This window comes from Callorhinus ursinus, unplaced genomic scaffold, assembly GCF_003265705.2.
Source record: "Callorhinus ursinus isolate GAN/ISIS: 27379988/994484 unplaced genomic scaffold, GSC_fseal_2.0 scaffold71, whole genome shotgun sequence".
Classification (NCBI taxonomy): Eukaryota; Metazoa; Chordata; class Mammalia; order Carnivora; family Otariidae; genus Callorhinus; species Callorhinus ursinus.
The window spans coordinates 5375387-5436334 of NW_027397133.1; the positions used below are offsets into that span (position 1 = coordinate 5375387).

A 60948-nucleotide genomic window follows, 5' to 3' on the forward strand; every position below is an offset into this window, starting at 1 on the left:
AGTTGGAGTACTGACACTGCTTGACTTCAAGACTTACTATGCCACAGTGTAGCTACAGTGATGAAGACAGTGGAGGTATTGATGAAAGAATAGACAAAGAGAGGTGCCTCGGTGGTGCAGTCGGTTGAGAATCTGACTCTTGGTTTCCACTCAAGTTGTGATCTCAGGGTCCTAAGATCAAGCCCCATGTTGGGCTCCATGCTCTGAGTGCAGTCTGCTTGAGATTCTCTCTCCCTCTGCCCCTCTTGCTTGTTCTCTCTCTCTCTCCCTCTCTCAGATAAATAAATAAATCTTAAAAAAAAAAAGAATAGACAAAGAGATCAATACACCAGGATAGAGCCCAGAAATAGACTCATATAAAAACAGTCAACTGACCTTTGACAAAGGAGCAAAAGCAAAACAATGATTCAGAAATAGTCTTTTCAACAAATGCTTCTGGAACAATTGGATGTCCTAATGCAAAAAAAAAAAAAAAAAAAAAAAAAATTAAAAAAAAAACGTTAAACCTAATACAAATTAAAAAAAAAATTGCCCAAATAAAAAAAAAAAAAAAAAAAAAAAAGAATCTAGACACAGACCGTGCATCCTTCACAAAATTAACTCAAAATGGATCAAAGACTTAATTGTAAAATCCAAATGTAAAACTCCTAAAAGATAATACAGGGGAAAATTTAGATGATCTTGAAGATGGCTGTGCCTTTGTAGATACAACACCAAGGGCATGATCCCTGAAAGAAATAGTTGACAAACTGGACTTCATTAAAACTTCTGCTCTGCAAAAGACAACCTCAAGACAAATGGGAAGATAAGCCACAGACTGGGAGAAAACATTTGCAAAAGGCTGATAAAGGACCTTTATCCAAAATATGCAAAGAACTCTCAACACTCAACAGGAAGACAAGCAATCCAATTAAAAAGTGGGTCAAAGACTTTGACACCTCACCAAAGAAGATATACACATAAGCATATGAAAAGATACTCTACATCATATGTCACCAGGGAAATATAAAGCAAAAGATTACTTTCTCATTTTTTCTAATCAAAATCCCATTAATAACTAAAAAAAAGTGGTCTATCCATGCAATGTAAGTACTAGTAACATTAAAAAGAAATAAACCAGAAGTAATTACTAGATTTATGCAACAATAAGGATGAATTTCACAAGTATTATGCTAAGTGTAAGAATTGAGACAAAAAAGTGTACATTTTATGATCCTACTGGTATGGCATACTGCAAAAGAAAAAAAACTATAGGAAAAGAAGTAAGATGCATGGTTGCCAAAGGCTGGGAGCAGGTTGAGTGGATTGACGATGTAGTGGCACCAAGGATCTGTTTTTGTTAGGCAAAGGTTTTGTTTCTAAATAGGACAATTAACTAGTTAAAGATCAATTTCTAAATGGTAAAAATGAAACAGAGAAAGCACTTCATGGAATAATTAGCAGAAGATAATATAAAGGTCTTAATTCCTTCCCATATTACAATGCTTTATCTCTATCAATACAGTTCCTTCCATTTGCCTTATGACTCACGTTTCATAATCAGCAATTAAAGTGAAGGAAATGTGGGAAACATTTGTTGCTTCTGCTTTAAGGCCTGATCAATGGTTGCATCTGTTTCTTGTGGATTCTTGGCATCCACGTCCATTCTTGTGGATCTTGGGATGAATAGTTCAGGGTACGGAGCACTGTGAGTTCTAGATGCATGTATGCCCATAAAAAAAAGGCAATCCAGTAAAAGTAAGGTTGAGACTCTATATTTGTCAAATTTGGTACTCAGTACAGGTCAGCACACTTTCCTTATAGTATCTGCATTCCGCCCCTCCCAAACCCCGCATCCAACGCTTCCTTTCTATAATCTGTTTTCCTTCCTTCCCTTTCCTCTTTCTCATATTTCAAGGTTCTCTAGTCTCTATAACGTAGTTTCTTAGAATAGGTGGATAGTTTGCTTCGGTTGAGTTCTTTGTTTTTGTTTTTGTTTTGTTTTTTTTGTCTTAGTTTTTGTCACGTTTGGAAGAAAAAAATTCAAAAAAACGACGGGGGAGGGGGCGGCCAAGCTCGACTAACCGTACAGAATTAATTCAGGCTGACTATCCAAAAGAGAATACCAACTATCTAAACACTGCCAAAAAGAGAAGAGCCTTCAGGAAAAGACCACTCCGCAGGAGATTCCGGGATTTGTAGTCCACAACGTCAGACGCATTACGCTCCTGAAAGACGCCCTCCGGAAAGATGCCCTGAGGGCATCGTTGGCTGGAGAAAATACAGAAGTACATAAAAGAGTTCTATACACTTGGCAGCATTTCGGGGTTCCGGAATTCGCTGCGGACCCGCACGCTTTTTTTTTTTTTTTAGATTTGTTTATTTATTTTGAGAGAGTGAAATGAGAGAGAGTACGTGAGAGTGGGGAGGGTTAGAGAGAGAAATAGGCCCCTCGCCGAGCAGGGACCCGACGCGGGACTCGAAGCCGGGACTCCAGGATCATGACCCAAGCCAAAGGCAGTCGCTTAACCAACTGAACCACCCAGAAGCCCGGGACCCGCATGCTTTTAAATACAATCCAGCCTCTCGGTGCGACAGCCAACACTTCCACCCAAGGAAGGCGACGGGGTGTCCTGGGAATTCTGGGAAGTGTAGTCCGGGAACACAGTGCCGCAGGATAACTTCCGCTGCAGGAGGCCGAGGCTGCGTCCCTGCTCCCGTCGGGAATTCTGGGAAGCGTAGTCCAAGAGCTCTCTGTCGGCAGAGTCGCTTCCGCTCCAGGTACGCGAGGCCGCGGCCTTCATTACTCTGCGAAAGGTGAGCCCTCCCTCCCCCGGCGCCCTCCTGGCGGCCGCACTGACTTGGCCTCACTTTGCGGTGGGCCCGTGGTCATCAGGCCCTGGACCCTGGGGAGGAGAATCCGCCAGCGGCGAAGGGCGGGGTTTGTGTTCCGTCTGAATGAGCTCTGTGGAGTGCGGGGCGGTGAGTGCCTACCGGGCTCGGGGCCCGGGCCAGGTTCCCAGGTCGCTGGGAGTGAGGGTCTCCTGGGTTCTGCATTTCCCCGACCCTCTGCCCGGCCACCAGCCAATGCTGCCGCTTCCCAGCCGTATAATACTCGGAGAATTCGTGTCTCTGCCTCATTCCTCTTCTTTAAGTTGGTATTAGTGTCTACCTAATAGAGTTATTTTGAGAGTTAAATGAGGATGTAGAAGAGAAAGACTTAAAAGTCTGGCTTGGGGTAAAAAAAAAAAAAAAAGGTCTCTTAATAGCAGTACTTTGTAATTTCTGGAGAAGCGCTTAGTTACCTGAAAGCATCTGTGAACCTGGGATGGGGTCAGAGCTCCTGCTGCAGTGTCCTGAAGGAGGGGAGGCTGCACCCAGATTCCCTTTTTTTTTTTTTTTTTAATCTAAATTTAAGTTTTTGTAGAGGGTCATTCCTGGGTGTTGTCTGGGATGTCCACTGTAATTTATGCGGGAGTTCTAATGAAGCTGTGATTTCTCTCAGCCTCCTGTCCTTCCCCAGCCTGGACTTCTTGAAAAAGGCTGCTGGGAGGAGGGAATGGTGCTTTGGCTTCTGGAAGCAGAGCCTCGTCTGAGTAGGTCTTAGCATCTCTCTTCCTCTTATGTTATCTCCTCTCAGGGAAGAAGATATTTCCTTAACTCATCTGCAAGTTCTTCTACCGGAAAGATGCCCTGACTTTTGTTGAATAAATAAATACAGAAAGGAATGGGGGAGTACCTGGGCATGAATAATAACAATTATATTTACTTTTTAAAAGCTTTTATTTAAATTCCAGTTAGTTAACACAGAGCGTAATATTAGTTTCAGGTGTACAATATAGTGATTCAACAGTTCTATACATCACCCGGTGCTCATCACAAATGCACTCCTTAATCCCCATCTCCTATGTCACCCATCCCTCCACCAACCTCCATTCTGGTAACCATCAGTTTGTTCTCTATAGTTGAGAGTCTGTTTCTTGGTTTGCCTTTCCCTCTTTTTTCCTTTGCTAGTTTGTTTTGTTTCTTTAATTCCACTTATGAGGGAAATCATATGGTATTTATCTTTCTCTGACTGACTTACTGCACTTAGCATAGTACTCTGTAGCTCCATCACATCGTTGCAAATGGCAATGTTTCATTCTTTTTTATGGCTAACACTCCATTGTGTATATATACCATATCTTCCTTATCCATTCGTCAGTCCTTGAGCACTTGGGCTGTTTCCATAATTTGGCTATTGTAGATAAATGCTGCCATAAACATCAATCGGTGTCCATGTTCCCCTTTGAATCACTATTTTTGTATCCTTTGTGTAAATATCTAGTAGTGCAATTGCTAGATCATAGGGTAGTTCTGTTTTTAACTTTTTGAGGAATCTCCATATATTTTCCACAATGGTTGCACTAGTCTGCTTTCCCACCAACAGTGTAAGAGGGTTCCCCTTTCTCCACTTCCTCGCCAACTTTGTTGTTTCTTGTGTTGTTGATTTTAGCCATTCTGACAGATGTGAGATGATATCTCATTGTAAGTTTTGATTTGCATTTCCCTGATAATAAATGATGTTGAGCATCTGGATGTCTTATGGGGAGACAGGTCTGTTCATGTCTTCTGCCCATTTTTTAACTGTATTATTTTTGGGGATGTTGATTTGTGTAAGTTCTTTATATATTTGGATACTAACCCTTTATCAGATATGTCATTTGCAAATATCTTCTCCCATTCCATAGGTTGCCTTTTAGTTTTGTTGATTGTTTCCTTCACTGTGCAGAAGCTTTTTATTTTGATGTAATCCCAATAGTTTATTTTTGTTCTTGTTTCCCTTGCCTCAGGAGACACATCTAGAAAGAAGTTGCTATGGCCAATGTCAAAGAGATTACTGCTCCTGTTCTCCTCTAGAATTTTGATGGTTTCCTGCCTCACATTTAGGTCTTACATACATTTTGGATTTATTTTTGTGTGTGGTGTAAGAAAGCGGTCCAGTTTCATTCTTTTGCATGATGCTGTCCAGTTTTCCCAACACCATTTGTTGAAAAGACAGTCTTTCTTCCATTGGATATGTTTTCGTGCTTTGTCTAAGGTTAATTGACGATATAGTTGTGGGTCCAATTCTGGGTTTTCTAGTGTGTTCCACTGATCTATGTGTCTATTTTTGTGCCGTACCATACTGTTTTGATCTCTTTACTTTTGTAATATAACTTGAAGTCTGGAATTGTGATGCCTCCAGCTTTGCTTTCTTTTTCAAGGTTACTTTGGCTATTTGGGTTTTTTTTGTGGTTCCATGCAAATTTTAGGATTGTTTGTTCTAGGTCTGTGAAAAATACTGTTGGCATTTTAATCAGGATTGCATTAAATGCGTAGATTGCTTTGGGTAGTGTAGAAATTTTAACAATATTTGTTCTTCCAGTCCACGAACACTCCATGAAGATGGAGTGTCTTTCCGTTCCTTTGTTTCCTCTTCAATTTCTTTCATCAGTTTTTTTCTAGTTTTCAGAGTACAGGTCTTTCACCTCTTTGGTTAGATTTTTTCCTAGGTATTTTACGGTGTTTGGTGCAGTTGCAAATGGGATCGATGCCTTGATTTCTCTTTCTGCTGTTTCATTCACCCCCTCGCCTCAAAAACCCTCAGTTTGTTTCTCAGAGTCCATAGTCTCTCATGGTTCATCTCTCCTTCTGATTTCCTCCCCTTCAATTCCTTCTCCTAATGTCCTCCATGCTATTCCTTAGGTTCCATAAATAAGTGAAACCATATGATAATTGACTTTCTCCACTTGACTTATTTCACTGAGCATAATCTCCTCCAGTCTCATCCATGTTGATGTAAAAGTTGGATACTCATCCTTTCTGATGGCTGAGTAATATTCCATTGTATATACGGACCACATCTTCTTTATCCATTCATCTGTTGAAGGGCATCTCGGCTCTTTCCACAGTTTGGCTGTTGCAGACATTGCTGCTATGAACATTGGGGTGCATATGGCCCTTCTTTTCACTACATCTGTGTCTTTGGGGTAAATACCCAGGAGTGCAATTGCTGGGTCATAGGGTAGCTCTATTTTTCATTTTTTGAGGAATCTCCACACTGTTTTCCAAAGTGGCTGTACAAATTTGCATTCCCACCAACAGTGTAAGAGGGTTCCCCTTTCTCCACAACCTCTCCAACATTGGTTGTTTCTTGCCTTGTCAATTTTTGCCATTCTTTTTTTTTTTTTAAAGATTTTATTTATTTATTAGAGAGAGAATGAGAGATAGAGAGCACGAGAGGGAAGAGGGTCAGAGGGAGAAGCAGACTCCCTGCTGAGCAGGGAGCCCGATGCGGGACTCGATCCCGGGACTCCAGGATCATGACCTGAGCCGAAGGCTGTCGCTGAACCAACTGAGCCACCCAGGCGCCCAATTTTTGCCATTCTAACTGGTGTAAGGTGATATCTCAGTGTGGTTTTGATTTGAATTTCCCTGATGGCTAATGATGATGAACCTTTTTTCATGTTTCTGTTAGCCATTTGTATGTCTTCTTTTGAGAAGTGTCTGCTATAATCGTTATTATTTTCTTCCTTCTGCTGGCTTTAAGCTTTGTTGTTCTTTTTCTAGCTCCTTTAGATGTAAGCTTAGGTTGTTTATTTGAGATTTTTCTTGCTCCTTGAGGTAGGCCTTTATTGCTATATACTTCCTTCTTAGGACAGCTTTTGATGCATCCTAAAGGTTTTGGACCATCATGTTTTCACTTTTGTCTCCATGTATTTTTTAACTTCTTTATTTCCTGGTTGACCCATTCATTGTTTAGTAGCACGTTATTTAACCTCCATGTATTTGTGGTCTCTCCAGATTTATTCTTGTGGTTGACTTCAAGTCTCATAGTGTTGTGGTCAGAAAATATGCATAGTATAATCTCAGTGTTTTTGTATTTGTTGAGGGCTGATTTGTGACCTAATATATGATCTATTCTGGAGAATATTCCATGTGCATTTGTAAAGAATATGTATTCTGCCGTTTTAGGATGGAATGTTCTGACTATACTTGTTGAGTTCATCTGGTCCAGTGTGTCGTTCAAGCCATTGTTTCCTTGTTGATTTTCTGCTTAGATGACCTGTCTATTGATATAAGTGGGGTGTTAAAGTCCCCTACTATTATTGTATTATTATCATACAGTTCCTTTATGTTTGTTATTAACTGTTTTATATATTTGAGTGCTCCCATGTTGGGGGTATAAATATTTACAATTGTTAATATCTTCTTATTGGACTGTCCCCTTTATTATATAGTGTCCTTCTTTGTCTCTTGTTACAGTCTTTGTTTTAAAGTCTAGTTTGTCTAATGTAAGTATTGCTACTCCGGTTTTCTTTTGACATCCATTTGCATGGTAAATATTTCTCCATCCCTCACTGTCCATCTACAGGTGTTATTAGGTTGAAAATGAGTCTCTTGTAGGCAGCATATAGATGGGTCTTTTTTTTTTAATCCATTCTGACACCCTAAGTTTTTTTTATTGGTACGTTTAGTCCATTTACAGTCAAAGTAATTATCGATAGATATGTATTTATTGACATTTTATTACTTATTTTGTGATTGTTTCTGGAGATTTTCTCTGATTCTTTCTTGTCTTTCTCTCTTTCATGGTTTGCTTATTTTCCTTAGTGATATATTTGGATTTCTTTCTCTTTATTTTTTGCATGTTTATTGGTGGTTTTTGATATAGGGTTGCCATTAGTTTTGTATATAACCTCTTCTGCATATAGCAGTCTATATTAACTAGATGGTTAAGTTTGAACACATTCTTTTCTCCTCTCTTCCCCATGCTTTTTTTGTATGTGTGAGTTCCTTGACTGATTTTTTTTTTTACAGAAATACTCATTTTTACTGCTTTTGTTTTTCCTACATTCATATTGTCACTTTTGGTCTCTCCTTTCCATTCAAAGAGTTCCCTTTAATATTTCTTGCTGGACTGATATAGTGGTCACAACTCCTTTAGTTTTTGTTTTTCTGGGAAGCTCTTTATCTCTCCTTCTATTCTGAATGATAGCCTTGCTGGATAGAGTATTCTTGGCTGCAGTTTTTCCCATTGAGCGTTTTGAATATATCATGCCACTCCCTTCTGGCTTGCATTTTCTGTTGAGAAATCTCCTGCTAGCCTCATGGGTTTTCCCTTGTAAGTTACTGACTTCTTTTGTCTCGCTGCTTTTAAGTTTTTTTTTTCTTATCACTGTATTTGTAAATTTAATTACAATGTGTCTTGGCGTTGGCCTGCTTTTGTTGGTTTTGTTGGGAGTTCTTTGTGCCTGTGGGATCTGGATGTCTGTTTCCTTCCCCAGATTAGGGAAGTTTCAACTATTATTTCTTCAAATAAACTTTCTCCCCCACTTTTTTTTCTTTTCTTCTTCTGGGACTCCAATAATATGAATGTTATTATGTTTGATGGAGTCACTGAGTTCCCTAAGTATATCCTTGCATCCTTTGCCTAATCATTTCTCTGCTTTTTTATAGTTTCATAGCTTTTCATTACTTTGTCTTCTAGGTCATTAATTCGTTCTTCTTCCAGCCTGTTGTTGATTATATCAAGGGTATTTCTAATCTTGTTTATTGCATTCTTCATCTCTGATTCTTTTTTAACTCTTATCTCTGTGTTAAGGGTCTCACTGATGTATCATTCTTTCTCAAGTCCAGTGAGTATGCTAATGATCATTGCTTTAAATTCTCCATCAGGCATGTTAGTTATATCTGTTTCACTTAGATCTCTGGCTGTGGTCTTATCTTGTTCATTCATTTGGGATAAATTCTTCTATCTTCTCATTTTGTCTAAGTCTCTGCCTGATTCTCTGTCTTAGAAAAATCTTTGCTCCTGAAAGTAATGGCTTTATGAAGAAGAGGTCATGTAGTACCCAGGGCCTGACACTTCAGGAAGTGTCTCCAGTGTGTGCTGCATGCACTCTGCTGTTGCGTTCTAGCTGCTCTATCCTTCAGGCCAGTTGTCTGCAGATGCTCTCCTTGCCTACTGTGGGCAGTGATAGGTCCCTGGCCTGAATGTGGCAAGTTTGATCTGGGTGCTTGGTCCACTTGTGAAATGAGACTTTTCATCACCTCCACCAGAACTGAGGCCCTGTAAAACTCTGGTCAGGAGACATGGTGTTTTCACCACCTCTACCAGAACTGAAGCCCTGTAAAACTCTGGTCAAGAGATGTGGTATGGGCAGGTTCTGTGTTGGTTTTCTAGGGGAGGGGCATGCTGTGCTGTCACTGAGGTAAGCATGACTGAGAAAGGCAGTTCCGCTGGAGCACAGTGGGGTGGGGCTTGGTGTAAGCAAGTTAGGGGGCCAGTGTCTGCATTGCACTGTTTCCCGCAGGTGGCTCTGTGTTTATGCTGAGGGGTGAGGGAGGGAAATGGCACCAGCCATCTCCTTTGTTCCCAGAGAAGTATCTCCATGAATGCTGCCTCTCAGGGACATGCTCTGAGAAGAGCAAATAATCTCCCTACTGTGTGCCCCAGCTGCTCTTCAGATCACGGTTTTCATGCTCTATGCCCCTGGCTTGTTTATGTGCCTTTTCCTCAAGAGCAGCACAGTGCTGCTGGGCTTTATCCCAGCCAAGCCTGCTGACCTTTAAAACTCCAGGCTTTTAAAGTAAAGCGTGCACAGTCCTAGAGAATTCTTCTAAAGTATTTGTTCCAACCTTATGGGTCACCCCCAGTATTATCTTTTGTCATCCAGAAATCCAAGGTACTCAGACATATTATTATAACCCAGAATTATAGCTTTTGAGGTTGTACCTTATCATAAGGGCAGCAGTTTGCCCTAAAATTCTTATGTAAGGATCACTTAAACATGAAATTTATGAATGGCCCTTTATCATCATTTCTTTAACCCCTTTCTTGGCATCCCAGGCTTGCTTCCAGTTTTAGGTCCTTTAGTGTGCTTTTGCAAGCAGAGAGAACACCTACCTGAGGGGGCTCCTTTCCCTCATGTACAGTTCAAGTAAAATCAGGAATTTTTTGTAAAACTGTAGAAGCTCACTATGTAAATCCTTGATGGAATATTTCCCTGCTAGTGTAACTTTTGGAAGTTGCTTTCTCCATTTATTTAAAACTGCCTGTGCAATTAAGAAGTGCAATGCAAAAACAAAACAAACCAACCCAACCCACCAAGAAGCTCTAGGCTTTAAGCCCCACTGATTATAAGAACTCACAAAATTCAGCCCCTCTCACTTTCCAAGCCAATGGCAATGGGGAAATGTTCTTGTGCATTTCTCTGTCTCACCCTTCTCTGCGACCATGGCTCCCTCCCCTCCACAGCATCCAGGATCTGTTTCTCCCCTAAACCACATCTCCACATTTCCTTCCTTCTTCAGTGTAGTGTCTTCTCTTTGTTTAGTTGTAGAGTTTGTTCTGTCAGTCTTCAGGTCAATTTCTGGGGTATTTAGGATCATCTGATAGTTATCTAGTTGTATTTGTGGGATGAAGCAAGCCTTGGGTACTTCTACTCTGCCGCCATCTTCCTGTCTCCTAACGATTATGTTTAAACATTTATTGCTAAATAATATTCTAGGAGTTTGATATGAATTAACATATTCAATCCTAACAGGAGCCCTCTGGGGTCTCCTGGATACTGTTATTCCCATGTTGTAGATGAGAAAAGGGAGACACAGAGTGCATAAGTTGTTTTTCTTAGGTTCACACAGCTAATAGGCTGAGCTGGGATTTAAATTTAGGTTTCAATCTATTGCTTTAGTTCTTACCATGTTTATTATCAGGTTGAGAAGTCATGTTTTAGATTTTTGTAGGCCATGAAAGCTATGTCAATGAGTTTTCAGTTTTTGCTAAGATATTTTCAGTTATCTGCAATATAATTGTGTTGTATTTGAAATAATATTTATAGTTCTAAGAGAAATAAATCCGAGAAAGACAAATACCATATGATTTCACGTATATGTGGAATCTAAAACACAAAAGGAAACAACAATAACAACAAAACAGAAACAGACTCATAAATACAGAGAACAAACTGGTGTTTGCTAGAGGAGAGAGGGGTGGGGGCAATGCGTGAAATAGGTGACGGGAATTAAGAGGTACAAACTTCCTGTTATAAAATAAATAAGTCACAGGGATGAAAAGTACAGAATAGAATCAAGAATACTGTATTAAATTTGTGTGTGACAGATGATAACGGTACTTATCATGGGGAGCACTGCATAATATATAGAATTGTCGAATCATTGCGTCATACCTGAAACTAATGTATCAACTATACTTTAATTAAAATAGGCTAAATCCTAGAAAGAAATTTATAGTTCATACTCTGATTATAGAAATGATTATAGATTGCATGTTGTAGAGAATTAAGAAGATATACAAAGTATAAACAGAAGAGTTTAATTGTCCATAACCACAGGTTGTAGAGATAACATATTAATGTTTTAATGTTTATAACACACATATATATACACACACATATATATGTATATGTATATATTTGGATTTTTTTACTTAAGTTTTACAAAATAGGTGTAGGTTTTATTTCCCTCTTAAGTTTTTACTGTGGAAATTTATAAACATAGATGTAATAAGAGTAAAATGATGAACCCCAGTGGAACCATCACCCACATTTAATCCTTGTTAACATTTGTCAGTGTTGTATTAACCACCCCCCAAAACCCCCCATCTTTTTGTTTCAGTATTTTAACACAATTCCCAACATTGAGTCAGTATGATAGTGGTTGGTTGATTGTCATAATTGCCAAAAATTGATTATCAAGCTTTTTTTTTATATATCCAAGACCAAGAAAGGGAGATGTTAGCAGCTACCCTAGGGTTTTCATTCTTTGCATCTTGGAGAATGTTACTTACTTGAGAAGCCTCCAGGACATAAGAGTATTGCACTTTGGAGAGGGATGGTGATGAATTTTGTTTTCCCATATAGAATTTGACTTACCTATGTCTTCTTGTTCTTTGTATGTTATCCCTCTCTTCCCATACACTTGAAGGTCTTGTGTTTCTGGGACCATGTCATATTTTTCTCCCTAACTGTGTCCAGTTCTCAGTATAAGATTGGCAAGGATTTGTGTTTAGAATAGCTACTTAACAGACTGCTGGAATCAAACATTTGCAGCCAGAATTCCTGAAATTGGAATTAGGTAGCAAAACGGAATAGAAATAGCCCATGGAGATATTCATTAATATTGGTGAGCTATCGAATCCACCAATTTTTCAGAGTATTGAAAAGTTGGTGGGCAATTATTTTGATGACCTAAAACACATTTCCTAAGAATCATTATGTTGTACGCCTGCAACTCAAGTAACATTGTGTGTCAACTCTACTTCAATTAAAAAAAAAAAACCATATTTCCTAAGAAATGATAACAGCAAATATTTGTAGACTGTTATGCCTGGAGGCAGTGTTTCCAATAGTTTATGTACACTAAATTAGTTTTCATAACAAGCCTATTACCTTTATTTTACAGATGAGGAAATGGGTTTTTAAAAACCAATGATTTTATAGTAAAATTTACTATTTCTTTTTGGGGTGCAATTTTATTAATTTTAATGCAGGTATGGATTTGTATAATCACCACCATCATCAGATGCAGAGCAGTCCCATCAGCCCCAAAAACTTCCCTCCTGTATTCCCTTTATTACCACCCTTCACCATATCTGTAACTACCAGCAACCACTATAACCCTATATAGGTTTGTCTTTTTGAGAATGTCATATAAATGAACTCATACCATATGTAAACTTTTTTTTCCATATGTAAACTTTTGAGGCTGGATTCTTTCACTCAGCATAATGCTTTTGACATTGTATGTATCAATACTTCATCTGTTTTTATTGCTGGTTAATACTACATTTCCATAAATGTATATACTATAGTTTATCCATTCATCCATTGAAGGATATTTGGTTTGTTTCCAGTTCTTGGCAGTTATGAATAAGCTGCTAGAAACATTTGTGTACAGGTTTTGGTGCTTATTTCTCTAGTGTATATAACCAGGAATGGGAATGTTGGGTCCTATTGGAAGTGTATGTTTTACATTATAAGAAACTACGCAACTGTTCTCCAGTATATCTGCCTTTCTGTATGTCCACTAATGATGTATGAGAGAGAGAGTTCCAGTTGCTCCACATCTCTGTCATCACTTAGCATTGTCTGTATTTTATTTTTAATTTTAGCCATTCTAATAAGTATGTATTGCAATATCATTGTGACTTTAATTTACATTTCCCTAATGACCAATGATATTCAGCAGATACAGCTTTTCTTTAGCTTATTTGCCATCCTTATATCTTCTTTGGTGAAGTGTTTTGTCTATATGTTTTGCTCAGTTTTAATTTGGGTAATTGGGTTGTGTTTTCCTTGTTGATTTTTGAGAGTTATTTATATATATTGTGGATACAATTCCTTTGTTAAATATGTGATTTGCAGATATTTCTTCTCTGCCTGTAGCTTGTCTTTGCATGCTCTTTTTAAATTTTTTGTAAAGATTTTATAGAGACACAGTGAGAGAGAGAGGGAACACAAGCAGGGGGAGTGGGAGAGGGAGAAGCAGGCTTCCCACTGAGCAGGGAGCCTGATGCAGGGACCCCAGGACCCTGGGATCATGACCTGAGCTGAAGGCAGACACTTAATGGCTGAGCCACCCAGGCGCCCCTCATGATCTTTTTTTTAAAAAAAAGATTTATTTATTTGAGAAAGAGAGAGCACTCAGAATAGGGGAGAGGAAGAGAGAGAATCTCAAGCAGACTCCACACTGAGTGTGGAGCCTGACAGGGCACAGTCTCATGACCCTGAGATCATGACGTGAGCCAAAACCAAGAGTCGGGTGCCCAACGGACTGCGCCACCTGGGCGCTCCTCTTTTCATGCTCTTAACAGCATCTTTTGCAGAGCAAAAGTTTTTAATTTTGGTTTCTCTGAATATTTTGTATTTTGTGTCTTTTAAGGAATTCAATAACTTTATCTACCATATTGAATTGATGAATGCAAAGTTTCTTGTAACATTCCCTTATTATTCTTCTAATGTCGAGTCTATAATGATATCCCTTCTTTCATTCTTGATTTTGATAATTTGTGTCTTTTCTCTGTTGTTCTTTGTTGGTCTGGCAAGAAGTTTAATTTTATTGATCTTTTCGAAGAACTCTGGGTTTAATTGAATTTGTCCAGGGGTTCACAATCTTTTTCTATAAAGGCCCAGATTGTAAATATTTTCAGCTTTTCCAGGAGAGCAGCAGAATCAAGAATACTATTTAGGTCTGTCTCAAGAGAGAAATGTCCACAGCATTTTTATTAACAAAATCCAAAATATAATGATTGAGTACAATTTTTTTTTTTTTTGTAATACAGGTATACTAATGAGAATAGAAATATTTTGGGGGATAACATTTAACTTAACTGACTTTCAAGGTTAGTATTCCCCTGTCATCAAAATTGACTGCAAATGTTTTTCTGTTTATGCTGCTCTGTAATGAGATTTTATACATTTTATCACTTACTGAAAATGACCTTTTAAACAAATAAGTACTACTAAATACTGATACCAGTCCACAAGTTTGTAATTTTAATTGTGCATAATAATAAACTGGAAGATGCATCTGGAAGCCTGAATAGTGGCTCCCCAAAGATGTCCACATCCTAATTCCCCAAACCCATAAGTGTTACTTTACATCGTAGAAGAGACTTTGCAGATGTGATTAAGTTATGGATCTTGGGATGGCAAGATTATCCAAGTGGGCACACTGTAATCACAACGGTCCCTATAGGAGGAAGGCGGGAGATCAGTGTCAGGAGAAGGCAATGGGATAACAGAAGCAGAGATTGGAGTGACATGACCATGGACCAAGGAATGCAGGTGCCTGTAGAAGTTGGAAAAAGCAAGGAAATGGATTCTCCCCTAGAAGGGACCAGCCATGCTGACACCTTGACCTTAGCCCAAAAACTGATCTTAGACTTCTGACCTCCATAACTAAAAAAGAATAAATTGTACTGTTTTAAGGCACCAAGTTTGTGGTAACTTGTGCTAGCAATAGGGAACTAATATCGAATGCATTTATAGAATTCTCTTAGGTTAAACCAGTTTTGAAATATGGAAAGTTCCTTTGCACTTGCATCAAGATCTGAAAACACTGCTGGGATTAATGTACTTTAAGCTCAGAAAATACAAATATTACAAATTTATGTGGGAATGGAGATTGTGCTCATTTTAACTTTTGACAGTCTTGAAATCTATAAAGCAGTTTGGCATTACTTGTGATTTAAACAAAATCAGTTGCTATCAAAATGACTTTATTACTACCATACTTCTACTTTTAGGTTGGATTCATTAACATCATCAAGTCTAGCCAAAGCTAATTTCCAAAGCCATTCAGCATGGCTGGGGTCAGTTTTTCTCATTCAGGAAAACTTCGGTCCCAGCTCTGAGATTTTTTTATTTTTATTTTTTTTATTTATTTATTTTAAAGATTTTATTTATTTATTTGAGAGAGAGAGAGAGCATGAGAGGAGGGAGGGTCAGAGGGAGAAGCAGACTCCCCGCTGAGCAGGGAGCCCGATGTGGGACTTGATCCCGGGACTCCAGGATCATGACCTGAGCTGAAGGCAGTTGCTTAACCAACTGAGCCACCCAGGCGCCCTGAGATTTTTTTAAAAAGTCATAATAAAATTTTACTGCTGTTCTGCCATTGAACTGCTGTATGGTGAGGCAAGTTAGGATATTCTGTTTCTATTTTATTTAACACACACACACACACACATATATATATATATATATAAAATATATGTATAATGTTATGTTAGTCACCATACAGTACATCATTAATTTTTGATGTGGTGATCCACGATCCATTGTTTTCATATAACACCCAGTGCTATTTCTGACAAAATTCATTAAACTGATGATGGTTAAGTCTTTGAGACTGAATGAAGTTCACTGTTCACACTGCTGGCTCAGTAGCACATAATAGATTACAGTATTTTCTGCAAAGCACCTGCTTTGAATAATACAATGAATGACCATAGTCTTTAAACACATTTGTATAAGCTTTTAAATTTGTAATCAGTTTTAACACATCCTTTTAGGTTACACTTAAGGTTATTTTGAATTAATATTTTTTCAACTTAGAAAATATTTTTAACTGTAATTGTTCCACACAGACTATTCCTAGAGGCTAATTATTTAGTCACTTCAAACTTGACATCGATGCCTTGAATGAACAACTGAACAATGTCAGTAATATATGTTGAATTATCAAGAGCCAAACAAAATTTATCAGGATCATTTTCCTTGTATTTTAATTGACTATAATGTTTCCCTTATCTTCAACTCTTCAAGCACTATTCTTGCCCCCACCGGGCTCCTGCTCCGGCCTCCCGCCGGCCCGGCTGCCCCATGGCCCGGCGCCCAGGCCCCAGGTCTAATAATCTTAAGTTTGTTTTCTCTGGACACATTTCTTTGGCTGCTACAATCAAACAAGACTTAATTAACTCATCATCAGTAAATTACCTTTCTTTGCTTGGGTTAGAAATAGAAGCTGAATATCAAAATCTAAACTTACTTTGGTTGTAGCTTCATTTTCATTACTTATTTTTTGTGAAGAAATTATGCTCTGATGAGACATTTTAAATTTTCTAATTTTTCTGACCACTGCTTTACCATGAATTGAAGATATTTGTGATGAGTACTTAGTCTGATAATATTGACATGTATTGTTTTCTTTTAGCATAGCCATGTTGTCTCTGCATAATAAGCAAAAGGCTTTGCTGTCTAATTCAATAACAAAATACTTCCAATGTGTCTTAAAAGTGCAACATTTAAAGTCTATTTTTTTCTTCTTGTTTTGACATGACGAGTATGTACTTGTAATGAGCACTGGGTGTTATATGCAGCTGATGAATCACTAAATTCTACCCCTAAAACTAATCATACAGTATGTGTTAACTAAATTGAATTTAAATAAAGAATAAAAAAATTAAAATGTTGTGGTACAGGGGTACCTGTGTATATACATATACACAATGGAATATTATTCAGCCATCAGAAAGGATGACTATTTACCATTTACATCAGTGTGGATGGAACTGGAGGGTATTATGTTGAACGAAATAAGTCAATCAGAGACAATTATCATATGGTTTCACTCATATATGGAATATAAGAAACAGCACAGGGTCATAGGGGTAGGGAGGGAAACTGAATGGGAAGTAATCAGAGAGGGAGATAAACCATGAGAGACTCTTTTTTTTTTTTTTTTTACTTTAAACCTCCCAATATTTTGATTTATTAGTACCTTCTCATTTTATTTATTTATTTATTTTTATTATGTCCAGTTAGCCACTGTATAGTACATAATTAGTCCTTGATGCAGTGTTCAACAATTCATTAGTTAAGTATAACACCCAGACTCTTAACTATAGGAAACAAACAGAGTTGCTGGAGGGGCAGTGGGTAGGGGGATGGGGTAATTGGGTGATGGGCATTTAAGGAGGGCACATGATGTGATGAGCACTGGGTGTTACATGCAGCTGATGAATTATTGAACTCTACGCCTGAAACTAATGATATACTATATGTTGGTTAATTGAATTTAAATTAAAAAAAAAGAAAACCAGGGAGGAAAAGCAGGGTAAAATGGTAGACTTAAGTCCAACCATATAAAAAGTTACATTAAATGCTAATGGCCTAAATACATTGATTAAGAGATTATAAAATTGGATAAAAAACAACCAAGTATATGCTGTCCAGAGAGCCTACTTTACATATAAGGACATAGGTTAAAAGTTAAAGGGATTACCCAAAAAAGGTGTGCTGTGGAAACCCTGGTCAAGAGAAAGCTGGAATGGCTATAGTAATATTAGACAAAGTAGACTTCAGACCAAGGACTGTTACCAGGGATAAAGAGGGACACTTACACCAAGGGTCAGTTCATCAAGTAGACATAATAGTCCTAAATGTGTATTCACAAAACAACATAGCTTCAAACTACATGAAGAAAACTGGACAGAACTAAAAGAAGAAGAGAGAAAAGAAGAAATGGAGAAATCCACAATTTCATATGGAGATTTCAGTACTCCTCTCAGTGACCGATAGAACAAGCAGGCTTGTTCAGTAAGAATACAAAAGATCTGAACAATCCTATTAACATTTCCAGAACACACCATGAAATAAACAACAGAATGCACCTAATTTTCATGAGCTTCAGTTCTGATCATTTCTGTTGACCTGCCTTTGAGTTCACTGGTGTTTCTGCTCTGTCTGTCCCACTCAGTTGCAGGTTCCTATGTAGTAGGGACTACGTCAAGTTCACTGTGCTTATTGCCAAGTATAGGTTTCGGCAGAGAGGAGTTATTCAGTACCTGTTTGTGGTTTGTCTAGCTTTCCAACAGGCATCAAGGAACAGGGACCTTCAGCTCAGTGAGGTTGTATTCAAATTTTCTGAAAATGGATGTGGGAGAAACAAACAATATAAGTATTTCCTGCCCTTTATCTCAATCAGATTGAGTAGGATGCTGAAGCCACCCACTTTTTCAGAATGTTCAAAAGGTGGTATATGCCTATTGACAATTACTGACCTAAAATAAATATTCTTAAAAGCAAACTAGGGCTGATATGTGGCTTCTATATTTATTTCATGGTGACAACAACGAGGATAATAGTAATAACAGCTAACATTTGTTGGGTGCTTATTATGAACTACACTGACTTTCTAATGCTTGGATGCATTAGCTCATTTGTTCTTCATAATAACCCTACTTTTATCTTCCATTTTACAAATGAAGAAACAGAAGCATCAAGAGGTTAATTAACTTGCAAAGTTTACTCTGCTAGTAAGTGGCAGAATCTTGATTAAAGCTTGGCAACCTGATTCTGTAGCCTAGGCTCTTGGCCACAGCACTCTGCTTTTATTAGACTGGCAAAATGGGTTTTAGGAGTTGATAAGGCTGTAGCAAAGCCTGTTAAAAGGTATCTTAGAACAGGGGACATATAAGCTGATGTAAAAAGCTAAGAAGATCTAGGATGCATGGGGGCAAACTACTGCCCATACTTGTTTTTGTAAATCCTTTCTTCACATACAAAATCCTGGAGGCTTTCCTGTGAGATCAAGTGATTTACACAGCTTGGAGTTTACAGGGGAGAGCAGACATGGAAGATTCCTCTATGGATGGCTTGCTAAGAATCTAGACTTTATTCTAAAGGCACTGGGCAGCCATGCACATGTTTTAACCAAGAAAGGGATATAATCAGACTAACTCTAACATATAAAGAAACAAGAACATTCTGTGGGATGACCACTGTTTAAATGCCTGTTTAACATGAGTTGCTTCATATTCTGAATTCTTAAAGTCCCTTGGGTGATTAGTAACTCCTATTGCTTGATAAATCTGATCAGGCAAGTCTAAACTGGAAGCCTGTATTCGTGCTGAGTATGTGCCTGAAGAAACATCCACAACCCTTAGAGACAACTCCAGGAGCACCTTATAATGGGGAGCAGTGGGGAGCTGGGAGTCATAAGGCCTGGGTCCCAGACCCTGCTCTGCTCCTGGCTTATGTGTTCTCCAGTCATTCCCTATACTCACTGAGAGGCTGAATGATCTAATGGTTGATTGCATAGGCTCAGCTTGCAAACTGCCTCTATTAATCTCAGAATCTATGTTTGCAACCCTTTCTGCAAAATATAGTCACCTGAGGGGAAGGGGATTCATTTTCATGAAAACTCTTCCTCCACAGATACCAATTTATAGACCCTGCACTGGGTCCTGGGCATTGGTTTTGTTTTCATTTTTTTATTAACTTCCCAATGATAACCAGTGAACTGGTAGATTGAAAGCCACCATCCTAGTAATTAAGAACATGGACTCTGGGATGATAATCCTGGCTGCTCTGCTGACTGAATGGATAATTATGAATAAATAACTTAAAATCTCAATGCTTCAGCTTTTCCAGTTACTGCAGTGTGCAGCAGCATGAGCAGCAAAGTCTCCTGGGACAGGCTGTACAAAGCAATGAGGGAAGTCCTGCACAGCAACCAGCACAAGCACTGGAAGTTTTCAGAGACTGTGGAGCTGCAAACCAGCCTGAAGAACTATGACCCTCAGAAGGACAAACCCTCCTTGGGCACCATCAGGCTTAATTAAGTCTACTCCTTGCCCTAAGTTCTCCATGTGTGATTTAGGGGATCATCAGTACTGTGATGAGGTCAAGGCCGTGGATATTCCCCACATTGGCATGGAGGCACTGAAGACTCAGTAAGAATAAAAAATTAGTCAAGAAGTTGGCCAAGAAGTATGATGCCCTTTTGGCTTCAGGGTCCCTGATCAAGCAGATCCACTCATTCTGGGCCCAGGCCTGAATAAGCCTGGCAAGTTCCCTTCCTTGTTGACCCACAATGAGAACATGGTGGCCAAAGTGGATGAAGTGAAGTCCACAGTCAAATTCCAAATGAAGAAGGTGTTGTGTCTGGCAGTGGCCATTAGCCATGTGAAGATGACAGATGATGAGCTTGTGTACAACATCCACTTAGCTGTCAATTTCCTGGTGTCCTTGCTTAAGAAGAACTGACAGAACATCTGGGCTTTATACATGAAAAGCATCATGGCCAAACCCCAGCGCCTGTACTAAGGCACAGCTTAATAAGCCCTAGTGCTGCCATTAAAACAAAAACAAAAACCTCTCGATGCTTCAGTATTCTCAACAGTAAAAATTGTCTTAATCCTTTGGGTTGTTAGGATTAAACAAGGCAATTCCTCTAAAGCATGTGATTTGGCTCTTGACTTCTCACCACTTTTCGGCTTCTTATTTGCCCCAGGTACTGTCTGTTTGAGTACTCTTCTGTTTGAGTACTGTTCTGTTTGAGTACCCTGTTGAGCTTTGAGTGGCTAATATGGCACTGTCATCCTCCGGGGCTAACATCAGGCCTCATTTTCTTCATTGAGCCCATCTCTCTCCCTTATCCAGGCTAGGTCTGGGGACCCTTTCCATGTTTCCCCAAAGGACCCTGTTTACACTCTACTCTGGCATCTGTCAGCGTGTAATAGCTCATTTTCTAATTGGTCTCCCACACTTAGGCTCTGAGCAACTAGAGATCTAGGAACTATATCCCTCTCAGAAGGTGATCTATAAATATCGGGTAAGTGAAAGAAAACTCAACTCTCACTGCTAACTACGAAGCCAAGTCAGTACTTGTTCTTGGTAGTTGTACATACATTCCGTGGATTCTTCAGCTGTGGGCTATGTAGGCAGGGACTCAGGAGGAGAGGGGGACTCTGCTGGGGGAGAAGACCTCTCTCTAAGGTGGTGCAAGAAGGCTCTACCTTATTCACAGGCCACGATCAGCCCTTTTTTGAGTTCTTTCTCTTCCACAAATGATCTTGAAGTTGCTTGAAAACAGTAAATAATAGTAAATATCTGTTGAAAACAATAAATAACCTTGCCCAAGAAATTAAACTTCTGGTCCCCAAGTCCTTGCAAGCATCAAGTGCTGAGCCAGTGCTTTACACAGATAAGAGCAATATAGTGGCATCACAGGCTTCTTTAATCTTTCATTATATCCATGTAGGAGAGGGATATGCTATCTGAGACTCCTCTGGCTTCAAGAAGAATATGGGGACAGGTGGTTGCTATACTTGTGGTGAACATAGAATAATGTATAAACTTGTGGAATCACTGTGTTGTACACCTGAAACTAATGTAACATTATGTGTCAACTATACTCAAATGAAAAGAAATAATAAAATAAAAATAATTTTAAAAAAGAATATCCATCAGTCATTAAACTTTTCAGAAGGGTGGTCTCAATGTCTAAACAAATGTTATTATGGGGGCAACAGATTATTAAGTAAGAGGCCATCTTTGCCACCCAGATGTCTTACGAGACACATTTATAAGGACGGTTTTATGATGGAGAATAATACCTGATTTTTTTTTTTTATTCTGTTCTGTTAGCCACTGTATAGTACATCATTAGTTTTTGATGTAGTGTTCAACGATTCATTAGTTGCGTATAACACCCAGTACTCATCACAACACGTGCCCTCCTTAATACCCATCACCCGGTTACCCCATCTCCCCACCCCCTCCCTTCTGTAACCCTCAGTTTGTTTCCTGGAGTCCGGAGTCTCTCATAGTTTGTCTCCCTCTCTGATTTCTTCCCATTCAGTTTTCCCTCCCTTCCCCTGTGGTCCTCCTTGCTATTCCTTATGTTCCACAAATAAGTGAAACCATATGATAATTGTCTTTCTCTGCTTGACTTATTTCACTTAGCATAATCCACTCCAGTTCCTTCCAGGTTGATGCAAATGGTAGGTACTCATCCTTTCTGATAGCTGAGTAATATTCCATTGTATATATGGACCACATCTTTATCCATTCATCTGTTGAAGGACTCCTTCCACAGTTTGGCTATTGTGGACATTGCTGCTATGAACATCGGAGTGCATGTGCCCCTTCTTTTCACTACATCTGTATCTTTGGGGTAAATACCTAGTAGTGCAATTGCTGGGTCATAGAGTAGCTCTATTTTTAATGTCTAGAAAACATTGGTATAATTACAACATTTTTCTTTTATTCACATGTAATCCTAATAGCAATCTGATAATGTTGGTTCTATTGTGGTCCTAATGCTTCAGATTACAGAAATGAAGCCTAGAGAGGTTAATTAATTAACCATGGTTAAATATATGTGCATATTATGTAGTAAATGTTGTACTCTTATATATGTCCTATACATTATATATTACATATGTTTATTCTGTAGCAGTGCCAACATATAGCAAATGTACAGCAAATACACAACAATGCCAGATTTTGAAACTGAATTTTGTGCCCAGAGTCCACTTTTAACCAGTACATTCCACTGCCTCTCCTTTTTCACACTTCCCAGGATCAGAGTAAGTTCCTTAGGAGCAGAGAGGTCTGTGAGGAGTGCTGAATATCACTGTGCAGACTGTCCCATGCATGAGGGCATCCTGCCAGGATAACCTCATGGTAGCTGGAATCCAGCCCACACCCGGCCTGCCAAGGTGTGTGTGGCAGCATCTGCTGGGGCAAGGGACACCTTTGTCTATTTTACACAAAGATACATTTCCCTTTTTCTCATGGCTTCTTTCTTATTACCTTGTATTGCCTTCTCAGGTCTCTGCCTTTCCCTAGGAAAAGGAGGAGAAAATGATCAAGTTCCAGGTGAGCCGGATTTTTATTTCTGTCACTGAACATTTTATTTCACTTCTTAGGTGGACACCTTTTTTCTCTTCCTTGCCAAGAATAAAGAATTTCAGCAGACGTTAACCATTTATGTGCCATGCTTTTTGTTTCTTTTTAAAACCTTTTTCCTGGGGCACCTGGGTGGCTCAGGCGTTAAGTGTCTGCCTTCGGCTCAGGTCATGATCCCAGGTCCTGGGATCAAGCCCCGCATCGGGCTCCCTGCTCAGCAGGGAGTCTGCTTCTCCCTCTCCCACTCGCCCTGCTTGTGTTCCCACTCTCGTCTCTCTCTCTGTCAAATAAATAAAATCTTAAAAGAAAAATAAAACCTTTTTCTTTCCAGTTTTTGTCTTATTATCATTTTATTTTTACAAATAATAGCATAAAAGAGAATAGAAAATTTTTAAATGGGGGCACCTGGCTGGTTCAGTTGGTGGAGCATGAGACTCTTGATCTCAGGGTTGTGAGTTCGAACCCCACATTGGTGTGAGATTACTTAAAAATAAAATCTTAAAAAAAAAAGTTAAGAAATGAAAAAGCCCACACATCACTCTGCTTATAAATTACTTGTTTTTTTCACAGTCATTTTATGTGTATTATTATATACAATAATAGATATAATTTTGAATTTTTTTCACTTAAAATTATAGCACCTAATTTCGCCAGCTATTATTTTAGTGGATGCTGTCCCCCCTCAGTTTTTACTATTCTGCATTCACAAGTTTTTAAGTTCTTGAGGATTCTCGCAGTTTTATGCAGAAGTATCAGTTTTGCTACATACAATCTTTACTCAAAAGGCAATTTTAAAAAAAATATTTGAGAGAGAGAGCAGGGGGAGGGGCAGAAGGCGAGGGAGAGAATCTGAAGCAGACTCCCCACTGAGCATGGGGCACGACGTGGGGCTTGATCCCATGACCCTGAAATCATAACCTGAGTCGAAACCAAGAGTTGGATGCTCAACTGACTGAGCCACCCAGGTGCCCCACAAAAAGCAATTCTGAACTCAAAATATGGTCTTAATTTCGCTAGGTCATTTTGTCATTTTAAGGTCCATTCCTGGTACAGAAATTATAGATGAAAACTTGATTTTACACTGAAGCTCCATTTTCTTGCACTGAAGCTCTATTATATTTCTACTACAGCTTTTGAAATTTAAAAATAAAGAAATATACATACAAAAAAAAGAGAAAAGTTGATTAAAAAAAAGCAATTCTGAGAGAATTCTAATATAATTTGTCCTTCTGTTGTAGGGACTCAAAACTAAAAAAATTTTTTTCTCCTAAGTGGTGCCTGAGGTACTTTACAAAAAGAATACCTAAGAGACGGTTTTGTCTAACAGGATCATACAGAAAATGAACTCAGAAAAAAATTGTGCAATATTTTCATACAAAAAGAGCTAGATTTTTTCTTCCCAAGATCTGAAGCTTTCTCTGTGTGTGTCTGTGTACATTTGTGTACTTTTGTGTGTTTTGCCCTTCATGTATTTATTTTATTAGAGCAATACAGATACTTAATTTAAAAATTGTAGTCCTACTGTAGGACATGCAGGCACTTTCCACCTGTCACTTTATTCACTGCTCCAAGGGCGATTTAGAATAATCTGCACTGTTAACATGAAGGTAAGAGATTCGTGGAAGTTCAACTCCTGCTCAAGTTCCTACAGCACACGAGTGTTCAGCCAACTCCAAAGCCTTTCCCTTCTGGATAAAGAGTATCAGGAAAGAGATACTGAAGGAAAGAAGGGCAAAACAGAACAAAATCCAAAACCAAACCAGAGTTTTCATTCAGAGACCAAGGCCTGACATTGTGGCATTTGGAGCTCCAGCCAGAACAAAGGTCTTCATACAAAACATTTGCATTTCCCTACAGTAAAAAGTTTCAAGCAAGTAGCCAAGTAGAATGAAAAATATTTACAACATATTTGGAGGAAAGGACTTAATGTCCCCAAAATTAATATTTTGAATACAACAAAAACAAAAGACCAGCAAATACACGAAAAGAGAATGGTCTTCATTACTAATCAACTTTGTGAAAATTTTTCAAAATAACTGGTTTTTACTTCCCAAATTTACTTCTGAGATTATCAGAGATTTTTTTTAAGTATTCATATCTGGTATTGGCCAAGGTATAGAGGTTTACTGATTTATACCTGGAAGAAGAATAAGCTGGAAAAATCTTTTTTGGAGGGGACACCTGTCATTGAATCAAAATGCTGAAAGTTGTCATTCAGCATTACCATTTCTACTTTTTGGAATTTAAGGACATAATCCAGGGTCAATGCGAAACGATTTTTGTTGCGACGTTGTTTATGATAGATAATCTAAAGCTAAGTGTGCATTATTTGGATGAGTTAATCACATCCTAAATCATTGACTTACTATACGGCGCTTCATTGGGATGACAGACATGATCATAGTAATAATCATAATAATAGCTAACATTTATTGGGTACTCTGTGCCAGGCACTGCTCCGAAGTGCTTTACCTATAGTCACTCATGTTATTATCAGTACCCTATGGTATATAGGTATCAGCATGAGGATGAGAGAATGAAGAACTTCTCCAAGGGCATATAGCTAGCACGAGGCAGAGCATTCCAGTGTGAGTACAGGGAGTCAGGCTCTGGACTGTGCCCACACCACCGCTGCACACTGCAAATGGGGCACAGAGGATGAACTACATACTTCAACAGTAAGAGTGACCAATAGCCTTTATGTTTGGCAAATTAAATAAGTGAAATGTGTGCATATGTAAAAGAGAGAGAATCCATCACACACTATTGGAACTAAAGCTTTTCTGGGGGCAAATGGCGTTCTTGGTAAAATTTAAAATTATAGTAGCCTGCAGTGCAGCAGAGTTCCAGGGACTTACCTATAGGAGCGCTAACAAAAGGCAGCTATTTATTTGTTTGTTTGTTTGTTTGGCAGCAATATAATCTGCAAGGATTTCTTTTCTTGCAGCCCTTCTGGTGGATTGAGTGAGCGGTGTAGAAGGCAGCTACTTTGACTCCGTCCCCCAGATTCTAGAACAGCTTCCCATCCCTGATGCTTTCTCAGTGCTGCCCCTTTTCCATAAACATAGTCTGCCTGTGTCTGGTGTTGTAGGAGCCGGTGATGTTTAAGGATGTGGCGGTGGTCTTCAGTGAGGAGGAGCTGGGGCTGCTGGATTCTACCCAGAGGAAGCTGTACCGAGACGTGATGCTGGAAAACTTCAGGAACCTGGTCTCTGTGGGTGAGGACAGGCGCTTGGTGACTGAAAGTCAGCCCCCTGGGGTGTCTTGGGTGTTTGAAGCTCTGAGACTCTTGAAATCATCCCCTGAGCTTGGGCAAATAAGAGTCCTAATAATCCCCGTACAACACCGACAAGCTGTTTCTGTCCTTCGAGCTATGTAACTGGGCAAATTGTGGTCCAGCCCTGTTGTTTGTCATGAAGTCAGTTTAGTGAGTTGCCCTAGTTTTTGTTTTTGTTTTTCCAGGGTGCCAGTAACAATAACTATTTATTAACGTGATTTTTCAGAGGTATTTTGGTTTTTCCTTTAACAGTGTTTTTGTAAATAACTTCAAACTTACAGAACATTTGCAAAAGTAAAGAATAAGAACACCCCTATAGCTTTCACCTAGATTCACTTATAATAATATTTTTACCCATTTATTTTATTTATGACCATGTTTTTTCTCTCTCCATATATATTTGTGTGTATATATGAAAACATATGTATGTATATTCATAATATTTTTTCTCAACCATTTGAGGGTAATTTATATACACCACTGCCCTTTATCTCTAAATACGTCAGTGTATATGCAGAGTTTGGAAGTCCCCAAGACTGCTCTTAGTCTGACACCAATTGTAAGCTCAGGGGTCCCCATGATAACCCTCAGTCTCAATAATTCACTAGAAGGCCCTGAAAGCTGTTATACTCATGGTTACACTTTATGACATGAAAAGGGTACAAGTTAAAATCAGACAAGGGAAGAGGCACCTGGGGTAGAATCCAGGGGATTTCCAGCACCAACTTGTAATTGTCTCTCCCAGAGGAGTCACAGATAGTACTAACTCTTACCAGCAAAGACAAGTCATAGTATACATGGAGTATTACCAACCAGGGAGGCTCACATGAGCCTTGGTGTCCAGATTTTTTACTGTGGTTTGGCCATATAGATGTGGTTGGACACCTGTGTGTCTGACCTTAGTTTCTAGCCCCTCTGGAAATCAAGCTGACAGCAGGTAGCCCAAAGGCCCCACCATAAATCACATTGGTAAGCAATCTGATGTTGTCCAAAGCCTCCGCGTGAGAAAGACACTCTTACCAGACAGGAAATCCCAAGGACTTAGAGATCACTTCCCAAGAGCTGAGGACAAAGACCAGACCTCTCTTTGAGCAAGCTTAATTCTTCACTGAACAATGTATTTTGTAGAAATAAGAATATTCTCTTACATATTCCCAGTGCAAATATAATACTTTTATCCAAGTATTTTACTGATTTTTTTAAAATATTTTATTTTATTTATTCATGAGAGACAGAGAGAGAGAGAGAAGCAGAGGGAGAAGCAGGCTCCCAAGGAGTAGGGAGCCCGATGTGGGACTCGATCCCAGGACCTTGGGATCATGACCTGAGCTGAAGGCAGACGCTTAACCATCTGAGCCACCCAGGCACCCAGTATTTTACTGATTTTATCAGTAGATCCAGTTATATTCCTAAAAGCGTATTTTTCTTTCTCCAGGGTAAGGTCTAGTCTTGAGTTTAGTCTGACTGTCATGTCTCTTTAGCCTCCTTTAATTTGGAGCATTTCCACAGCAATTTCTTTGTCTTTTATAACAGTAGACATTTTGGAAGAATACTGTTATTTCCCCCCTACCCCCCCCATTTTTCAGATAACATTCCTAATACTTCCTTATAATTAGGTTCAGATGATCCATTCTGGCTGGAACTCGACATTGGTAGTCCTTCTGAGACTATCACATGTAGAGGCACACTATTTGTCCCTCATTGATCACTCAGTCAAGATGTCCAATTTCTCCACTATAAAATTATTGCTTCATTTCTCTTGCAATCATAAGGCAACACTTTTTAAGACCACACAAATATTTCCCTATAGATTTAGCATCCAGTGATGACCCTTGCCTTATCTGGTCTTTACCATGATTGTTACAAAATGATTTTCTACTTTAGTACTTCTTTAGTACCTCCTGATTGCATTAGCAATCCGCTCCTGGCATTCTACAGTAAGCAAGAGTCCCACATGCCTTAATCATTTATTTACTTATTTGTAGGGACTTGTGAATTGTTTTTTTAAAAAATGGCTTCTAATATTACCGTAATTATTTTGATGCTAAAATTGTTCCAAATTTGGCTTTTTGTAATATGCCTCCACCATTTTTTATTTTATTTTATTTTATTATATAATATTATTATATTATGTTAGTCACCGTCATTAGTTTTTGAGGTAGTGTTCCAGCAATGTCCACAATAACCAAACTGTGGAGAGAGCCGAGATGCCCTTCAACAGACGAATGGATAAAGATGTGGTCCATATATACAATGGAATATTACTCATCCACCATTTTTTTTGAGCATTTCCTTACTTTATGGCATAGATGCTGTTCTGTGTTCATCTTTTACTTTATACCCTGGCTCTGGAATCATCCTTTTCTTGGAGAATGGTATTTAACAACAAGGTCTGAATGCTAGGTACTGCCACTGCTACTGTGGTGGCTTTGTTTCTTGGTCTCAGGGGTTAGAACTAGTAGGTAGGAGTGTGTGTGTGCATGTGCATATATTCATATACATATATGCACACGTGAGTAGATGTTCAATTTCATTAAACATAAAGGAGATGTTAAGTAAAATCATCCTGAAATACCATTTCTCACGCATGAGATGAGCAAAAATTCAAACACTCAGCACTGTACTTTTTTGGGAAAAGATGTGGGAAATAAAGCACTCTCATGCACTGAAAGTAGGAAAGCAAAATGAAACAGTCCTGAAGGAGGAGAATTTGACAATTATCCAGCAATATTCCCAGCAGTTTGCTTCTAGGAATTTTCCCTAAAGATAGCAAAGTGCGAAAGAGCATTAATAGTATACTACAATTCATGTAAGAAAGAAGGGAAATAAGGAAACCTACATATATCTGCTTGTCTTTATAAGAAGAAACCTAAGAAGGATTAATTAAAGATTCATGAAATTAGTTTCATATAGTGGGTGGGAGGTAAGAGTGTGGAAGTTATGTGTCACACTCCTTTGAATGTGCCTTTCTGCCTGGTTTGGACTTTTGAAAATCCATTATTTCAACACATTATACAAATTAAATAAGAAGAAAAAAGTAAGAGGGGTAACTGGGTGATGGGCATTAAGGAGAGCACTTGTTGTAATGAGCACTGGGTGTTATATGCAACTGATGAATCACTAAATTCTATCCCTGAAACTAATACTGCACCATATGTTAACTAACTAGAATTTTATTTATTTATTTTTAAAAATTGTATTTATTTATTTGACAGACAGAGACACAGCGAGAGAGGGAACACAAGCAGGGGGAGCGGGAGAGGGAGAAGCAGGCTTCCCGCGGGGCAGGGAGCCCAATGCAGGGGCTCGATCCCAGGACCCTGGGATCACGACCTGAGCCGAAGGCAGACGCTTAACGACTGAGCCACCCAGGCGCCCTAACTAGAATTTAAATAAAATCTTGAAAGAAAAAAGTAAGAATGCAAAGGGATGGTAATCTGAAACTAAAAGAAAAATGAAATTAATTATATTTGAAACATATCATAACCACACTGAAGAGAGAAAAGAAAGAACTTACGGACATAGCTAAGGAACACAGCACATAACTGTATCCCCTTAGTGTTAGGTACAGTGGGAGGAGGATGAGAAAACAAACTGCAATTCTGAACAATTTTTAGTGGATTTGCTTATTGTAATGAGATGGAAGAAGCCATTCTGAAGCTATTTTAGATGTATTACAGGTGCCACAGCAATTGACTGGAGAAAGTATAGTCTTTTCAACAGAGGGTGATGAAACATTTAGACTTCTGTATGCATCTATACCCATGACTCGCATCTCACTAAGAAATTGATTCAAGGTGGATAATAGACCTAATGGAAAATGTAAAAGTATGAAACTTCTAGAAAGAAACACAGGAGAAAATCTTCTTGACCTTGGGTTAGGCAAACAGTTCTTAGACTCCAAAAGCATGATTCAGAAAAGAAAAAAAAAAAAGATCAGTTGGACTTCATCAAAACTTAAAACTTATGCTCTCCTTGCCTTTCTACAGGGAATCAGCCCTCCAAGCCAGAGCTTATATTCCGGCTGGAGAGAGAAGAAAAGCTTTTGATGATGGAGACAGAAACCCAGAGAGATGGATATTTAGGTAAGAACCGTCCTGCAGTAACACAGCAGCTAGGGAGCCTCTCCTAAGGCAAGTCAGAACATGTCAGGCCCTACGATGTCTATCCCCTCAACCACCTCTGGCTTTCCATATTTATCTGTAATTGTTTATTTCCGCCCATTCATTCTGTTCTGCACTGCCCCATTGCTGCCCTTCAGACCCGACATAATTATGCTTCTGCTTTAGGTTCCTTGACTTGCTTTTCTCTTTGCCTTGAATGAATGAGTTGGTTAATAGATGCGTGGTCCTCACTGTCTTCAGTCCTCCATGGGACAGCTGGTAGGCGTTGAATAAGTGCACAATCGAAGGATACTCTAGAATGCTGTTTGTTTTCTGATGAAGGCCTGTACTAATTTTAATTGTGTAGGTGTCCTTGAGTATAGATAGGTAGCCATTATCCTTAAAAGATTAAGAATGGCCAGTCAGCTAAAGTCCATATCAAAGTGATCATTGCCAACATCATAACTGGTCCTCCTCATGGAAGTTGAAAAGCAATTTCAACTGAGACACTCTTGCATTAACTTCCTTATCCAGATGCCTGGCTCTTCTTCCCATTCTGCTCTCTTTTCATCCTCTTCATCCTTCATCCTGACAGTCTCCTGGCCTAGCTACAGTTTTCTTAAAATCCTTATTCAACTTCTTTAAACTTGAAAAAAAAAACCAAAAAACCAACACCACCAAAACCATCAGTTCACCTATTTCTCCCACCCCCAACCCCCTCCTCTCGAAACCACCAATCTGTTCTCTGTGTCTGCAAGCTTGGTATCTCGTTGTTGTATTTTAATCTACATATGAGAGAGAGCATACGGTGTTCGTCTTTCTCCGTGTGACTTGCTTCACTCAGCGTAACGCCCTCGAGGCCCATCCAGGTTGTTGCAAATGGCAAGATTACATTCTTGTGGCCAAGTACTATTACTATATACACATATATATAATATGTATATATAAGTATGTATATATCTATATACTGTAGGTTTCCATTCCCATCAACAGTGCATGAGGGTTCCCTTCACTCTGCAGCCTGGCCAACACTTTCTCTCTTTTGTCTTTTTGATACTGGCCATTGTAACAGGTGGGAGGTGATACCTCATTCTGGTTTTGATTTGCATTTCCCTGATTATGGGTGACGCTGAATATCTTTTCTTGTCTGTTGGCCTTCTGTATGTCTTCTTTGAAAGATATCTGTTCCGATCTTCTGCCCATTTTCTATCTGGATCGTTTGGGGGTTTTTCGGCTATTGAGTTGTAGGAGTTATTCCTGTTTTTGTATATTAGCCCTTTATCAGCTATATGATTTACAATTATTTTCTTCCATTCAGTAGGCTGCCTTTTTATTTTGGTGATGGCTTACTTTGCTGTGCAGAAGCTTTTTAGTTTGTTGCTGTCCCACCTTTTATTTTTGCTTTTGCTGCTTTTCCTTTTGGTGTCAGATAAAAAAATAATCACCAAGACTGATGTCAAGGAGCTTACTGTCTGTGTTTTCTTCTAGGAGTTTTATGGTTTTAGTCTTACGTTCAAGTCTTTAATCCATTTTGAGTTAATTTTTGTGTATGGTATAAGAAAATGGTCCAGTTTCATTCTTTTGCATGTGGCTGTCCAGTTTTCCCAAGACCATTTGTTGAGGAGACTTCTTTTCCCCATTGTATATTTTTACTCCTTTGTTGTAAATTAATTGACCATATAAACATGGGTGTATGTCTGGGCTGTATTCTGTTCCATTGATCTGTGTGCCTTTTTTATGCCAGTACCATACTATTTATTATTTATTTATTTATTTAAATTCAATTAGCCAACATGTAGTAAGTCATTAGTTTCAGATGTAGTGTTCAATAATTTATCAGCTGTGTATAACACCCAGTGCTCATCACTATTTTAATTATGTTGTGTTATAATGTTATTTGAAATAAGGGAGTGTGATGCCTCTAGCTTTGTTCTTTCTCAAGATTGCTTTGGCTGTTTGGGGTCTTTTGTCATACAAACTTTAGGGTTGTTTGTTCCATTTCTGCAGAAAATGCCATTGGAATTTTGATAGGGATTGCATTGGATTTGTAGATTGCTTTGGGTAGTATGGACATTTTAACAGTATTAATTCTTCCAATCCATGAGCATGAATATATTTCCATTTATTTGTGTCTTCTTCAATTTCTTTCATTAATTCTTGTTTTCATTAATTTTGTGCCTTGTAATTTTCCCAACATATAGGTCTTTCACTTCCTTGGTTAAATTTATTCCTAGATATTTTATTCTTTGTGATGCAATTGTAAATGGGATTGTTTTCTTAATTTCTCTTTCTGATACTTTGTTATTAGTTTAAAGAAATGCCCAGAGTTTTATATATTGGTATTTTATTCTGCAACTTTACTGAATTCATTTATTCTAACAGTTTGTGTGTGTGTGTGTGTGTGTGTGTGTGTGTGTGTGTGTGTGTGTGTGTAGTCTTTAGGCTTCTGTATATAATAATGTCATCTACAAATAGTGACAGTTTTACTTCTTCCTTTCTAATTTGGATGCCTTTTATTTCTTTTTCTTGCCTAATTTCTCGAAATCTGTATAAAATGGGTGAGAGTGGACATCCTTGCCTTGTTCCTGAGTTTTGTTTCACCATTTCATACTATCTATGGGCTTTTCATATATGGCCTTTATTATGTTGAGGTACATTCCCTTTATACTCACTTTGTTGAGAATTTTTATAATGAATGGATGTTGAATTTTATCAGATGCTTGTTCTGCATCTATCAAGATGATCATCTGATTTTTATCCTTTATTTTGTTAATGTGGTGTATCATACTGACTGATTTGAGAATGTCAAACCATCCTTGCATTCCTGGAATAAATCCCACTTGATTATGGTGTATGATCCTTTTAATGTATTGTTGAATTCAGTTTGATAATATTTTGTTAAGAATATTTGCATCTATGTTCATCAGGAATACTGGCCTGTAATTTTCTTCTTTTTTCTTTTTTTTTTTACTTTAAATTCAATTAGCCATCGTTCATTTTTGGTGTAATGTTTTCAATGATTCATTAGTTGCACATAAGACCCAGTGGCCTGTAATTTTCTTTTTGAAGTAGAATATTCAAGTTAGACATTTACGTGAGTCCAAACATTTTAGTAACATTTTTGGAGTCCGCAAGACTGACAACTGTGTAGCTAAGGGTGCTCCTGGGTAGTCAAGAGTCAGTAAAAATTTTCAAAGCAAACTATTTCATTTCTATAATGTTTTGCTGCCATCTTAGTTAAGATTCAAGGTCACACGTGATACAATACATTCTTTAGATACAATACATTCTTTAGATAGAACATATTCTTTGTACTTTTTAATATACTAATTTTTAATTTAATTTAATTAACTAGTTTTAATAAACTGATTTTTCTCTTCCATGATACCTTGGGGAAATCCAACCTACTCAGAGATTATAACTTTTTTTTTTTAAATCATGGCTATATAATATTACATTATATGGATATAACATGCATCATTTAGCCATTTTTTAATTGATGGGTATTAGTTTATCCCTCCTTTTTTTACTAATACAGAAAGTACAGCAATAAAACCCCAATCTAAATGTCCTTAGATACTAGTGATTTTATTTCTGTAGAATAAAATACCTGGTGATTCAGAGATTCAAAGAGAAAACCCATCCTGTACAAAGTTTAGCTTTGGAATTATAACCCAAAGAGACATAATTATCCCCTGTTGGCTTTCTTGCAGCCTATAGCAACTGATTTAATTGATTTGGGTAAAGAAACATTTTTAAAATTAGTATTCTTAAAACCACTCTCTTGGCAGGTCCCTCATAGAAGAAATCTCTCCATTTACAACAGGAAAGAGAAAGATGTCAATAAATTACAGTTTCTAAACTATTCATTTCCTCGCAAGATTTTCTAAGTTACAGACCATCCATCTTATCCAAATTGGCGTACACACAGATTCCCTAGATTCCCTTTTTCTCGTCAGGCAAGGAGGATTCAGGGTGAGAAAAACAAGACTTATAAAATGAGTATGTATTCAAAATGTATTCAAAGATGAGTTTGTATTTCCTCGTCTTTACTCCCTCCAGGTTAACCATTAAATAAACAATTGTTAAAGTAGAATCAGACGGGGTGACCATGAGAGACTGTGGACTCCGAGAAGCAAACTGAGGATTTCAGAGGGGACGAGGGTGGGGGGATGGGTTAGCCTGAGTATTAAGGAGAGCATGTGTTGCAATAAGCACTGGGTGTTATATGCAAACAATCATGGAACACTACATAAAAACTAATGAAGTACTGTATGGCGACTAACATAACATAATCAAAAATAAAAATAAAAAAACTTAAAAAAAGGGGCACCTGGATGGCTCAGTCGGTTAAGCGTCTGCCTTTGGCTCAGGTCATGATCCCAGGGTCCTGGGATTGAGCCCTGAATCGAGCTCCCACTTCGGTGGGAAGCCTGCTTCTCCCTCTCCCACTCCCCCTGCTTGTGTTCCCTCTCTCGCTGTCTCTCTCTCTCTCTGTCGAATAAATAAATAAATAAATAAATAAATAAATAAATAAATAAAATCTTTAAAAAAATTTTAAAAAAGGAAATATTAAAAAAATAAAGTAGATTTCAGACAGTTTTCAAGTCTTCATTCTCTTGAGGATCTAGTGCATACCTTTCAACTGGTGACCATTGTAAACAGAAAAAAAGAAGAAATTGTACTCTCAGGGTTCACATATCCTGAGGGAGAGAAAGAATCTATTTCAAGTGGTAATTTATTCCTTATATTTTGAAACTTTAGCCCAGGTAGGCATGAAACTAAGAGGTACAAACCTACCCGTTATTTTTCCATGTTTCCACATTTGAACTTTGCATTTGAGCCTTGCTATTGTTTCATTATGAAGTTTATACCTTCCTCAAATATTTAGACCAGTGGTTTTCATACTTTGCTGATCATGGCCCCCAGTACGTAATGTAACCCAGTATAGACGTATGTATATGTACATATGTGCACATCTGAAATAAGCATTTCATGACCTGAGTGGAAGGCAAACGCTTAACCAACTAAGCCACCCAGGTGCCCCTTCATCTTTCAAGTAATAAGGTGCTCCCTGCAAATTATCTTGCTCTGTTTTCTCCTTTTGGTAATTTGCTGGCTACAGCTAGATCTGAATCCACGAAACTTTCCAGAAAAGTATTTGGCAATTTTTTTTTTTCGCTGTGGGAAGAGACTGGAAAGCAGTAACTCTGTACATCAGTGAGCATAATATCTGGCAAGAGGCCACCCCCAATCCACAGGGAGGCAGTGTTCCCTCTCACCAGGGATACATTTTCATGTTCTTGATAGCAAATCCTTGTGGCCCAGGTTTTCTTATTTCTCAAGAGGCACCAAACATATCTCAGTCCTTCCCAGTTTATATTCCTATCTACTGTTCAGGCTCCTAGAAAGCCTGGGGATGGAATGACAAACTCGGAAGTACATGTCAAAGATGTCAAATACACCAGGAAGAATGTTGTGAGATTTTTATATTTGTCAGCTACTGGAGAGAAACTTCCACATACACATTACCAGGAGCAACTTGGGCATGAGTGTGCATGTATGTGTGTAATACACACACACGCACCCACCTAGAAGCAGCTTCTCGGCTCCTTCTGGAACCTCTGTCAGGTTCAGCCTACTCGCCTCCACTCCGGCCTCCACCATGTCCATCAGGGTGACCCAGAAGTCCTACAAGATGTCCACCTCCGGCCCCCGGGCCTTCAGCAGCCACTTCTACACGAGCGGGCCTGGCTCCCGCATCAGCTCCTCCGTCTTCTCCTGGGTGGGCGGCGGCAGCAGCAGCTTCCGGGGTGGCCTGAGCAGCAGCATGAGTGTGGTCGGGGGCTACGGCGTTGGGGCCGGGGGCATGGGGGGCATCACGGCTGTCTCAGTGAACCAGAGCCTGCTGAGCCCCCTTAATCTGGAGGTGGACCCCAACATCCAAGCTGTGCGCACCCAAGAGAAGGAGCAGATCAAGACCCTCAACAACAAATTTGCCTCCTTTATCGACAAGGTGAGGCACCTGGAGCAGCAGAACAAAATTCTGGAGACCAAGTGGAGCCTCCTACAACAGCAGAAAACCGCTCGGAGCAACATAGACAACATGTTCGAGAGCTACATCAGCAACCTCTGGTGGCAGCTGGACACCCTGGGCCAGGAGAAGCTGAAGCCGGAGGTGGAGCTTGGCAACATGCAGGGGCTGGTGGAGGACTTCAAGAATAAATATGAGGAGGAGATCGAAGAGCGTGCAGACATGGAGAATGAATTTGTCCTCATCAAGAAGGATGTGGACGAAGCTTACATGAACAAGGTAGAGCTGGAGTCCTGCCTGGAAGGGCTGACCGACGAGATCAGCTTCTTAAGGCAGCTGTATGAAGAGGAGATCCGTGAGCTGCAATCCCAGATCTCGGACACGTCTGTGGTGCTGTCCATGGACAACAGCCGCTCCCTGGACCTGGACAGCATCATCACCAAGGTCAAGGCCCAGTACGAGGACATCGCCAACCGCAGCCGGGCTGAGGCCGAGACCATGTACCAGATCAAGTACGAGGAGCTGCAGACACTGGCTGGGAAGCATGGGGATGACCTCCATCGCACAAAGACGGAGATTTCTGAGATGAACTGGAGCATCAGCCGACTCCAGGCTGAGATCGAGGCCCTCAAAAGCCAGAGGGCTGCCCTGGAGGTGGCATTGCTGCTGCTGAGCAGCATGGGGAGCTGGCCATGAAGGACGCCAATGCTGAGGTGGCCGAGCTGGAGGCCGCCCTGCAGTGAGCCAAGCAGGACATGGCCCGGCAGCTGCGTGAGTACCAGGAGCTCATGAACGTCAGGCTGGCCCTGGACATCGAGATCGCCACCTACTGCAAGCTGCTGGAGGGTGAGGAGAGCCGGCTGGAGTCTGGGATGCAGAACATGAGTATCCATACTAAGACCACCAGTGGCTACTCAGGTGGCCTGAGCTCAGCCTATGGGGGCCTCACAAGCCCTGGCCTCAGCTATGGCCTGAGCTCCTTCCAGTCCAGCTTTGGCCCTGCTGGTTCCTTCAGCCGCAGCCGCTCTTCGAAGGCTGTGGTTGTGAAGAAGATCGAGACCCGTGACAGGAAGCTGGTGTCCCGAGTCGTCTGATGTCCTGTCCAAGTGAACAACCACGTGGTCCCTCTCAGCCTCCCCACTCTTGGGCTGCCAGAGAGCCTTTGGGGGGAAGGAGCTGTGCCGGGGAGCATCAGGAACAGAAGAGCCACCTAAGACTCAGCCCTAGTCCTCAGCCTACCTTTGGGGCGAGTCTTTTGCCCTGGGTACCCCCTCTTGTCCATGCCGCCAACTAAAAGCCAATTCAAGTATCTTTTCCCAAATAAAGCCTCAGCTGACTCTGGAAAAAAAAAAAAAACCACACACATACACACACGCGCGCGCGTGTGCGCGCACACATCCCCCAGAGTGGCATAGCTCTTCTGGTTCTAATGACTCTTCTAGTGTCCTGAGGGACCCTGAGGCCAGTACCAGCATTTGAGCACCTTGAGGAAACCCAGAAACAAACTTCCCCTTCAATTAAGACCAAAGTATTTTCAGAACACATATTAAGCTTTTTCAGTATTGAAGCTTTTCTGGCTTCATAGCACTAATCCATTTATTTTTTTATTTTTCCCCTTTTAAAAAAATTAAGTTCAATTAGCCAATATACAGTACTTCATTAGTTTTTGATGTAGTGTTCAATGATTCATTAGTTGTGTATAACACCCAGTGCTCATCAGATCACATGCCCTCCTTAATGCCCATCACCCAGTTACCCCATTCCCCCTGCCCCCCTCCCTTCTGCAACCTTTAATTTGTTTCCCAGAGTCCAGAGTCACTCATAGTTTGTCTCCCTCTCTGATTTCTTCCCAGGTTTTTTTTTTTTTTTTTTAATGCCATGAGGGGCACCTGGGTGGCTCAGCTGGGTAAGCTCCTGCCTTCAGCTCAGGTCATGCTCCTTGGGTCCTGGGATCAAGCCCCGCATCCAGCTCCATGCTCTGTTGGGAGTCTACTTCTCCCTCTCCCTCTGCCCCTCCCCCTGCTCTCTCATTCCCTCTCTCTTAAATAAAAAATAAATAAGTAAATAAAATTTAAGCATAAAAATGAAATACCATGAGATTACTGGTGGGCCAGATTTCTTCAGCATTATCTTTAAATAATCTCTCATAGGTATTTTCTTGCACTCTGATCTTCTCTGTCCCAACCTGATTGTCACTCCCCACAGTGAAAAAGAACAGCTGAGAAGTTGTTTTTCTTAGAGACAGTCCCTAAGAATTCCCCATCTTTAATTCTGCTTTCTTTAGTTTATTATTATCTGGCACCAAACAAAGAAACTTCCCATTCCTATCAGTGGGTCCCAGCTATTCTCAGCTTTTTCCTTCAATAATTTTAATTCCCTTATGTCTTACTAGGATATCAAACATCACTGTTAATGATTGCTGCAACTGTAATTTAAATTTATATGTTAACCTTAACTAAACCTTAAGGTTTTTTTTTTAAAGATTTTATTTATTTATTTGAGAGAGAGAGAGCACACGAGCAGGGTGAGGGGCAGAGAGGAGAGGGAGAAGCAGACTCCCCACTGAGCGCAGGAGTGCAGAGCCCAATGTGGGGATCGATCCCAGCACCCTGAGATCATGATCTGAGCCAAAGTCAGATGCTTAACTGACTGAGCCACCCAGATGCCCCTAAACCTCAAGTTTTAACACAACCTTTCACAAATATTTAGTGATATCTTACAGGTGCCAAACAGATGTTTATTTGGAATTACAATTCCCTGCCAAAATTTACTTTTTAATAGAAAACTTACCACGTTTGCCTTAACTAACTTCAGACATAAGGAATATGTGGAGAAAATGACATGTTGCTAATAAAATATACAGATCTGTTTTTTAAATTACACATATGTTTAGTCTATTTTTTCTTATAATTTTTTTGATTGTTAGTAGTGGTTCTGATATTAGATCTCAGGCTGTGATAGGCCGGTCAATTTTATGCTCTAATATAAAGGGTCACCTTTGTTTTCTGCATTTTGTCCCTCTGCTCCCATTCTACATAACCTGTTCTTGTTTTCATACATTATGTGTTTCCCCCTGCAGACTGAATTAAAACTGTGATTCTAAAATTATAGCCTTGTGGCATGGAGTGGGAGTGTCAGAAGCCATTTTTAACATGAATAATTAGAAAGGTAGAATTTTTCTCAAGCTCACTTGGGATATTCACCACACTCTGGGCCGTAAGACATACCTTACAAAATTTTAAAGAATAGAAATCATACAATGTCTGCTCTCAGACCACAGTTGAATTTTACTAGAAATCAATAAACTAAATAACTGGAAGATCTTAAAATATATGGAGATTCAACAACACACATCTAAATAACACATGGATTAAAGTCGAATCTCGAGAGAAATTTAAAGACATTTTAAACTAAATGAAAATTAAAGCACAACTTATCAAAATTTGAGGGATGCAGAGAAAGCAGTGCTAGTAGGGAAATTTATTTTATTTATTTATTTTTTAAATTTTATTATGTTATGTTAGTCACCATACATTACATCATTAGTTTTTGATGTGGTGATCCACGATCCATTGTTTTCGTATAACACCCAGTGCTCCATGCAGTACGTGCCCTGCTTAATACTCATCACCGGGCTAACCAATCCCCCCTCCCCCCTCCCCTCTGAAACCCTGTTTGTTTCTCAGAGTCCATAGTCTCTCATGGTTCATCTCTCCCTCCAATTCCCCCCCCCATTTTTCCCTTCCTTCTCCTAATGTCCTCCATGTTGTTCCTTATGTTCCACAAATAAGTGAAACCATATGATAAGTGACTTTCTCTGCTTGACTTATTTCACTTAGCATAATCTCCTCCAGTCCCATCCATGTGGATGTAAAAGTTGGGTATTCATCATTTCTGATGGCAGAGTAATATTCCATTGTATGTATGGACCACATCTTCTTTATCCATTCATCTGTTGAAGGGCATCTCGGCTCTTTCCACGGTTTGGCTGTTGCAGACATTGCTGCTATGAACACTGGGGTGCATATGGCCCTTCTTTTCACTACATCCGTGTCTTTGGGGTAAATACCCAGGAGTGCAATTGCTGGGTCATAGGGTAGCTCTATTTTTAAATTTTTGAGGAACCTCCACACTGTTTTCCAAAGTGGCTGTACCAACTTGCATTCCCACCAACAGTGTAAGAGGGTTCCCCTTTCTCCACAACCTCTCCAACATTGGTTGCTTCTTTCCCTGTCCATTTTTGCCATTCTAACTGGTGTAAGGTGGTATCTCAATGTGGTTTTGATTTGAATTTCCCTGATGGCTAATGACCTACATGACAGGGAAGAGGCATGAAGCACGCATATTTAAGGGAGGCCCATGAGAATAGCATCGATTCAGATGATCAGGGCCGAAGGAGCCTTTAAATAGAAATTGGACCTAGGAGGGAAATTTAAAGCACTGAAGGGATATATTAGAAGAGAAGAAAGATCTAAAATCAACCATCTAAGCTCCTACCTTAGAAAACTAGAAAAAGAAGAGCAAATTAGATCCAAAGTCAGCAGAAGTAAAGAAATAGTAAGAATTAGAGCAGAAATCAAATTGAAAACAGGAAACCAATAGAGAAAAAAAATGAAAACAAAGTCTGGTTCTTTGAAAAATTAAAATCGGTAAGCGTTTAGTCAGGCCAACTAAGAAGAAAACAGAGAGGATACAAATTACTAATATCAGACATGGAAGAGTGGACATCACCCAGGTCCTATGGGCATTAAAAGGATAATAAAGGAATACTGTGGACAAACTCTAAGCCTAGATGAAATGGACCAATTCCATGAAAGGCCTAATTTGCCAAAACTTACACAAGAAGAAATTGACAATCTGTTAAGGAAATTGAATCAATAACTAATAACCTTCCAAAACAGAAAGATGGAACTCATTCAGTTGTGAGGAAAAGCAGTGGAGACAGAAGAAATCCTCCAAAGGTTAAATATACTCTCACAGAGCTAAGCCTCAGAAGTGGTGAGGAGACTAGCCAGCTGTGTAAGTATTTATCTATCCACTTATTGCCCTCAAAGTGCTTTCTTTTCTCTTACTATCTAAAAGGTCAGTAAGACTCCAGGAAACAAACTGAGGGTTGTGGAAAGGGAGGTGGGTGGGGGCTGGGGTAACTGGGTGATGGGCATTAAGGAGGGCACGTGATGTGATGAGCTCTGGGTGTTATACGCAACTAATGAATCATTGAACGCTACATTAAAAAAAGGGGGGGTTAGTAAGAATGTAGGGTCATTCTCAGCCTGGGTCACCTGAATTGATATTCTTGACTAGCTTCTATTAAAAGCGGAGAGAAAAAGAAAATATAAATTGAGGGTTTTTTTTCTCTTCATTCATTATTAGCTATTACTAACTAGCTAACTATTAAATTTAAAGGAATTCTTTGGTATTTACAACACCTATAACGTTTTTCTTGTTAAATTCGTTCATAGAGGATGCTGGAATTATTGGCTTTCTCCAACTCTAAAGCAGGATCACTAAGAAGATGAAATAAATTCTCAGCTTTCCTTCTTGAAATGAAGTCTTTTAGTGCTCTTTTGCAGTGCATATTTTCTCCATCAAATAAGTTCATTTTTTAATTTGACTTAACACAATTTCTCATCAGCACCCTGCCTTTGATACTAAGATGGAACTTAAATGTTGAGAGAAGGAAAGGAAATGACAAGGCGTTTTGGTATCCACCACTGGCTAAAGGAAGTTCAGGTTGCTGTTGTTAAATATGTGATTTTTCCATAGAGCCCGAAACTAAGTGAAATGACCTTTTTTCCCCTTCCTGTATTGCTTTAACATTGTAAAGCCACTGGCCAAAAGGAAACTTTAATCTCTTAAATATTTGAGAGGGGTCATGTCATAAATGATGTACAAATTTCTAGTGAAACAGCTTTGTAAAAAACTGGGTTTTGACTAGCAAGCTGCCATCATGTCCTCAAGCCACCATGTTAGCCCCAAAAGATATAACATATTAACCTGTATCTTTATGGATGTATACTGAGTGTTTCTGATGATACCAAACAAAACTGTAAGCATTATGATAAACTCTAGCTGGATGCCAAACTTCTCATGCATAAGCTATTTATTTTATCTGCCTCCTGTAGTATGTTCCTTCACTTCATCTTTAGGTGATAAAATATTAATGTAATAACTGGAAGCCATCACTAAGTGTGTGTGTGTGTGTGTTTGGGGGGAGGGCAAGGGGAGAGAGAGAGAGAATCTTAAGCAGGCTCCACGCCCAGCACAGAGTCTGATGTGGGGCTCGATCTCACAGCCTGAGACCATGACCTGAGCTGAAATCAAGAGTTGGACACTTAAGTGACTGAGCCATCCAGGTGCCCCACTAGCATTTTTTTTTAAAGTACCGAGAGGAGTACGTATGGATGTGCCATACATTGTTACCCTGCAGTCATTGCAGTGCCCCAGAACCTAATGCCACCCAGTCATCAGTGTGGCATTTTCTTTTTTTCTTTTTTTTTTTTTAGTTGGGGATAATGAGGGGTTACCCGTAAGATTTTATACAAGAAAAAAATACACTATTTTATTTTAAAAATTAAAAAGACTCAATCCACAAGAGATTCCTGTGACCTTTGCTTTTCTCATCAGCAGGTGATCCCCTAAGTGTAGCCCTGCCTTTTATACAGCTTTTCAACTTTGTGGCAAAATTGCCATCACCAGTTTCTTTCCCATGAACAACAACACATATACATGCCCTTTTAGTTCTGAGAGTGAAAATGACTGACCCTGTGACCTATTCATTATGTGCTTATTGAGTAACTCCTGTTTGCTGGAAACAAAGTGCTCATTCTTGTAGATAATGCATTCCAGTATGGACAGACAGACAAACACAAATAGAAAAGGAAGAATGATTATGTTTGAGGATAGTATTCATGTGTGAAAAGAATCCTGTTTTACTGCTTTCTTTTCTGGATGCTGTAGAGAATTAATGTGCTGCCAAGTGTTAGAAAAGTACATGTTGGGGCATCTGGGTGGCTCAGTCATGAGTCCTGGGTCCCGGGATCGAGTCCCGCATCGGGCTTCCTGCTCAGTGGGGAGCCTCCTTCTCCCTCTGCCGGTTTCTCCCACTGCGTGTGCTCCCCCCACCCTTTATCTCTCTGTCAAATAAATAAAATCTTTAAAGAAAAAAAAGAAAAGTACATGTTATTACATCAACCCTGCTGAATCCAGTGTCTGCAGGGAGGATACTTCTTACCAGGATATGAAGATTTGCTGTCTGCTTGTAAGCTGAGTGATAATAACTAAGTGACAGACCATTTCCACCCAAATGTGCCTGTCTTCAACTCTCCTGGTGCTTCTAATTCCCTAAACATTATTTTTCCAGTAAAAGGACACAAACGAAAGTCAGTGTTCATTGAGTTTTGGTTTTTGATGATTTGCCTCAAAAGACACCTAAAAGGTGCCAGGGAACTTGGCTGTTCCTCCCTCCACTTCCTCCCTCCTTCGATTTTTTTTTTTTCTGTCTTTGGAGTTGAATTCTGTCACAGTGTTTCACATTCTGATCTATACAATGGCCTTTGCTAATTGTGAAATATCTTTTTTATTTTTAAAGAAACTAATAGACATCTTTAAAAAAAAAAAACTGATACGGCATACAGTGACTTAGAAGAGTTTATTATTCTCATGAAGATAAATAGCTTATTAGAGAGAGGCTGTATAATGCCTCTGTGTTGACCCTTGTCTGAACAGCATTTAACACTGTCTCCTAACACAAACTAAAATATTGCCATACCCACACGCCAGAGAAAAAAGCAAAAGTTATTATCAGGACTAAAAGCATTTGTCTGCCTGAATCCTATTCTTTCCAGTTTGAGAATACCCCCTTCTATTTTGTCCTTGGGATCTCTAGGCAACCCATGATAAACCCATGATAATACTTAATATGGTTTTACTGGGCCTTTTGAACAGGGCCACCATGTTTGATATTTCCAGGTTGTGTTGCAAAGCCCTAATTTTGAGGCGTACAGGTAGCCTGAATTATGTGGATCCTCCTTATATTCCTGATATAACCACAGAAGAGCCACTTTCTAAGTATTCTTAGAGGTAGTAACATGAATTTTCCTGTATTTCATTGAAGTTTCATTTCATGACCTAAGTGCAAAATCTTGAAATCTCTGAACAAAAACATTCACTTGTGCACATGTCTAAATTCTCTTTATCATTATAGGAACCAAGAGTCAACACATTATGGAGAGTAATCAAGAAGTGGGATTAGGCTACATTTCTCCCAAAGAGCTTTCTTCCCAGCAGACCTGGCAACAGGGTGCAGGCGGGTTAACCAGGTGTCAAGATTCCATGAAAATTTTTCAAGGGAATATTTCTCAATTTCAAAACCAAGGTGATTTCCCCTGCCAGCTTTGGGCAGGAGTGCCAATTCATATTTCTGAAGATGAGAACTGTATATTGACTCATATAGAGGATGTTTCTAATTGCCTAAAAAGTCAAGAATTTCCATCTTGGAGAGCCCAGCATTCTTGGAGGAAAATGTATCTGACAGAGTCACATAATTATCAGTGTAGATGTCAGCAAGTTTTGATGAAAAATAATTTCTGTAAGTGTGACGGCACCAGTTCGATATCACATCATAATGATAATGTGGGAATACACAGAACAGAAAAAAACTACAGCTGCCATGACTGTGGAGGGAACATCATGAAGGTTTCATCGCTTAATCAAGACTTAATTCAAACAGGGCAAAAGCCCTACCCCTGTAATGAGTACAGAAGAGCCTTCAGTGATGACTCCAGATCAGAAGTTTATCAGCAGTTACACTTAGAAGGGAAGACCCATTCCTACAGTCCTTGTAGAAAGGGCTGTAGTTATAGTTCAGCTCTTCATATTCATCAGAGTGTTCATAGAGGAGATGGTTGTGTTTTTGAGAGTTCACATCTGCAATCCCATCAGAGAGAACAGAGAGAGGAGAAGCCATGTAAATGTGGATATGGTGAGAACTTCAGTCAGTGCTCCTCTCTTAACACTTGTGAACTTATTCACACAGGGGAGACGTCCTATAGATGCAATATTTATGAGAAAGACTTCAGTCATAGCTTAGACCTTAATAGTATTTTCAGGGTCTGTACTGTGGAGAAACCCCATGAATATGAGGAGAATGGGAATGTCTTTAATCAGAGTTCTTGTCTTCAAGTCCACCAGAAAATCCACACTGAAGAGAAACTATATACAGATGTGGAATATGAGAAGGGTTTTATTTGTAGCTCAAGTCTTAACATCCAGCATAGAGTTCACATGGAAGAGATTCCTTATAATTCCGAGGAATGTGGTAATGACTTCAGTCTGGCCTCACATTTTCAGGACCTTCAGATAGTCCACACTAGGGAACAACCATATAAACATTATGCATGTGGTAACAGCTTCAGCCAAAATTCTTATCTTCAAGGTCATCAGAAAATTCACATTGGAGAGAAAGCTTACAAGGACTGTGGGAATGGCCTCAACTGGAGTTCAAAACTTAAAGATCGTCAGAGAGTCCACAGTGGAGAGAAGCCATACAAATGCAATGCATGTGGTAAAGGCTTCAGTCATAGGTCAGTTCTTAATGTTCATCAGAGAGTCCACACGGGAGAGAAACCTTATAAATGTGAGGAGTGTGACAAGGGATTCAGTCGGAGTTCATACCTTCAAGCCCATCAGAGAGTCCACACTGGAGAAAAACCATACAAATGTGAAGAGTGTGGGAAGGGCTTCAGTCGCAATTCATACCTTCAAGGACATCAGAGAGTTCATACTGGAGAGAAACCATACAAGTGTGAGGAGTGTGGGAAGGGCTTCAGTCGGAGTTCACACCTTCAAGGCCATCAGAGAGTCCACACTGGTGAAAAACCATTCAAATGTGAGGAGTGTGGGAAAGGCTTCAGTTGGAGCTTTAATCTCCAAATTCATCAGAGAGTTCACACAGGAGAGAAACCCTATAAATGTGAAGAATGTGGCAAGGGCTTCAGTAAGGCCTCAACTCTTATGGCTCATCAGAGAGTCCACACAGGAGAGAAGCCATACCAATGTGATGAGTGTGGTAAGAGCTTCAGTCAGAGATCATACCTTCAAAGCCATCAGAGTGTCCACACTGGAGAGAGACCATATATATGTGAGGTATGTGGGAAGGGCTTCAGTCAGAGAGCATATCTTCAAGGTCATCAGAGAGTCCACACTAGAGTGAAACCATACAAATGTGAGATGTGTGGGAAGGGCTTTAGTCAGAGTTCACGCCTTGAAGCACATCGGAGGGTCCACACTGGAGGGAAACCATACAAATGTGAGGTATGCACAAAGGGCTTCAGTGAGAGTTCACGCCTTCAAGCACATCAGAGGGTCCACACAGAAGGGAGGCCCTATAAATGTGAACAGTGTGGTAAGGGTTTCAGTGGGTTTTCAAGTCTTCAAGCTCATCACAGAGTCCACACTGGGGAAAAACCATACAAATGTGAGGTGTGTGGGAAGGGCTTCAGTCAGAGATCAAACCTTCAGGCTCATCAGAGAGTCCACACAGGAGAGAAACCATACAAATGTGATGCATGTGGTAAGGGTTTCCGTTGGAGCTCAGGTCTACTTATTCATCAGAGAGTCCATAGTGGTGATAAATTCTATAAAAGTGAGGAGTATGGTAAGGATTATCCTTTATCAGAGAATCCATACAGAAATGAAGTTCTATAAAACAGTTCTATTTGTTTTGAAGTTCTCAAATAGGAACTGAAATTTTCCATTCACTAGAGTTATTATAGTAGAAAAAATTTCTTTAATGAAAATGTAATGTTTCTGCCCAACCTCAGCATTCATAATAGTCAGACCACACAGCAGAGACATCTAACAAGAGAGTTTCCATAAGGAATTTTGTCACAACTTTTAACAGGCATTGCACATGACTTTAACTATCATTGTACTAGGGCTTATAAAAGATAAGAGTAACAAAAGTATAATATGTGTGTGCCTAAATCCATGACCAGTCTAATGTAAGCTTAGTGAGGGAAGGGGCTTCATTCATTGCTGAGTTTACAAAACCATGACATTGCATAACTCAGTGTAGGTGCTCAGTACTTTTTGCCTAATGACTAAAAATGTATAAAAGTATCATATTTAAAAAATTTGTTAAGCTCATTCCCCCCCAAAAAACATTTAAAAATGTATTTGGAGGAGGAATCCTGCAAGTAACCTTAATATAAGCACTTCAAGTGGGAAGATAGTCCTTGAATTGTAGGATGTCAAACAATATTGCAATCTGAAATTAACATAAATTTGGCTGTGACCCTGTGGGGATTGGTTCCCATCCTTTGTCCTGTCTTAAAGAGGATGAGCTGAATTCTTACCATTTGGTCTCTTTCTATACAGTATACCATCAGTTTAAGTTTAGTGCTGTGTGTGTGTGTGTGTGTGTGTGTGAGTGTGTGTATACACATGTGCACTTTAAATGACAGTACAAACTGATAAACAATGTTTTTGGTTACACTGCATTTTACATAATTGACTTTTTACTCCTACCCTGTGTGTTAAGGCAGAGTTTAACTGTAATATTTGCAAAGTGTCAGAAATGGTTACTAATGAAAAATACTTTCTTAATAAATGTCAAAATTACAATACTTTGGTTCTTTAGTCTCCATATTGACGTCAAAGTTCTTTGGATCTGACTAATTTCTAAGAGTTATAGCCTTTGTCCAATTCAAACCTCCTTAGGCAGAATCTGTGATGCTTTTGGAGGGCTTTAATTTTATCAAGTTCTCCATCCTATCCTTCTCCCACTCACACAAATAAAGGAAAAATCTTAAATTTTTCTAAACATCTTATCAAATATATTGGTTATTAAGATAGGATTGTCTTTTACTTGCTAGTCTCTATCTTCCAAAAATAATGCATCCTGTTGGTGGGATTGAAAAATACACAAGTTTGTTAGAGAAGAGTCATACTATGTATGTACATGTATATATAGTGCATGTACACTATATATAGTACGTATAGTACTTCGAGGTGAGTATGCACATTTTACATACATACATATGTATGGAAATACCATATCTGTCTATCTGTATGTAAAATGTGCATACCCACTTGGAAACATAGAATAATAATTTATGATAAAGCAATTTTAATAGAAAAAATCTCTACAATGGGGGTAATTTTTTAAACTGGAAATAAATAGGGGTTTGAATAAATTTCTCCCAAGTTCCTATAAAATGGAGTTACAAAAAGTAAGTAATCAATCTAAAATGACAAAGAATCATGCATATTGTTTAGTGAAAATGTGGATTGTACCTTCATAATATCCAGTTAATTTAAGTCTGTATACATATATGTTCAAATACATGCTTCACAGATGATGTATGAAAGATTATGCGTCATCATATATACAGTAGTTTTGTCTGACAAACAAAATTTTGGCTTAGTCTTTTGCATACTTCATTTAAAGCTTTTTTCAACTAACATTTGCCAATTTTACTGAAGTAATAAACTACTGAGATATCATCCTCTATAGTTAAGAACTCATGATGTGATTGCTCTATTTCACTAGATGGCATTATGGCCAAAACTAAAGAATAAAATTCCTGAGGTTAATTTTCAAAATTCCCTGGGTTTTTGAGGATACAGATAAATTAGATGTCAGCACCTTTATCTTTCTGTGAAATTTCTTTAGATCTCAAAGACCATGCAGCCTAGAATGCCCTAGTACAATTCAGTAGTGTTATATATTGGTTCATTATCATTTTTCTATCAGATTTCCCTCATTGGATGAACAAGGTGACCAAAGTACTCACTTAACCTGGCTTCCAAGGTGCTAGTTCAAGTTGCACAATATCATCAGAAATTGGGCTTCTAATGCCTTTCTTTACTGTCATCACCTACAAGGGAAGATCATGAGAGCTCATGGTGGTTTTATCATTTAGGGTGCTTTTAGTTGTAAGTAACAAGAAATATAACTTAGAGTTGCTTAAACCAAACATATTTCTCAGTTCATATAAATGAAAAGATACAGGGTAAGACCTGGCTCTGAGTTAGCCAAGGAGACTTTGTATTTCTTGAATTCTCTCACTTCTGTCGTTTTGTGTGAACTCTTGTCTTTAGATTGGTCACAAGATAGTGGTATCACCTTTTTTGCTCACAGCTGAGGGAAGAGAGCTTCTGTCTCATTTTTAGGGTTATGTAGTCCTAGCTCCCCCAAATGCATATGATCTCTGTCCTCTCCAATCTCCACTCAAAACTGAGACTAAACCAAGACAATAAAGAATATCCCTCTTTCCCATAAATAGGCTAGCTTGCTCCTAGCATTAAGCAATAGCCTGCTACATTGGGAAAATGGTAAGAACATGGACAGAGAATCCTGTGGCACACAGGTACACAGGGATGGCCAAAAGCAGAGGGTGAAGGAGGAACATGGAGAAGAATCCTCCAGCACTCCAGCCCCTACCCTAAGCACAAGGTAACATTAGAAAAATTTGAAGTGGTGTACTGAAGATAACTTTTGCAACAACAGAATTTAATTCCAACATAATTCCTGACCAGATTGGTTCACCCTAACATCCTAGCAGAATAGCAGTGCCCAGTTGCAGACAAAAATAGTATTTACTTCAGTCTCCACTGTTTCATAAATGTTATTTGGCATGCAATTAAAAAATTACAAGATGAAAAGAACAAACAATCCTCTGCCAAGCAACAGCAGACTAATTAATAAGTCACACATTGAGATGAGCATATTTTGGAAATATCAGAATTTTACATAACTGATTGATGTAGTGAGCGCTTTTGTGAGAATAGCAGACAATATACATGAACAGATGGGGGAATTTCAGTGGAAATTAACAAAGAATCAAATAGGAAAGGCTAGAAAAGAAAATTTATCACAAAGGATGCTTTTGAAGAACTCATGAGTAGGCTCAACAAAGCTGAGAAAAGTGTCAGAACTTGAATATAGGTCAATTGAAATCATCCAAACTAAAAAAGTGTGAAGAACACAGAATAGAGTATCAAAGAACTGTGGGAAAACTTTTTTTATGGTCTAATATATGTAATTGGGAATCTAGGAAGAGAGGAAAGAAAGAATGAGAGGAAAAATGTTTGCAGAGATAATAGCTGAGAATTTTCCGAAAATAATAAAAGACCTCTACCAGCTCCAAGAACCTCAGAGTACCCAAACAGGATTTAAAAACAAACAAAAACTTGATCTGTTATTGCCAAATAGCTGAAAATGAACAAGGCACAGGAAATATTGATGGCAGAGAAAAAGGACACATTACATACAAGGAACAGAAATGAGAAAAAGAGCAGACTTCTCATCAAAAACCATTCAAGCCAGGAGTCAACGGAGTGATATCTTTAACATTCTGAAACAAAATCAAACAAAATCAAAAGTTCCTACCCAATGAAAATGTTTTTCAAAAAAGTATGCAAAATAAAGATTTTCAGATGAATAAAAGCTAATAGAATTTACTACCAGCAGATCAGTACTATAAGAAATATTAAAGGAATTTCTACAGACAGAAAGAATACTATACCAGAAGCAAATTTGAATCCAAAGAGGGAAGAAAGAAAAAGAAAGAAGCCAAGGAAGGAAGGAAGAAAGGAAAAGAAGGAAGGAAGGAGGGAGGGAGGAAGGAAAGAAGGAAGGAAGGAAGGGAGAGAGGGAGAGAAAGAAATGGAAAGAGAGAATGAATGAATGAACTTCGAAAATGCTTAAAATTGAGGCAAATGTAAAAGTTTTTCTTATTTTTAATCACTTGAAAATATTCATTAAAGCAAAAATGTGAGCAAAGTTTTGTGAGTTTATAGCATATATAAGAAGTAAAATGTAACAATACCATAAAACAGAGCAGAGAGAAATCGGAAGTATGCTGTTCTACACTACATGAATTGGCATAATATTAGAAAGTAGACTGTGAAAAATTATAGGTGCATTTCATAAGCCCCAGAACAACCATTAAAAAAATTTAAACTGATATATAACTAATAAGCCTGTAGTAGAGACAAAATGGAATTATTAAAAAAAAACTCAATCCAAAAGCAGGAAAATTGAACAAATAACACATGGTCGAAATAGTAAACATTAGCAAGATGGTAGGTTCAAGGCCTGTGATATCAATAATTAAATGTAGATGTTCTAAACACACCACTTAAAATGGAGATTGTCAGACTGGATAAAAAAGCAAAACCTAACATGCTATGTGTTTTCTGTAAGAAACACTTTTCAAAGATAAAGAGGTTAAGTAGGCTAAAAGACTAAGGATGAAAAAAGGTATGCTGTGCTAAAACTAATCAAAAGAAAGCTGGGACTATCTATATTCATATCAACAAAGAATTCAGACAAGGAATATTACCAAGGGTACAGCAGGTAACATACAATTCTAAATGTGTATGCACCTAACAACAGAGTTTCAAGATTCATGAAGCAAAAACTGAGAAAACCTTAAGTATATTTGGAAAATTAATAGTTCCCTTAGTAATTGACAAAACAAGATGACAGAAAATCAGTAAGGATATAGGAAACGAACGACATTACCACCCAGCTTGACTTATTTGCCATTTAGAGAACACTTCGTCCAACAGTGGTTGAATACACATTACTTTCAAGGGCATTTGGAACATTTGCCAAGATAAATCATATTCTGGGCCATAAAGCAAACCATTACCAAATTTAAAAGTAAAACCATGCAAAGTATGTTCTCTAATCCAAATGGAATTAAACTGTATCAAGCAAGGATACCTGTTGCCAACCACCAGGAGCAGCATTTCCAGAATGTCAACCCATTACATGGCTTGCAGGTGTCAAGGTCCCTGTAAATACTAGGAACAACTTCATGAGAACATTAGGAACACCTTTACGCCTATAAAATTAACAATTTCAACAAACTGTGTGAATTCCTTGAAAGACACAACTTACCAAAGCATACACAAGAAGTGGACAGCCTGGATGGTCCTATATCTCCTAAACATTGTATAGAATAAAACCATCTAGCACTGGGTGTTGTATGCAACAATGAATCACTAAATTCTACCTCTGAAACTAATAATACGGTATATGTTAATTAAATTGAACTTAAATTAAAAAAAAAATCCAGCAAAGAAAACCTAGGGGCAAATGGCTTTATTGGCAAATTCTAGCCAAATATTTCAGGAAAAAAATGATTTTCATTCTAACCAAAATCTTCAAAAAAATTAGACATGAAACCTAAGTCATTTTATGAAGCTAGCATTACCCTGATAACAAAAGCCAACAGTAACATTATAAGAACAGAAACTATTGACTAATATCCTTCATGAACATAGACATGGAAATTCCCAACAAAATATCATATTTAGCAATTTCTAAAAAGGATGATTCATCACAAATGGTATAGATTCTGAAAATGCAGATTGTTTCAATATACAGAAGTCAAACTGTCTAATTCAGTTAGAAGAAGAAGCATTTGACAAAATTGAACATCAATTCATGACTTTAAAAAAAAAAACCCAAACCTAGGAATTAAAGGGAAACTTCCTCAAGCTGATAAAGAACATTGGCAAAAATATTGATAACATCATTTTTAATGGTGAAAGATTGAATGCTTTTTAAAAATTTTTATTTTAATTCCAGTTAGTTAATGTAAAAAATAAACAAAATACAAACTGCTAGAAGGAAAAAAGAAGAAAAGATTGGATACTTTCACCTGAAGTTTGGAAGCAAGGCAAGGACTTCTACTCTCACCACTCCATGTCAACATAATGGGAGGTAGTAGCCAGCACACTAAGGTGAGAAAAAAAGATAGGAAAGGAAGAAATAAAACTCTAATTGCAGGCGCCAAGATTATTCAGAAAAGTTCAAGGAATTAACAAAAAAGCTAGTAGAACTTATAAATTGGTTTAGCAAAGTCACTGGATACAAGACTAATATACAAAAATCACTACTTGTTCGGAACTATTGGAAATTGAAATCAAGAAAGAAAAAAGCAGTACCATTGACAATAGCACCAAATATATGTGTGGGGCGGTGGGGGACATGAGTGTGTGTGATCGCTATGCTGCATATTACAAAATACTGATGAAAAATTTAAAAGACCACTCAAACAAATAGATAAGAGCTTCTCATGGAATGGAAGACTCAATTTTGTTAAGCCATTTATCCTAAATTGATCTATAAATGCAACACAGTCCCACTTAATATCCCCGCAGGAAGTTTTGCAGAAATTGACAAGCTATTTCTAAAATCTGCAAGAAGCAAAGAAATAAGAATGGCATAAAAAATAAAAAAACACTTATTGGAAGACTCACACTATCTGATCTCAAGACTTACTATAAAGCTACTATAATCAAGACAGTGTGGTATTGGGGAAAGGATAGACACATAAAACAGTAGAACATAATAGAGTCCAGAAATAGACCCACATATATGTGGTCAATTGATTTTTGGCAAATGTGCCAAAGCAATTCAATGGGAGAAATAGTCTTTCAACAAAGTAAGCAGGAATAATTAAACATCCATGTGCAAAAGAATGAATCTCAACCTATACATCATAACATATGAAAAATTAACTCAAAATGGGTCTTAGACCTAAATGTAAATCCTAAACAATAAAAAGTGTAGAAAATGTAGGGTAATTTTCTTTATCATCTTGAGTTAGTCAAGGAATTCTTGGTATGATCCATATAAGAAAATTGGTAAGCTGGTACTTCATCAAAATTTAAAACCTCCGCTTTTCAAAAGACACTGTTTTAAAAATAGAGAATCTACAGATTGGGAAAAAATATTTTCAAAACATGATAAAATGGACTTGTATTCAGAATGTATAAAGAATTCTCAAAACTCAATACTAAGAAAGCAAACAGCTCATTTTTTTAAAAAGGGCAAAAGTTTTGAACAAGCACTTCACCAAAGAACATATATGATGTCAAATAAACCTATTCTACTATGATCAACATCACTAGTCATTAGGGAAATTTAAGTTAAAACCATAATGAGATAGAACTACACACTATTAGATGACCCAAATGAGAAAGCTGGACAATATCAGGTGCAGAAAAGGATACAGAGCAAGTGGAGCTCCCAGACACAGCTGTAGAAATGCAAAATACTACAGCCACTTTGAAATGCAGTGGGGCAGTTTCTTATAAAGAACATATACATTGCATACAATACAGCAATACCATGAAAACAGGTTCAAGCAAATATGCAAAAGTATACAGCAACATTATTATAGCTGCAAAACCTCAAAACAACCCAAATATCCCTTAACTGGAGAGTGGAAAAGCGAACTGTTATATACGTACGATGCAATACTACTTGGCAGTTAAAAGAACAAACTGTTGATACAACAGCATGAGTGAATCTCAGATTATGTTAAGGTAAAGAAGCCAGACTCAGAGGCTACATATTGTGTGATTCCATTTATATGACATTCTGGAAAAGGCAAAACAGCAGAGACTAGTAACACATCATGGCTTGTCTGGGGATGGGGAAGGGGGTGAGTATAAAGGGCATGAGGGAACTTTTGGGACTGATGGAAGTGTCTCATATCTTGATTTCAGTGACACATTAGTCAAAATTCATAGAACTGTATACTAAAAAGAATAAATATCATATGTAAATTACACCTCAATAAACTGCCTTGAAATGAATGCCTGGACATTGCAAATAAAATTGTATAGAAAAACTCAACGTGTAAGTGAAAATATTTGAAAATTCAAACTCATGAACTCACCACTCAGATATATACTGTGAATACTTTGATCTATGCCTCATTTTATGTAGGCAAATGCTTCTGTATATTTTTCAAAACTACAATTATAGCATGCATACTACTTTCTAACTTTTAAAAAATTCATCAATATGTTAAAAGCATTTACCCTATCAACAAATTAATCTACTACATCCTTTGATTAGCTTACACTGTATTCTACTATGCTTATGTATCAATTTTTACTTATTTCTTACTGATGAATGTTTTTCACTCTTCCAAAAAGTCAATGGAAAATTGAGAACCACAAAATTTATATTCTTTAAATTCTCCTGTTAACTCCTGCAGTCACACAAAGTAATCAAGTGTCATAGCAGACTCACATGAATCGTAATTCTTGCACAATGATATTATTAATGAATCAAAGCATATTCACAAAAATCACATCCAAATGCAGCTTTCCTTTAGGAGGGCCACACTTTCCTTACAAGTCCTGTTTCTTGCACTGGAAAGCATTTTGGGGAATAACAGATGAACACTAAAAATGTGTGTCAATATTTGCCCAAATCAGGTCCAGATGTAGCATTCCTTTTTTGAGCAGCCTGAAATGATGAAGCACGGCTTGTAATTAGGCATTAGGTAGCATTTTGGCTTCATAGTAATAGCTGAACATCAACAATGTGTGTGATGCATGTCAGTTCACAGGAAGCTGGTTTGGGAACTCTTTAGATTTTTATATCTGACTATTCATTCATGTAAGGATAAAGAGATTCCATTATGCACTTTATTTCTTCAAACCATATTCCATATGTACATAAATTCTGAGTTTATTTGCAATCGGCAGTTTGGATAGACCAGGTATACCCAGTTAAAACCTTACTTTTAAATTAGAAATTTATTATCTTCATGCTAGTAAATACTATTAGCATTTTTACATGGTGGTCTGATTGATGTCACCATTCCTAAGATAGTTCTGGGAGATGTGGTGAGTTACTAGGCCAATATTAATTATTTTCTTTCCATTTTTGTGGGAGAAATTTTTAAAAGAAAGATTATTGGGCCCAAAGATACATAGTTTAAATTTGATGTTTCCTGAACACCTTCTTTCCAAAAAGTGCATAAGAGCATCCACATTCCCCACGTCCTCATGAATAATGGATATCCATTTCCCATCAAATAAAGGTGATCTGCTTTTCCCACCTTCCCCCAGAAAATTAATTCTTTATGAAACATGGTAAAATCATCCAGAACCTTCATAATTGTTCATACAAAATATCTGACATTCAAAAAATTATCAGATTTGCCAGAAATCAGGACCAGATGAACAAAAACAATTTGGGTGATCTAAATACTAGAGTTATCTGATAGACTTAAAAATAATATTGATTAAAACATTCAAGAAGACAGATGAAAAGATGGAAAGTTCCACCAAGAATTTGGACTCCTATAGAAACCCTAGAACCAAAATATACAACTAAACTTATTGTGATGATAATTTTGCAGTATGTACAAATATTGAATCATCATGTTGTACACATGAAGCTAATATAATATGTCAATTATACATCATTTTTTAAAAGGTGGTTCTTCATCACCCAAAGCAACCTGGATTCCGTGGACCATCTAAGTCTCCATGTATGGGCTTCAGAGAGTCAGAAAATCTTCCAAAATTATCTGTAAAATTGTTTGAGCATGTTTATTTGGGGAGGAAGAGGGTCTATAACTTTCATCAGCTGCTAGAAAGACCTGACTCTGACTCCAAACACCCCCAAAAACTTCAGAATCACTGAAAGTCCTTGCTTTCTTAGCATGGCCTCTGCCACACTCATGATCTAGCCTGTTTCTACTTCTGGACATCTTCCAAAAATAAAAATAAATATAAAAAACAAACAAAAGCTACCTCCTTTATTGTCTACCTGTATTAGTGGGGATAGGCCAGCTTCTGTAAATCAACCCCACATCTCAGGGGCTTAACACAGTAGGATTTTATTTCTGGCTCATTGTTCAGTGGAGAGCAACTGATTAATGGGAAGCTCCCCTATGATGAATCAGAGACCCAGGCCCTGTCATCCCCGTGGCTCCAGCCTCCTCAGTGCCCTTTTCATTCTGTTGGCAAACGTGGGAAGAACAAAGAGGATCAAGCATTGGGGTTTCCCTGGACCAGGCTTACAAATGGTGTCCAAGGCTTCCCTTCACATTCCACTAGCCTGAACCCAGTCATGTGGCCAAATCTAACTATGAGGGCACCTGGGAGATGTGGTCAAGCCTCAAAGGAATAAGTGGGTTTGGGGAGCAGACAGCAATCTCTGGGCTGAAGGTCTACATCCCTTTCACTGTGACTCTCAGTGTGTATCGCTTTGGAGGCCTCTGCATAAAACAAAAATTGAGGGGAAAGTTAAATGACAGATTTGTCAGGAAACTGTCAAAAAAAGAGAAATTTGTGCACTTAATTGTACATTAAGTACAGTTTACACTCTTGTCTCCATAACTCACATTTCTAGGAAGTTGATAGCTCAGTAACTCAAGCTTCTCCAGGCTAGATAATCTGCCTTAAATGCAGTATGTATGTAGTCAGTGTTTCCAGAACAAATGGGCAAAACAAATCACATTTTTGGTGGAGGGAGACTTGAAAACCAAGATTTAAGATTTCAACTAAGTTAAAGTTTCTTCTCAGGCTAAAGGACTACCATAACAATAGTAGAGTTCTAGAAAATGAAAACAGGAGAAGTTCCCACTCCTTGGTAACAGGAGTTTTCCCTGAGATATCCCCAAGGAAGCAGTTCTGTAGCCTCCTATTCAAGTTATTTAGGACCTAGATGATGTCATTGCATTCAGAAACTTGAGAAAAAGGAAAACAACATGATGTGTGAAGAAATCATGCAGGTGAGAGGGACCCAATAGTCACAACTAGTTAAATGTTTTCATCCTGGGGCCCTGTAGACCCCACCTGTCTAATCCAGGTAGAGCAGGCAACAGTGATGTCATGGGCTTTTCCTTCTTCCTCAACTATGCCTTGTTATTACACTGCTTTTCTTCAAAAAATAGGATATGTTACCTAAGTTCCAGGTAATTTGGGATTTCCATTATTTCTCCTAAAAGTAGTGTTCCTATTCTGACAAAGTAGATACATCCTAATTGCAGAAATGAAAAAGAAAAACAAAACCAAAAACAGACTCACACACTCACTGCTTTATTTCACAAAAATAGCAGAATCTGAACTGATTGGGCTATGATTGCTTTTGAGTTTTGCTGTAAATTTTTCAAATACTCAACAAGAGTAGTAAAATAGACTTCTCTGTTCCCATCTGATTCCACAACAATAAAGATTTTGCCATATTTGCTTTATTTGTTTATTTATTCATTTTTGCTGAGATATGTTGAGTTCCTTTTTTTTCAGCTTCCTCCTCTCTGAAATCTGTCTCCCATTCTCTAGTTGAGGTGGGGTGTGGTGCTGCTTCTTTGCTGACATTCACTCAGTGCAAGGGACAGGGATAGTAGCACCTGGTCTGGAGAGAGAGGTAGCCCCTCATTAGTGCAGGGCAGGAATGGACAACAAGGCTCTGCCCACGGCCTCCCAGAGGCTTTCTCTGAGATATCCCCAAGGAAGCAGTTCTGTAGCCTCCTTTCAGCCAGGCTGAATGAGGTGGGGGAGAAGTTTGGCTTTTTTTGTGTGGCATTATAAGAGAAGGGATTTAGTTAAAAGGGCTCTGTCCTGTAAGGCACACACACACACACACACATCAGGGAGCTCATCTTCAGATTATGCCTCAAGTTCTGATGTCTTAGTTTACCTGCCATCTTCTTTCCACTTTTCAGAATTTTATTAGTTTCCCTATTCTTTTTTGTGTAGGAGTTTTACTTGTAAATAGCAGGAGGAATAGGGTAGAATGTGATTAGTCCATCTTGTTCAGAACTAGAAGTCCACTGCTATCTTTTTTTAAATTTTTTGAGATGGGTATGTATCTTACTGGTTTTCAGCATTTATTCTTTTCCAATATACATATTTAATTATTTATATTTCCTTCAAAGTATGGCTTTGGTTGCATTCCATAAATGTTTGTATGTGTTATTTTTATTACCACTCTGTTTAAAATATATTCCAGATTTCACTGAGCCCATCCACTGAACTCTCATGGATGAAGAATCCATGGTTAAGATTGATTTTCTTAATCTTCAGACACATTATAATTGTCTAGTAAGGATTTTATTACTGATTTTTAGCTTTATTGAATTTTGGCCAAAGAATATACTTATATCATTAAAGTGTTTTGAAATTTTCTGCTATTGCTTTATGGTCCAGCATATGGTCAAATTTTGTAAACATCCTAAATATGCCCAACTAGATGTGTACTCTGCATAAAAGTATTAGATCAGATTTCCTGATAGTGCCAAATCTTCCATATACTTAGTGTTTTTACTGTTTTTATGCATGTGTTTATTCCATTAGGTAATTGGAGAATATTTCACTTTGTAGTTATGCCAATTATTTAAAAAATATTTGAGGACACTTATTACATGTATAAAGATACACATTTGTGTTATGTTCTTGGAAGATTGAATCTCTTTTTCATTATGAATCCATTAGTAATTCCAGCCTAGTGCCTTTGCCTTAAAGTTTATTTTGCCCATTATTTATGTTGTAGTTTTAAATATAGTCATAATTTATAACCAAGGATGATAATGTCTTTCTTCCACAGAAAATTTTATTTGCTTCTGCCAGTTAGCTGTGAGGCCATCAGCAATCCAGGATCAGCTTAAAACACTCTTGTGGATAGAGATGACTTGGAACTGGGCTGAAGGTCTACTTCCCTTTCACTGTGACTCTCAGTGTGTACTGCTTTGGAGACCTCTACATAAAACAACAATTGAAGGGAAAGTTAAATGACAGATTTGTCAGGAAACAGTCAGACAAATCCAGTATATGGGAATCCTACATGACAACTGATATGCTTCTTCAGCAGGTCAAGAGGATTACAAAAAGGAGGGACAGAGGTCAGTTCTAGATTACAACAGACTCATCAGACATACAGAATGATCATGCAATGAATGGACAGGTTTTGATATGGATTCAAGCAAACCAAGTATAAGGACTTAAGAGAGAATTTGGAACTTCAAATAAGGATTATTTGAAATTAATGTAAGGAAGTATGGTTAATTTTCATTCAGTGTGTTATGGTTGTGTAAGGAAGTGTCCTTATATTTTTGAGAAATATATGACAAAAGATTGATAAAATGTCATGAATTCGTATTTAATTTAGTTCGGTAATAAAAAAAGAAGAAAACAAAGTGAGATATAGTAAGTGTGGCAACATGTCAATAATTGTTGAATATGGAAGATGAATTTATGGACATTTAATTACTTTTTCCTCAATGTGTTTTTTTTTAAAGCTTTCATAATAGAAGAATGTTGCATTTTTGTGCAAGAGAAAAGCAGACAAGACAATCTTTCTGGGGTGTGTGTGTGTGTGTGTGTGTGTGTGTGTATGTGTGTGTGTGTGTGTTTTCTCTTAGTGGTGGTTATTCCAAAATTTTTCTGGACTTCAGTCCATATCTCACAGAATAAATCATGGCCACTCTGATTTCAATTGGTTTGTGGAATAATAAGGTATGTTATTGATTTATTTTGTTATTAAGGATAGGTTAGAAGTAGGTGATGTTAGGGCACCTGGGTGGCTAAGTCGGTTAAGTG

The 60948-nt window shown here is 38.4% G+C and overlaps 1 protein-coding gene and 1 pseudogene across 3 annotated transcripts; both read left to right on the plus strand.

Annotated features, from left to right (window-relative positions):
* The first annotated feature begins 2720 nt into the window (after nt 1-2720).
* On the plus strand, nt 2721-51128 carry ZNF112 (zinc finger protein 112). Of its 3 annotated transcripts, none has more exons than XM_025849918.2 (5): nt 2721-2796; nt 23085-23132; nt 26254-26380; nt 30429-30524; nt 44783-51128. In XM_025849918.2, the coding sequence occupies exons 2-5, from the start codon at nt 23118-23120 to the stop codon at nt 47281-47283; spliced, it is 2739 nt and encodes a 912-aa protein (XP_025705703.1). In that variant the 5' UTR covers nt 2721-2796; nt 23085-23117; the 3' UTR covers nt 47284-51128. The 3 variants fall into 3 exon arrangements, with proteins under 3 accessions (XP_025705703.1, XP_073742776.1, XP_073742777.1); XM_073886676.1 differs by lacking the exon at nt 2721-2796 and adding an exon at nt 22860-22972; XM_073886675.1 differs by lacking the exons at nt 2721-2796; nt 23085-23132 and adding an exon at nt 2923-2961.
* LOC112807188 (keratin, type II cytoskeletal 8 pseudogene) lies at nt 36184-37686 on the plus strand (annotated as a pseudogene).
* Nucleotides 51129-60948: the final 9820 nt, after the last annotated feature.

What these genes read in the sequence shown, in the direction of transcription:
- ZNF112 (XM_073886675.1), top strand. Translation starts at nt 2,938, where the DNA reads ATGAGCTCTGTGGAGTGCGGGGCG. An exon ending in GCTCTGTGGAGTGCGGGGCG is followed by an intron (nt 2,962 to 26,253) that starts GTGAGTGCCTAC and finishes CTGGTGTTGTAG; the next exon opens with GAGCCGGTGATGTTTAAGGA. An exon ending in CCAGAGAGATGGATATTTAG is followed by an intron (nt 30,525 to 44,782) that starts GTAAGAACCGTC and finishes TTATCATTATAG; the next exon opens with GAACCAAGAGTCAACACATT.